Raw genomic sequence first — 72,089 nt, 5'->3', positions numbered from 1 at the left:
GGACTAAGTGACTAACACTTGCTGTAAAATACTTCAGCAAGGGGGAAAAAAAGTGAAAGAAATGTGAAAGAAATTAGTTTCCTGTGGCCGCCATACAAATTGCCACAAACTTGCTGGCTTACAATGACGGAGATGGATGTTATTGTAAGCCAATAACAAAGATGTAACATCGTCTTAGACGGAGAAAGAGGTGATCAAGTTAAGGTGGGCTTCCCTGGTGGCTCAGTGGTAAAGAGGACATGGGTTTGATCCCCGGTCTGGGAAAATTCCACATGCCATGGGGCTACTAAGCCCATGAGCCAAAACTACTGAGCTAGTGCTCCAGGAGCCACGAGCTGCAACTACTGAGCCTGTGTCTGGGATCCGCAACTACAGAAGCTGGGGCACAGAGAGTATGTGGTCTGGAACACGTGGTCTAAAACTCATAAACCACCCTCAGGAGAAGCCTGCGTACTGCAGTGAAGAGTAGCCCCTGCTTGCCACAACTAGAAAAAGCCCACATGCAGCAAGGAAGACCTATGGCAGTTAAAAATCAATCAAAAAAATAAATGGGTCTAATGGCAATTTTATTAAAAAAAAACTATACACTGAGAATTGCAAAATATTGGTAAGATAAAGACTTAAAGAAATGGAGAGGAATTCTATGTTCACGGACTAGAAGACTCAATATTGAGATGGTATTTCTCCCCAAATTGATCTACAGTTTCAATAAATCGCTATCAAAATATCATCAGACATTTTTGGGAGTAGAGACTGATAAACTGATCTTGAATCTTAAATGGAAATGTAGAGAACTTAGACTAACCAAAACAGTCTATGTCCATACCACCCTTAACGCACCTTATCTCCTCTGATCTTGGAAGCTAAGTAGGGTCTGGCCTGGTTAGTATTTGGATGGGAGAATAGCCGAAACAATTAAAAAAAGAAGAAGAAGAAATTTGAAGACTTAAACTGTCCTATTTTAAAACTTGCAAACAACAAGGTCCTATTGAATAGCACAGAGAACTATATTCATATCCTATGATAAACCATAATGGAAAAGGGTTTATAAATACACATATATATTTAAATATATACATATGCATAACTGAATTACTTTGCTATATAGCAGTAATTAACACAACATTGTAAATCAACTATACTTCAATAAAAAAACAAGGAAGGCCTTTCAAAAAAAAATAAAATTTGCTATAAAGCTACAGAAATTGAGCATATAGTATTTATACAAAGATACACATGTAGATCAATGGAACAGAATTGATAAAATTAGGGGTTATATTTACATTCTGTGGGTTTTACATTTATAATCAACCAATTTTTTACTAAGATGCTAAGATTCAATAGGGAAAGGGTAATATTTTCGATTGTAATCCATATGCAAAAGGGTAAATTTAAGCTCTTATCTCGTGTGCATGCTAACCTGCTTCAGTTGTGTCTGACTCTTTGGGACCCTGTGGACTATAGTCTGCCAGGCTTCTCTGTCCATGGAATTCTCCAGGCAAGAACACTGGAGTGGGTTGCCATGCCCTCCTCTAGGGGCTCTTCCCAACCCAGGGATCGAACCCAGGGACTGGACCTATGCCTCTTACATCTCCCGCATTGTGGGCTGATTCTCTACAACTAGCCCCACCTGGGGAGCCCTCTTACTCCATACTACATACACAAGTTAACTCCAAATGGATCACAGACTTAAATATAAAAGATAAATACATAAAAACTCGGAGAGGACAAAGGAGAAACTCATCTTGACTTTGGAGTAGGCAAAGATTTCTTAGATTAGACTGAAAAAACATAAACTATAAAAGAAAATTTTGATAAAACTATATTTCATCAAATTTAAATGTTGTACTCAAAATGAAAGCAGGCTGAGAGAAAATATTTGCAATACCTATCTCTAATGAAAGATCGTATACAGAATACACAAAGATATCTTACAACTTAAATAATAAGAAACCAAATAAGCTAGTAAAAATGGATAAAAGATTTGCAGACACTTCACAAAAGAAGATATGTTCATGGCCAATAAGCACATGAAAAGATGCTCAGCATCATCAGTTACAAGGGAAATGCAAATTAAAAAAAATCACAGTGAGGGATATCCCTGGTGGTTCAGTGGCCAAGACTTCCTGCTTCCACTGCAGGGGACATGGGTTTGATACCTGGTTGGGGAACTAAGATTGCACACGCTGCCATGTGGCCAAAAAAGGAAAAAAAAAAAAGTCACAATGACATACCACTACATACGTCTTTGCAGTCTAAAATTAGAGTGACAATACCAAGTCCTGGCAAGAATGTGGAGCAACTGGAACTCTCAGTGAGAAAGTAAGGCATGTAAACACTTTGGGAAACATTTTGGCCATTTTAAAAATCAACTGAACTATATATTTACCATATGAATCATTCCTGGGTATTTATCCAAGAGAAAAGGAAACAATGTATCCATACCAAGATCTGTACCCAAATGTTCCTACAGCGTTATTCACAACAGTTCTAAACAGGAAGCAGCGCAGTTATTCACTGACAAGGAAGGGATGCAGTGTGGTGCAACGCTACGGATGGAATGCTAATCAGGGATCCAGAGAAATGAACTACTGATAGAGCAACAAATATGAATTTCCAAAAATACTTCAACGAGCAAACCAAGCCAGGTTCAAAAGGTTAACTCTGCATAATTGCATTCATATGAAGTTTGAGATAAAGGAAATCTAAAATTTCAAACAAAAAGACCGAAAACAAAATCCTCCTGCAAACCCTAAGAACAACAACGACAAAAAAACAGCCTAGGGCAGGAGGTGGGTAGGACTCAACTTCAAAGGGGCAGGAGGGAACTTTTTTTTTTTTTTTCAGGAGGGAATTTTTAAGGTGATAGAGTTACTCTTCACCTTGACTGTGGTTGTGGTTATATGACTATGTACACTTGTCAAAACTCATCAAATTGTTTATTTAAAATAGTTTATGTTGCATTTTGTTGTCTAGATTGTACTGTTATGGAAGGATGTCCATGATTACTGTAGATTTGTAGAAAGCAAGGTGAAGAAGAGTATGTTTAGTATGATCCCATTTATGTTAAAAAAAAAACCCCACAAAATGTGTATATGCATGCATTTTTTTCTTAATTATATGCAGAGAAAACTGTTAGCAGAGATTAACTCTGCAGGGTAGGGTTAGGATGAGCAAGGAGATTTAGATTTTATATTGGAGGACAGCCAGTTACCAATGTTGTGATAGGTTCAGGTGGGCAGCAAAGGGATTCAGCCATACATTTATCCATTTATTTATGGATAAATACATTTATCCATACATGTATCCATTCCCCCCCCCAAACTCCCCTCCCATCCAGGCTGCCACATGGCCATCTTTTGAATCATAGACCTGCCTGCATGAAATCAAATATATGAATCAATGAATAGGAATAATTTGTGTACAGCTTCAATGTCATTTGTTCTAGAAAAGGAGCTTTTTATTCCTATGGCCTCTAACTCACTTAAGTACAATGGGAACAAACACATGGGATGTGTTTTTTTCCGTAGCCTGGAATCTAGTTCTATCACTAACCAGATCTGAGATCTTACACAGATTACAAGATCTCTCTCTGGATTCTCTATGCCTATTTTCCTATCTGTCAAATGAGCAAAATGTTTGCTTTCCCAAGACTTACTAGGATAGTTGAGGATTTAATGAGATAAAGGGGGAAAGACTTTGTAGAAGGCGGTTTAACTCAACCAGGTGACCTCTGTTGTCATGGGTGCTATTCTCAGGTCCTAAAAATCCCCCAGTCTTTTCCTAGGGCTTTTGGTCGAGAAGCGCTCACTATGGGCCAGGTCGCAGTTAAGCAATGCATGTATCTCACCTTGTTTCATCCTCACAACAAGCCTAGGACTTGTTACCTCAGGCTATGTTTACAGACCAGAACACTCACAATAAAGAGCGTGTAACCTGTGTGCAAGCCCTTGTTCATTTACCCCTTTAGTAACAGTATGAGGTACCAAAAGCCCGACTAAGGCCAAGCCCCTGCCCCCACACATCTTACCTTTGAGGGCAATCCGGCTGGAAGGTCCTCGGCTGTGAATGGCAAAGGAGGGATTCTCTTTCGTTGTTTTAAAAAGTTGTCCATTTTTTGCTGTTTTTATATTTGGTTGCACTGGACCCTCTTGGCTGGGTGCGGACTTCCTCTCGCTGCGGAGAGAGGGCTGTACCCCCTCGCTGTGTGGGCCTCTCATCGCGGTGGGTCCTCTTCTTGCCCAGCACAGGCCCCCAGTGCACGGGCTTCAGGAGCGGCAGCATCGGGCTCAGGAGCTGAAGCTGGGAGGCTCCACAGCATGGACTGAGTAGCCGCCCCTCTAGCAGGCGAGAGCTTCCTGGCCCAGGGGCTGAACCTGCGTCCTCTGCGTAGGCAGGCGGCCTCTCATCCGCTGTGCCAGCAGGGAGGTCCTCTCCAGTTCCACACCACTCAGCTTCTGGCTTTAAGTATTGTAACCTTCCTGCCCCTTGGTTTCTGGATTCTTCACCTTATGTCCGGGGCTTCCCAGGTGATTCTGCGGTAAAAAATAATCTGCCTGCCAATGTAGAAGACTCCGGTTCCATCCCTGGGTTGGGAGGATCCCCTGGAGAAGGAAATGACAATCCACTCCGTATTCTTGCTGGGCAGAGGAGCCTGGCGGGCTATACAGTCCATGGGGTTGCAAAAGAGTTGGACATGACTTATTGACTAAATAACAACTTTATATCCCACAAGTGGGTTCCAGAACACGGATGTCTATTCTCTTTCTCCCCCTGAGATTCCCCACCCTGTGCCAGCAACATTCTTGAATATCCAGGGGTAGAAGCCTCTGTTAACCAGTTTTTGTTGTCCACCACACCGTCCCCCCCACCCCCCAACCCCCCAAGGTGTGATTATCTGAGCAAAGCAAACCTCCAGGAAAACTGCATTCCCAGATGAGTCAGCCATCATCACAGCGATTACCTAACGCTGAGCTGGACGGGTTCAGGAAGCTGAAGGCAGGGAAAAAGCCAAAACTCACAGGTTTGGAACTCAAGGTCACTGGAAGCCAGGGGTTGGCCGTGTTTCTCCAGCTGGTGCCATTTTTACTTGCTCATTCTCTCTGGAGAGCAGGATGGGGTAGCCTTCAAGAGTCCCCTTTAAAAAGATGCTGGTATTTCTGGGAAGAGGTTCCTTCTCAATCTTTCCCAAAGAGCGCTTACCAAGGACAGTCAATGGGGCAGAGTGGGGTGGGGAGAGGGGAGAGGAAAGGGCGAGAGGGTGGCTGGCCAAAGACAGGAGGATGAGAGGAGTGGTTACTAGGAGGTACTTAAGCTCATGCCTCAATACTGAAGTCTCTTCTTGTGTCCAGGGCAAGACCAGAAGAATAATAAATTGATCCTTGTGAAGAGTCAAGACATGGTCAAGAAAGGCAATAAACAGAACACATGTCGTTGATTTTATTGCCTTGCCAGAAGTAATGATGCATAAGCTGAATGTTACCCATCCCAGGCTGTGTTTCTTAGTAAACTTCCTGGTTTGCTGTCAGCTTGTCAGGAGAGTATTTCCAGTCTCCGTTTGGCATAGACTAAGCGCACAATAATCCGGGACTCGTTTGTGTAACTCTTCTCCACTCCCTGGGTCCTCAGGGCGCCCTGACCTGCTTTCTCTGGCGGTGTATGCCGCTCTGACCCGGCCCCCACACTGCCCAGATCCGGGCTTCCTGTCTCTGTTCCCTCAAGGTACTCTTGACTCACAAATTACTCCCAGACTCAGCAGTAAAGACAAGTTTTCAGGTTGCCATTTCCCAACCTCAGCTTTTTGGGAGTTATGATTTCCTGGTGTCTCCCTACCAGCCCCTGAAATATATCATCCCAGATCAGCTTCTTCTCAGAATAAAATGTCAAGGAAGTCATCCCCAGTCACTCATTTACTTTTTATTTCTTTCTAGATATTCAACTTATTATTCTGAAAACTGAGAAATAAAAGGAAAGAATTAAGTCCCTGACCTCCTTATATGAACTGTACCTCAAGGTTGCTATGACTTCCCTGGTGGCTCAGAGGGTAAAGCATCTGCCTGCAATGCGGGAGACCCGGGTTCAATCCCTGGGTCTTGAAGATCTCCTGGAGAAGGAAATGGCAACCCACTCCAGTACTCTTGCCTGGAAAATCCCATGGACGGAGGAGCCTGGTAGGCTACCGGACACGGCTGAGCAACTTCACTTTCACCTTTTCAAGGTCACTGAATGATTAAAAAGGGTAATTTTCTCTCTAGAGAAAGTGTTTTGCTAATGAGTGAGAAGGAATGAGAGCCAATAGGTTAATGGGTCTAGGTAATGCTTATCAGTGCTGCCAAATCACAGAATAGGGACAGCCAGACCTTATGTGATGGAAGTATACACCGCTACTTATGAATTCATCTTGACAAGATATGAACCCAGATCTGACTAAGCTCCTAGATCTAACTAATTTACAGGAAATGCAGGGATCAGTGACTCTACAAGAATGTAATCAGGAAAACTTGGGAAAGTTGTTGGACAAGCAACTCTGATTTTTAATTTCAAGAGGGAAAGAGGGGAGTGAGGAATCTGTAGATCAAAAGAGACTTAAGAAGCATGCCAACGAGTTGCAACATATGGACATTATTTTGATTCAAATTCAAACAAATGCACTATGAAAAAAATTTAAGATAAACAGGGGAACATAGACATTGACTATTTTTTAATGATATTAAGGAATTATTGTTACTTTTGTAGTGGAATAATAGTATAGTTATTTTTTTTTAAAGAAACCTTATATTTTAAAGATGTTTTATTTTAAAAATATATTAAGTGTTATGGTATCTTGAATTTCTTTCAGTATAATCCAGAGGTCCATGGGGGAAATGGGGTGCAAGTATAAATAATTTAAGATTAGATAATGGTTTAAGCTGAATGATAGGTACACAGAAATTCATTATGCTGTTTACTTTTGTATATAATTGAAAATTTCCACAACAAAGTGATAAAATCTGTAAGATAAACCCCTGGAAGAATAGATATGGAATGTATAACTTCCCAACCCTTAGAAGAGATAAAAATGAATAAGAAAACAAAAGGCAAGAAAAGGGAAAAAGTCTGCGTGGCGGGGGAATCTAGAAAACATTTCAAGGAGAAAACACAAAGCAAGATGGCAGAAGCATATGTAAAAGTGCCCGTGACGGTGACAGACGGAGACGGCTAATCAGTCTATTACAGTGTAGACTGGGGTGCTCGCTTCGGCAGCACATACACTAAAAATTGGAGCAATACAGAGATTAGCACGGCCCCTGCACAAGGACGACAGGCAAATTCGTTAAGCGTTCCATATTTTTTACTGAGTGGGAGTAATAAACTTCTTGTTCTACTAAAAAAAATATATATATATATATATATATATATATATATATATAGAGAGAGAGAGAGAGAGAGATATTGGGAAATTCCCTGGGGGTTCAGTGGTTAGGACTCCTCATTTTCACTGCAGAGAGCCCAGATTCAATCCCTAGTCGGGAACTAAGATCCTGCAAGCCAAGCGGGCAGCCTTCCCCCACACCCAAAAGATAGACTGGGTTAAAAAAATTCAACTTTGTATACACACACACACACACACACACACACACACACACACACTACAAGAGAAATCCCTACAAAAATGAAAAGGAGGAAAATGAAGAGATAGTAGATAGCTATCGACTAGGCTTAAATAAATGATAAGAAGCTGAAATTAGGTAAAGCAGTTCAATAAGATAAGAATTAAATGCACTGAAAGGAATTAGTAGCAAAGTGACCACTGGTGATCTTGACAAAAATGGTTTGGGGTCCCAGTGGGACCCCAACCAGATTGTGTGTGGCATGCAGTGAATGGGAGAGAAAGAAGCAGAAAGGCAGAAGGACCAGTAAGGGCAAGTGGAGGAGGCACATTCCTAGTTGGGGAAGAGTGGTTACTTATCGTTTGTTTACCCATTTGAGCCTGTGTAAAGACTGATGCCATGAAGCCAGGGGAGAGAGCCAAGGAAAAGAAATAGGAGAGAACTGAGGGGAAAGCAATTGTGGGGAGCAAGGTTGAGGATGATAAGATCCAAAGCACCAGGAGAGACTTTAGCAACAGACAAGAAGAAAACATCTTCTATTTTATTTTATTTCTAATTTATTAATTGGTCCATTACACAAACAATACATGAAAGCATACTCAAAAACATCAAACATTACAGGTAAAGCTGATGCACTCCACCAGACTACTGTGAGCAGTCTAGTGCCCTTCCAGACCTTCTCTGTACATTTTTATAATACACAGTTAGGTACTTAAGATGTACACTATACAGTCTCTGTGTGAATGGGTGTGGTATGTGTTTTAACAACAGTGGTACCATGTGTATTTCATGTATTATCCTTCTGTTTTCCCCTAAACTTTTAAAGAACTTAACATTGCATCTTAAGAGATCTTTCCATGTCAGGGCATGAAGGACTCTCAATTCTTTTTCACTGATGCCTAATGATCTATAACATGTACCATGCTCCATTCCCTAGATGCATATTTTGGTTTTTCCAGTTTTATAGTTACAACCAAAGGAACCACCGACATCACTGTAGAAGCTACATTATGAATAAAAGTGTGTAAAGTGTGTTTCATTAAAATTTAATTAGAAATATTGGGTCATAGGGCATATGTGAATTTAAAACTGTAATGGATACCACTTAGTAGTCTTTAGAAGTGGCTGTGCTAATTTACATGCTCACTGGTAAGGTAGGAATCCTGTTTCCTCACACTCTTGATTTATATTTTAAATATTTTGCCAATTGGATCTGAGACAGTCTCTCGTGTTTCAATGTGCATTCCCCTTATTTGACTAAAGTTGGCCATCTCTTCACAACCTACTTGTAAAACTTGCTTACGTACATTTTCATAGGAATATTTCTAAATATGTGTATGTGACCAAAAAGCGTGAGTCCTGCTGGAATCAATTTTTGTGAATTAAGGATCTAAAATTATTTTTTCCCAAATGGTTATGTTGTTTCAGTACTATTTGCTGAATAACCCATTCTTCCCTTACTGATTTGAAATGTCCCTTTTATCACTTACTCAGTATGTGTGTGTTTCTTTCTGGATTCTCAGCTTTATCAGATTTAATTTTGGTGTTAGGTACCTGAATTATTATTGACTTGGTTCACTGAATGGTAGCTGATTTTGTCAGCTAAGATAATGAATGTGTTGTTTATGAGACAATAGATGATATAATTCATGACACAAGAATTGTTTTTATTTAAATCAATTCTGTAATCTACAAACTTAAGAGTATTAAGAAATGTGTAAACTTCTCTTCCAGACTAGTTCCTTTCTTAGGGGATACCTTGCAGGTTAAATATAGAATGGAAGGTCTTTTTGCCAGGTCCCCTCTTTCTAGAAGTATTTGATGTTAAAGCTTTTTGGTGATTTAAAGTTGTTTCCTGGTAATGTCAAAGGGCTTCACATGGCATGGCAATACTACTGTTCATTTATAAGAAGGTTGCATTCAACAAATGAAATGAGGTCCACAAATCATGAGATACACTTTGAATAATGTGACGCTCTAGCTTTTACTTTTACATTGGACTATGAACTCCTGAAGTGTTTAAATCATGCCTCATCTTTCTACCCCCACACGTTCCCTTCAGGCTGCAGGCAGTGCCTGACTTGAACTAGAACTGAATTGCATTTCAATAGTGTTCCTATAAAATAAAAAAAACAAAACATTTCTCAAAAAAAAAAAAAATTTAGGGGCATAACAAAGTTATGCATATTTATTTTTTTCTGTCCATCTGCCACCTGATTCAGTTACATATATTTTGTGAATTTTTATTGTTTTCTTAAGGTAGGAACACTAGAATTAAACACTGACCTGACAGTTCACAACCAAGTGTGAGAAAAATGTCCCCGGGCTGTTCCTGGACTGCATCAGGTATGATCTGTCTCTAGGTACACTGCTTGCCTGCTGAACGACAGCAAGGACTGAGGTCTGGAAAACATTTCTGAATTGCAGTGGGCAAGCATACTTCATGGTTGTTATACAGAAATCTATCAGGCATGCAAAAGAACGAATTAAAAAGGTAAATTCAACTTTTTATGGGAAAGCAAAAGTGTTACATTTGCTATATTTTAAAATTCAGTTATTTTTATGATCCAAGTTAGCACACCTTTTCCTTCTTTCAGAGGAGTAACTTTGGCTCTCATGGGTAATGCCTTAGTTCATAAACTTCAATGCTCTGTTTAATAGCTCAACTTAAGACATTAGACCTTGGGAAAATTCCCCAAACTATTTAATCTATCAGTTTCCCTGATGAGGAGAAGGAAAAATAAAGCTAACTCACACCATCCAAGAATGTTGAACAAGTTCTATGAGCCAAGTAGATTGTGTCGGTGCAAAATAGCAGCTTCTTACTTTACCATTATCAATCCTGAAAGGCTGTCTTTTATTTTTGATGATTCTGTTAAAAACAAAAAGGACATCTAAGACCTTTAACTTTCTTTGTATAGTGCCCCCCTTAGCATTTTTACTTGTGAACACAACATGTCAGTCCAATTGTAGACTACTAAGGAAATCATTAAGAAGCATTTTTACAAGAATCTCTCTACTGATGAAAGGAATACATGCTTATGAAGAGCTGATCTTACCATAAAAATTCTGTGACCTGCTAGAGAAATAAAGGAAACCAGAATGCATTCTGGAAAGTCAAAAAGGGAAAAAATAGGATGCAAATATACATCTCTAAATAATAAACTATTAGTATTGCTAGAATATAGAAACATGGATTACTAGCCAGGAGGAGGTGGAAGAAAATGTCCAGTTTTGCTTAGCCAGGGGCTCATAGGGCAGAAAGGAACCTGAACTGAACTCTGTCAAAGAATGAAAGGCTACAGCCTAGCAGAACCCCTTCTGATTTGGGTTGTCAAATGTCTGCAATGGAGGTAGAACCCATATTATCCTTTCTGGGGAGGAAGAGAGAGCTCTGAGGGACAGACCTTGAATTCATCCTTCTGGGCCACTCTAATCCCTAGTCACTATAAAAGGGCTAAATTTGGCTTACCTTTAGGACTGGATTTACACACAGGCGTTAAAAGACGGCCAAGGCTCATCTAGTTTCCCTACCCTTTACTTAAATTCTTGAAATTCCTTAAACAGGAAACAAAGACTTTCATTTCATAGAGGTATATGGAAGCAAAAGTCTTACTCAAACTTTCTAAGACTTAGAGTTCTCTCTCATCTTTCCTTGGAGCAAGAGGCACCTGAGGCTGGGAATGGAATGTTCATCATGGAGGCAAAGATGATACAGACAGACTCAGGACCAACCTCCTTCATGAATCTCAGGAGACTGCCTGGGTAATTTTGCCTATCCATCATTTCTTTTACGTAATACTCTTGTCCTTCCTAAATATTCTGTCAGCTTCTAGTTTTGGCCCCCAATGACCTCTTATGTACTGCCGGAATGATTAATTTTCCTGAAATGAAATTCTGATTACAATCCCATTGCTTAAATTCACTAAATCATTCCTGCTTTCCTAACGATGCCAGACTACCCCGGTGAGTGAGGCAGTCAGACTGCCTGCCTCCTAGGAAGCAACAGTTCTGTAGCTACCCAAGCCTCGCTTATACTCTCCTTTGAGCACTGTTTTAGTTTTGTGACCTTCAAGACTCAGGTGTCACCTCTTTTGAGGAAATCTTCCCTAACAAAGCCATCCTTGATGGTGCATAACAGATCTTTATTATTGCCACTGTATCTCTTGGTTTATCTATATCCTTAACAAAACTCTGAATGTTGAGGGGTGGGCTTTGTCCTTTTCAAAAGATTATTAAAGAGAACTGAGTCACATCACAAAGTGCCTGCCACTGAGCTTATAACTTCCCGAAAAAAAGGACTTCATCTTAAAAATGTGCTTCCAAAAAATCCAGTGATATTTTAATTCTGGTTCTACAAGGAAGAATTTTCATGAACTGATATTTTGGTTACTATAATCTTAAGTACATTGCACCCCTTGTCCCCCTTCCAATTTTTTTTTTTTTTAAGGTCCAGAAGTGACTAGTGTTTGGAACTTGGAGAAATATCCTCATCTCTGACCCATGACAATGTTTTAATTATCCATCATTGAGGGCTTGATGATAAAGCATTCCTGTCTTTATACTATGCTTAGTTCAGAACATTGGAAATAGAATTGGCAATATCCAGCTTTTTTTGGACAAAAAAATTAGTTAAAATAACCACCTCACAACCCCTTTTTGTGGGGGGTGGTACAGCAAGCTATAAAATCACATTGTAGCTAATTTTTTTGGAGGGGGCAATAAAGTTTGTACACATTGCCATATCAGAAACAAAATGTCCTATGATTTTGCAGTTGGCTAAAGTAAATAAACAGAAAACTTCTGTGGTACCCTGGCCTATGAACATTTCACTGAGAAAATTACAGATGGCATTCAAAGACTGTGCTCCTAAACTGGCATCTTAGTAAATTAATATTCCAGCTATGTGTAGCTGGAGACCCTAAATATCAGAGGTAAAGCTGAAATTTAAAGATTGAATCAACTGGGGGAATGCTTGATGCTGTTTTAAAGTACAGTCTATCTGATGCAGACACGCATACAGCTTTTGCAGCCTAAGCTGTCCCTGACTCTGGAGTGGGGGACTCACGTGAGCAGGCGTGGATGAACAGGCTTCCTTTCACAGGTCCCAAGGGGAGGCCGGGGAGTTGGGGGGAACCTCAGGCACTACTACAGTTCTGCGTTTTCTGAGCATGGCACCGTTAGGTAGCTTCTCACGCCATTAAGCTGAGAAGTTTGTTAACATTTAAGGCTCGGCACCTTTTTGCCAACGTACGTTTTAGACGCTCACAGGAAGCTTGCCTTTCTACATTAGGTTCTGCTATTGAAAGACAAACGATTTTGTTAAATATTAATTTGTATTTCTTAGATTACTAGAGGTTGAACCCTTAGAAACTGCCATTTATTTCTTCTGTGAACTATTCATGTATTCTACTGATTTTTAAAAAATGTAATAGTAATAATTGCTTTTAATTACCATTTTAAACATATTAATCATTTCGTGACTATTACTTAGCAATTATAGTGCTTTTCTACTCCCAACACCAAAATTGATATTTTCACAAAAATCCCAACCTTTTCTAACACTAGTTTCTCTCCCCCTGTATTAAATATACTGTTCACACTTCAGGGGCACACCCGGCGAGCCTTCTGGTAAACATTCCAACACAGAAGTTTCACTTTCTAGCTCATCTGGGACAGCTCCACTTAGCAACTTACTCCGTATCTTCAGGTTGCTTCTTCAAGCCTAAGCACTTAAGTTCCTTTAGTCATTTCTATTAACATTAAAATTCTGTTTTTAGTGAATATATCCTGCAGCATAACTAGAATATAAAATAATTGGAAGTTCCATGTACACTCTGATTTTATGCATTTAGTTTGTGGCTTAAGTTTTTATTTTAAATAAAGAACATTTATCTTCTTTTAATGCAGAGAGCTAATTATCGATTCTCAATAACTCCTGATTAGCTAGTTGGCTATAGATATAGAGCATGTTAATTTCTACAGGCACCTTTCTGAATTCAAGTAAAAGTTTTGGTAGACAAGGATTTCCTACTTAAATGTCACTGACATATGAATATCGAGTACAAATATTGCTCACTGTTCTTGCATTCTTTAAATTATTTTACCTGGAAGATTTAAGAACCATCCTTAAGTCATTAGTAACAGGTTTTCATTGAAGGAATATTTGGAACTGTGAAAATACAAATCTAATCAAATTAAATTTTGAACACATATAGAGCCAAATATTTCAACAAAACTGCAGTTTAATTTCAGAAAATGTGTTAAAATATATATTTATACATCAATTTCTGACATACACTTAATGTGTTAGTATACACAAAATGATGCTTTCTCTTGAAACTGTATTTATGAAATGTACATTTTAATTTAAATACTCAGTATACACTGCACTTAATCTGCATGTTGCATTTATTAAATACATTAAAATCTGCAATGTAACAAAACGTTTTCTGCATACGAAATTCAAAACACCATTTTAAATGAACAAAAGATGGCTCACTTCATTTTTATTTTTACAACTAGTGTACAATACACTAGCTCAGCTCCACCACACTACCTGTTCGTTCTTTTTTATTTGACATTGTTCACAGACTAGTACATATTACAATAAGAGTGCTGGATAAAAACATGAGGTACGAAAGTGGTTCAAAGATTATAGTCATGCAGATCATGCTAGACAGCAAAGAAAATTGTGACCGAGAAAACACTAAATAAAAATACATAAAGAATGTGCATTATAAAAAAAAAAAAACAAAAAACAAAACTCCATTACACAGCTTTGCTTCTTTGGTTACAAAGTAGGTTGAACAATTTCACAGCTTCTTATTCCCACCCGAAAAAAGTCATACGAAATGTCAAAAAGCAGAGGAATCGTGGCAATTTCTCTATTAGAAAGTAGAAACAAATGAACAAAGTTTTCTTCATCAAAATAGCCCAATTATTTATTATATCACAATAACTGGTGACTACCTGTACAGTTGCACTATGTCTTCATACTTACACTATACAAAATTTACATTCAAGCTGGGTCTTTACTACTGAAAATAAATACCGAAGGTAAATTGCCATTAGTGTTAGAAATATGCCAGGAGTCTTTTGTTCAATTATTGCCTAAACGTTTTATCTATTAAATGCAATCCTGTCTTTCAATTCCTTTACTGATACTTATAATTATTCAAAAAAATTAAAAAAGTTCTGTGACATTGTTCATGTACATTATGAAAATAGCAGCCCTGTAATAAATAAAACACAAATAAATGAAAACTTATGTAGGCAAATGTTACTGATATTGAAAGAAAAGTGGCTCTTTAGATGAACTGTTATTTATAAAGTGAGAGGAAGGCTCAGGGTAAATCCACGGTAATAGGAAACATGGAGAGCCCCCAAAGCTCTTAGAGACCCCGCTCGTGCGCACCAGGTAAAAGGCAAACTGCCCGCCCTAATGCACACCGCCTGCCCCTCTCCTGGGTACTGGGGACAGAACTGGACACCAAGCGCCGCGTGACATCTCAGAGAGGAAGCTCCTGCAGAATGATTGTCTAATACTGAAAGGGCCGGACACACACCGAAGCATGGCTACTTGCTTTCGTATAAAGTGGAAAGAACACCAGTGGCACACAAGGGTAGATTGCTTTCAGTTTTTCCTTAACGCGGCGAGAAAGCTTTACGCTGAGGAGACATTCGGCTGCTGCGGAGGTGGCGCTGGCTGCGGAGGCTGTGCTATCACTGCTTGCGGCTGGGAAGTGCTACTGGGGCTGGCCTGCTGGGCTGGGAGCTGGGATAACTGATCACTGTTTGACAGAGATTTTAACAGTGCATTTTCTCGTTCAAGTAAAGAGTTTCTCTCAACTAATTCTTTTATTTGTTCCTTTAGAACTTCCACTTCTTCTCTTACTGCATACATCAAATGGCTTTTCACCAGATCCTGTGAAAAACAAAATGAGGAATGTCAAGAAGAGTGAAAGGGGAAGGAGCTGCTATCTGGTTCTCCTTGTAAACACAAAAACGATTTTATGCTAATTTCCTGCTCTTGCTTTTTATGTTTCTACTGTTCCTGACCGACCCTGAGGAAGATGGGGTGGAAAAAATCTAGTTCCTAACTGGGGCAGGAGTCCAGAATTTTCTTTTCAAAGTTGAGAGTGATTAAAAAAAAAAAACCAGCTCCTTAAATTGTCAATTAATAAAGCTTGGAATTAAAAAAAAGTTTAAAATCATATACTTAGATGTCAGATGAAGAGAACAAAGGAAATGAAACTAATATTAAACTAGTTATAGTAATGCTTTAAGAAATCAAGTGACCTGAAATTTCCAACTTCAAAATCTTAGGATTAAAAAAAAAAAGCCGACTAATGGCCTTTATTTACAACCTATTTATGATTTTAATAACTTGAATCAAAATATTTTTAAGAATGTGGAGTAAATCTTTAAGAAAAACAGAAAAACTGATAGTAACAGCAGAAATCAGAACCAGAGTCAACAGAAACAGGTCTGTTTATTTAAAGCTGAGTAACACTCTCTGCCCAGTGGACCACCAAGAAGTCCAGGTCTCTAAAGTATTCTTGATGCTGAGATATTTAGGGGATCAAATGCATGTTGATTATATATACCCCCCAAAATGGTCCTTATCAATAGCATAACATGAAACGTAAGATGTTCAAGTAGGAAAAGTATTTACTCCAGTGGTATTTCTAGACTAAAAATTCTCAGTGTTTTAGCATTTTCAACTAAATCTTATTATTGAAAAATATACTTTGGTTATCTTGGTTTAAAGAAATTAGATACTTGTTTTTTAGGACTGATAAAACCCAAGAATGTATGAAATGAGAAGACTATAAATTTTTACTTACCATTGCTTGTTCTATTTTGTTGTCAATGGCTACACCACCTCCCCCAGATGCACTGGAAAAAATCAGAATATTTCATTAAATTATTCTAAAAAAAATGTAAGCTCCCTTCCAACTCTTAAAGTAAATAAAAACATTTGTGTTTTACTTAAAACCAAAATAGTAATTTAAAATAGACTATTAGCCTATTTTCAGAATTTCATACTCAGAGCTCTCACTTTGAAAATGAGGATCTCAGTAAATAGATGACTTCTAAAAATCCTTTGTAGTTTCAATATTTCCAACTTGCCTATGAAATATATACGCTACTTTAAAAATTAACTCCCAGTTCTATTCAGGAGTTCTCAATTCAGTGACCTTAAGATATATTTCAAATGAGCAGTATCTGCTCCACATCTCTTCATTTACTATGTATTCTAATTAACTTTCATGCAAAAATTTCAGTGGTTTCTTATTGCAGTAAATTCAGATGACTACCTCTCTCCTATAGATTTTTATATTTTTAATATCTGGTTTTAAAATTTTAAAAACTGGCTTGTAAAAATGATTCAGAGGGCTTTTGGGCAAACAGTACTTGGAGGGCTGGTTAACAAGGAACTCAACCGTCTGGCAGACCCATATGCTTTGACTGTAGCTTGCTACCTGGCAAAAATCATCAACTAAGGTATGTGGTTTAGACCAATTTTTCCTAGAAATAATTGGAAACAGTCTAGCTGGTAAGTACATCTCAAGTTCAAGTATCATTTTAGCATTTATATGATAATGACACAGAAGGATGAATAATTATCCTCTTTGGCAGTTTATATTTTCCTATGTATATAGCAAGGACCTATATCCTTTTGTTGGTGTTTTTGTAAATTTTAAAGAACAGTTATTAGATTTTCTTGTAAATATAAATCTGATATATTAATCTACTGTATCAATACAGAAAAAGGTCTTTAAATTATTTTTATATAAAACTTTACTGCACACTCTTCATTTAATATTTAGTGATAAATTTAAGTCCTAATATATCTGAAGACTATTTTACTTTAGATGATGGGGACCTTCAATGTTATATTAGACTGAGGCTCAGAAATATCCTGTCTGATGTAGTGGTACCTTTTATATTGTAATCTAAGTAGATATGGTTACAATCCTGGTTTTGTTACTCACTACCTACATCAGTAAATCATCTATTTAGCTTCCTCAGGCCTCAGTTTCCTCATCTGTAAAATGAAGGGGCTGGTATCTATGCCTCAGTGGCCTTTGAATTTTTTAATCCTCTAAACTCTGAGTCAATGCATGGAAAACACTAAGCTTGTTTATCTGAGCATTAACAATATTAAATACAGCATACTACTTCACTTCCTGCTATTGCTAAGATGAAAAGGAGCTTCTGTATACCTAATAACTGGAAAGGATATATAGATCATTAATATTTATATATATTAGGCTTTAAAGGCTTGTAGAGACTAAGTATGGATTCATGTAACTATAAACTACAGAACTATATAAACTTTAGTGTAAAGTTCAGTTCAGACACCATATGGATAGTCACCAATACTGGCCATAATTTGGCAAAAAAGATGGTAATAGACATTTAGATTAGAATTTGCCTGAGAATCCTGGATTATACTTTTTTATTCTGTATCAAGGGACAACTGAAATCATTTCATGACTTAAATACAATCAATTCTTTTAACATATCAGTTTTAAATAGAATATTGTAAATGCTAACTTTAATATCAGTTTTACATACTAATGAGCAAACAAAAAAAACTAAATAAATCTCAAACTCTTAAAAGATTTCTTCTTATTTTCTGATAATTACAATAAAACCTAGTCAGTTTCCAAACCATTCCCTCAGCTAAGGAACAATAATTAGCATCCTACTCTTTGTTGATAAAATAACCTCCAATCCTGACTTACGTATCTTTTATTGCTACAGAGGAACAGGCTTGCAAAGTGTAAATTAAATAGGATCATACTGAAGGTATGTGCCCTTTAGAAGGTATTATCATTTCAATTTTGTTAAATATTGTACTTTAACAGAATCAGGTCAGTCACAGATACAATTACTATCACTATTCACCTTTGGCCACTTTGAAGGCTGTTACCAAGAATACTATAACCTATTGCAGAGGTTCTCAAACTTTACCATTGCACCAGTCACCTGTATGTCTTATTAAAAAACAGATTGCTGGGTTCCGCCTCAGTTTCAGGTTCAGTAGGTCTGGGACGGGGCCCAGAAACTATGCAGCATTTCTAACAAGTTCTAGGCGATGCTGATTCTGCTGCCTGACAAACCATACTTCTGAGAACCACTGGCTTACAGAGATGAAAGCTAGAAGGGAAATAGTTTTTTAAAAATCTATTTTAAAAATTTCTCAGCCTGGTACACAATACCCTGCACAAGCTTGACCTGTGCCTTCCGCCGTACCCTCTCTGATACTCTGTCTGGCATACTGTGTCTGACACAGCTGTCTGCAGTCTGAGGAATGTATTGTCTTTGTGTATCCTCTCAGGGCCCCAAGGCTTTGCAGAAACTGTTCCCACAGTGGCAAAGGCTCATAATTCCAATTCACCTGGCTTTCTGTGACTTGTTTCTTAAGATGCTCACTGCCATCTCTTCTGGAATGCCTTCTAGTTTTCTAAGGTGAACAGATATTCCATCCCTTTTGTGGTTTCACTAAAATAATCACAAACTTTTTACAGTGCATAACCATGAAATTCTGGCCCCTCTATATACTCACTGTGAATTCTAGGAAATTATTTATTTAACCTTCCTAGACCTCAGCTTTTTTTTTTTTAAAACCTAAAATAAGGATGGTATCTTCAGGATTCTTGCCTGGGAAACCCCATGGACAGAGGAGCCTGGCGAGCTACTGCCCATGGGGTTGCAGAGTCGGAGGTGACTGAGCAAGGATTATAACCCCAACTCACAGACCTCCACTCCTGTGAGCGTTACGTGCCTTTAAATAATACTGCCACTGCTAGCTCTACCAGACTGAGCCCTCTGAGCGAGGCTCATTACCATCTTCACCTCGGTGAGGAGAACAGTGCTTGGCACATAGGAACTCGGTGTGTGCAGAAAGAGTCAGTATGACAACAGTTCCTGAATATATTAGAAACGATTACTGGTTCATATTAGGAAGCCATTATATTTTTTTGAATTTAAATAAATCAGTAGTTCTCAGTGTTGTGGTCCCTGGACCAGGAGCATCAGCATAATCTGGGAACTTGTTAGAAACACAAATATTCGGGTCCACTCAAACCTACTTTCGAGGTAGGATTCAAAAAATCTATTTTAATAACTCCTCCAGCTGATATGAAAGAAACTAAAGTTTGAGAACCACTGCTTTAAAAATAAAGATACAAAATGGGCTTCCCAAGTGGCTCAGTGGTAAACACTCTGCCTGCAATACAGGAGGCTTGGGTTCAACCCCCTGGACATGGAAATGGGAACACACTCCAGTATTCTTGCCTGGGAAATCCTGTGGACAGAGGAGCCTAGTGGCTCAAAAGAGCTGGACACAGCGACTAAGCAAGCAAGCACCAATATGGGAGTTTTAGATGGAAACAAATAGGGGGGTATTCTATTTGAAGACCCCAGAACATGGGATCAATGAGGGTAATAAGCTGTTTCCTACTGTGTTCAAAGTCTGGGGTTTATGCTCTTTTAAAATGAGAATGATTAGCTAGCAGAATGAACACTTTTCTTTTATTTGCTTCCTTGATCTAATGTTACAGTATTAGACCTTGTTTTCTTTCTTATTGCATTCACCACACTATAACTGGGCGATTAATAACCAGTTTCCGAACTTAAGTTCCGTAAGAGAAGGCTTCCTAACACTCTGTAACTATTCTGATAAACTATACAGTGCTACAAAAGGGGATAATTTTCATAAAGAAACTTTCTGTTTACTATGGGTCACTCTTTTAGAATAAAATCATAAGTGGATTAGCATTTATTAGATGAATAAAAAATTGTGGGTACTGAGGGAATGGACAGAAATATAGAACTGTGAGAAAAAACACAAGAATGACTATTACTTTTTTATATAATGAATGTCATTTCTTGGAATTGTGGCTCCCAAAAGAACCAAAAGGAGCTTGATAGTGCTCTAAACAAAGTAAATTACAATCACAATCATAAGAAAAGTAAAACTTAATAATCAGTGTAGGATGGATTTCCACGCTGTTCGTCTTTGGTTTCCCACCACAGATTTGCTCCCCAGGCCTGCTTCCTCTTATCACATTAGATCACCTGCAACCTCACTGAGAAGGCAAGGGGCCAGAGAGGAGACTCTGCTCTGGCTTCACCAGTGTCTCACACCTGCATCCTCCTTAATAGGCTAACTCTCAACCATGCTCTCAGCTCAGTGACTGCAACTCATCCCGTCTTTCCTCTCTAAAAATTAAAACCAGTGTAAGCAAAGTTAGGCTTAACTGGATCTCATATTTAAGAAAAATTCCTTATGAGAAATCAAAATTTTTCTTTATTAATGTGGAGAGAGACATCATGACTACTGTTTAAGATAAAAATAGTGCAAATTTCTTTGCTATTACACTTTGACTACTGTTCTCTTTCTTCTCAATAGAAATGCCATTTAAAAAATTAATTACTCTTTGGCCACACTGTGCAGCATGCACATCTTAGTTCCCCCACTAGGAACTGAACCTGTGACCCCTGTAGTGGAAGAGCATAGTCTAAACCACCTGACTGCCAGGGAAGTCCCACAAATGCTCGTTAACAAAGCAACAAGGGAGAGGAAAGGAAAACAAATGACTTCTCACTTCATGGCAGCACACACACTTTAGTGAGTTCTTACTCCAAGCCTGAGTAATACTCTCATTTTACAGTTGAGGAAACTGAAGCCTAGTAACTTACTCAGACACAACCCTAGGGACAGGATTAAAACCTAATTAATGTCAAAACACATGCTTCTCCTATCACAACATAAGACTGTGAAAGGAAGAAAGAAGCGCTCTATAACAACCTAAAAGAAATGCAGACTTGTGTGCATTGTGAAAAGCACTTAAACTCAGCTGTGAAACCATAAGCATGGATCCAACTATGCTCATAACATGCCATTTATCTTATCTAGCATATTCCTAGAAGAGGTTCAGGTCTGAAAACGAGGTAGGCAGCTTCTAGGAAAAGGCACTTGTTCAGTGATCTTTAGACAACCAGCATAGTTTGATTCTCTACTAAGGTCTAAAATGTTCTTTTGTTAGAAAGTTGAAGGTACCTTAAGACTATATAGATCCATAAGCAGAATATTATTTAAAAAATTACTCTGTTTTACTCAAAGACCCTCCTAATCTTCTCTGTTGAATCACAATACAATTAAAACAGGAATTCCACAAATCACAAAATAAAATGTTGTGTGATAAGAACTTATTTGACTGAATTGGCAATCTCATACACTAAGGTTCAAGCACCCTTACCCAAACCAGGTAAAATCAATTCTTTTTAAACTTAAAAGTAGAAGCTATAGTCTTTCTTGGAGGCCAGTCCTCAGGAATCACATACTGTTTCCAATACGTCATTTACAATCTTCATCCCGTTGCCTGCCCCTCACAATAATCTCTATATCATTAGTGCTAGAAATGCTTTAATTCTAACCTGAATTACACTTAGCCTCCTCTCAAAGAAATGTGTTTTATTTTTAGAAAGTAATTGTTAAGTAGCTGACTGCAAAAGAAGAAATCCAATGAATCTACAAGCTCAGCAAGCTTATCAAGTTTAAAAAAAAACAAAACAACAAAACTATCATCCTTTCTGTAAAAAGAATTTTAAAAATATTTAATTTTATCACAATTAAGAGCAAATAACAATCCTCCTTCCAAAAAAGCCTATGTAGATAAAAATTCATATAGATAGTCTCTGGCTAAATGCAAACCTCTGTGGTTAAGAATAAAACTGTTAGACAAAATTAACATAAAATTAAGCTAAGAACTCAAGAACTGTATGTATCCTAATTATTAACCTTAAGTTCTACCAATGTAAAAATAATGTTTAATTTCATGGTTTAAAAAACACAGACAAAAGGCCCCATGGAGATTTTTATTCTCAGTAACACAAAATAAGTGATTTCTGTGGACCATAAAAGCTATTATCAATGCTAAGCAAGCAGGTAAAATGGCTATTCACAAAACTAAACCTTATCAAGTACTCAATCTTACTGTGAAAAAAGCTTTTTACCAAGGAAATATTAAAAACCCAGCTAAATATACAAAGATTGACATTTGTTTTTAGCATCTATAAAAACCTTGCTCATCAATGCCCTTAGCATATTTTATACTCATCTAATTAATTTCAGGTCAAAATCCTGAAATTTTCTTCCAGAAAAGATTATTTAAAAAGAGGAAAAAAGGATACACACTGTGGATTATACCAATGTCAATTTCTGGACTTCAGGTGTTATATGGACTTCAGTCATGCAAAATTTTACCACTGGGGGAGAACTGCATGAAGGGGTACATGAGGCCTCCCCGCACTTCTGTTTTTGGGGACAACTTATCTGTAAGTATTCCAAATAAAAGATTTAAAGGAGATACAAGTACATGATAAAGAATAAATTCAGTGAAAGGAAAGTGAAAGTGAAGTCACTCAGCCATGTCTGACTCTCTGCGACACCATGGGCTATAACCCACCAGGCTCCTCCATCCATGGGATTCTCCAGGCAAGAGTACTGGAATGGGTTGCCATTTCCTTTCCAGGGGACCTTCCCAACTCAGGGATCGAACCCGGGTCTCCCGCATTGTAGGCAGATGCTTTACCATCTGAGCCACCAGGGAAGTCGAATGAACTCAGTGAGCGCACACAGAAAGGCAAACCATCCGTATAAAGTCCCTCTCCTACCTCAGATTCCCTTTGTCCAGAGTCAACTGTGTCAGTGACCTTAAAAAAGTCCATTTAGGAAGGAATTCTTTACTGTTTTGGAGTGGGAGAGGCCTTTCTAACTATATGCCTCAAAATATATGAAGTACTTCTATAAATCTGTAAGACAAGAAGCCCCAATAGAAAAATGGGTAGAATACACATGAACATTCACAAGACATTAAAAAATAACTCTATATCTCATAGTAAAAATATAGACTAAAACTATAATATGTGATATTATTTCCCTAAACACACTGGTAAACATATTAAAATTCAATGCAAAATTAGTGAGGCTGTGGGAGAATGGGCCTTCTCTTACTGTGCTGGCGAAAAATGGTATAATGGTATAATCCTTACAGAGAGCAGTTTGGCTACATCTAATAAATTGTGCGCATACATACACACTCTCACTCTTCAAGTCAGCAATACTACAAGTGGGTATTTACCCAACAGGTATTTTTACATACATAGGAAAAATGTAGTGGCAAAACTACTCATTACAACGTTGTTCCAAACAGCAAGGTTTCTGACTAGCAGTAGAGAAGGGGCACAGCCATTCATTTAATACTAGCCATTTAGTAAGGGGGAAAAACCCCACAAAGATGCTGTTCTGTGTACTGAGATGGAAACTATATGATGTGTACAGACTATCATTTATGTGAAGAGGGAGATTATGTGTTTGCTTATATATGCGGAGACCGGAAACACACAGATACACAAAGAAAGCGATCTGTCTGCGAAGGCAGGAGCAAGGGGAATAGGGATCGAAGACTACTTTCACGCACTTTGAAGAATACTGAAAAACATTTTCCAAAATGAAAATGACTCATAAAGGAGTTATTACGGTGTGAACTTAAGACATGACCAAAGGCAGACAGGAAACAAGAAAGGAGGAAAGGAGGGAAGAGGACCAACAACCCCACTTGCTTTTGGAACTTTTTCTTTCTGAAAGATTAGGTACTATGTTTAACACAGGAAACTATTAATATACATGATACTTGTGATTTGTAAAATTTACTTCCTTGGCTTAGGGTGAATTAAAATCACTTAAAAACATAACTCCCAGTACCATTATATCTGTTCAAAGTGATGCTGGTAACTAAATAGTAGAAGTCTCTCAGATAAGTAGCTAAGATACAACAGGCTACATAAGCTTACACAGTGTTGCATTAAAAAATGAATTCCAAATAAAGTATTGGTAAGATCTTTTTAAATTTTTTCCAGATTTCTTCACACCTCAAAGTTATGATATTTTGGGGGAATTATTATTTGATAGTAAAATCTGATATAATTATTGACATATTTTTCTTGAGCTACTCTAAGGAAACAAAAACTAGCCAAACTAAAAATATTTTTCTGTTAAAACAGTCAAGATGCAAGATAGAAAAATTTAGTTAGGAGAAAGGAAATCAGCATAGCAATTTTACCATTACAGTCCAAACATTCCAATAAACTAAGAAAGTTTAACATTCTATTACTTCAAGTTAAATACTTAAATGTAATAAGAACATGAAAAATCATACCTACATAAGATAAATGAGCTTATGCACTAACTGTAGTTTCTTATTAGACTAGCATTAGGCAAGGTTTGACACAATGAAAAAGTTATTTCCTCCCTCTGAGTCAGACTGAAAAAAGAAAGGGTGTGGGAAAGGGGTAGGAGGAGGGCAGCCTTCTCCCCAGTGTTGGAGTGCTTACATTTAAAGGAGACTCTCTTGAAAGAGATTTCATTTTACTGTTTACAAAGAAGCAACTGGTAATTTGGTGATGGCGTAATTACAGGGGAGTGAAGGACACATAACTGAGGTGTTTAAGCCTAAATTAAAAATTTGACACTATAGTCCTGGCTAACTTTACTTCCTGGAGACTGGGGAAAACCGTATATGACTGACAATTATCTAGACTGAGATGTACACTGATATCTGAGAGTAAAAAAAGAAGGAGAGAGATTAGGAAGGTATTTTTCCCAACTCATGTTCAGAATAACTAACAAAAACCTATTAACATAGTTATACTGAAAAATAACATAGTGGATATAGTTCCATATATTCATTTTAGATATTCTAAAGCCATTCCCTTAGTCTGCTGGGATAGAAGCTGATAGTTAATCAATATCTAAAAATATCAGAATTTGGTGATTAAAGTACCATATAGGTCAACCTAGTAAAAGTTCTATGGTTTCTGATACTGGTTTTAAGAACTATCTTCCCTACAAAATACAAAACTTCAGTAGAAGAGAAAAATTCAATAAAAATTCTTAATATGAATGAAGACATTACAAACACATAAAAGCTCAAATTTTTCCAGCTGTGTCAGGAAAAGGATAAAGATTAAGAAAAAGACTTCCAGGGAAAGGACTACGTTTAACAGCCATTTTGTAGTTAAGATCAATTCTCCTTTAAATGGTAAACAATATGGCATTCCTTCCCTTTGACTATGAGGAAATAATGACACTGTCACAAACTAAGGAAATTTTCATGGTGTAAATATATGAAAATGAACAAAACTGGAGAAAGAACACGATAAAAAAGAAATCCAAGGGCAATAAAAACAAAAATGTAAAGCTCTTAAGATTTGCATTTCATTTCAGAGGCCAAGAAGCACTGAATAAATTTTTACCTAGCAGTGGGCCTATTATAAAAACAGCCTTTTTATGTAGCTAAATTCATCTACAATTTTTAAAGTAACTTTGAATTCTTCAGCAATCACATACAAATGGGCCAAAGTGTGTGTGGTGGGGGGAGTTGGGGAAGAATGTATCTCTAATGCTAACCTTTACATTATCCCACCTCACCTCCCGCCAACTCCAAATGCCTGCAACTTTTGAACTGAAAAGCCTAAACTCCTTAAGATGCTCCGTGGTTTCCTTTTATTCTCTTTGTTGATACTGCTCCTCACGCTAAATACTCTACCATTCTTTCAGAGCTTTCAGCTCAAACATCTTCTCTTCTGAAAAGCCCTCTGTAGCTCTCCCTACAGTAATATGGTAATATGGTAAGTAATATGGTAAGTCATGCTTCACATTACGCTCGCAGCACTCAGGATACAGGGTGTGTTCTAACAGCTTCACCAGTCTCCTATCACAAAAGCGCTAACCATCTACCATGCGGCTGGCAGACAGTTAATATACAATGCTACAGAACTTTAGACTCAAAAACTGTATACTTCGAATTTGAGTCCTGAATACATGACCTGCTATGCTGACTCCCGGGCCTTTTTCTCCTTAAAGTTGAAACACAAAGTAGCTGTCCTGGATCACCTCCCAATCATTTCCTACACTTCACAGCAAAACTGACTTTCTCCAACATTCCTTGGTATTTAATAAACTTGGGGAACGCTATTATTTTAACCAAACACAAAACAAACAATTGAGGAAACATTCCTTACTCTTATTTCTCATTTTCAATTTGAAACTAAACTTGCTATATGTCCTCGCTAATACTAACAAAATAATCCATATACCTAAATTCAAATACCTTTGGTGGTAACAGGTCATAAATCCTGAACAAACTTCTGCCTCTGATTTCCTAATAGCCAAATCTCAGTAACATTTACCTTTCTAGATGACACTTTTGTAAAAAAATAAAATAAAAATCTAATCTGTCTCCTCTGCACACACACAATACTCAACAAATACTGGGTGAAAGAACATGAAGTTAGACAGTGTTCACCACAGAGAAGACCACTAGATATGGAATTAGCAAATACACATTGCAACTTAGCCTCACCTCAGGTTTACTATGCCCAGAGGCAAGTTACTCTTATTAGGCTTTTTTCCTTCAGCATTTAGTTTTAGAGACTTATGAAACACCCTATCTACTCCAATGTGGTGGTATGTGTTTGGCTGGGGAGGGGGGGGGGGGGAGGGAAAAGGGGAGCAGATTCAGTGAGAAGAAAGGATAGTAACATTCAGGACAAGTCTTAAAAAGTCGCCCACGCAAGTAAAGGAGTACAGGGGACAGCTGGACCCTGCAGAATGCTCGGTCACAGGGGTGAAGCGAGGGAAAGTGAAGGTTTTATAACCCAAGCAAGAGAAGCTTTGAGAAATCAGAGGGATGATCAAAGTGAGAGTCACCTATAACAGACACCAAGAAGGACTGCAGTCTTCAGTATGGAGCAACTCAGGAGTGGGGAGATGGTTAATGTGTTGTAAGAAAGATTGTTAAGATTTTTTGAGGGGTGCGGAGTGAGTGGTAAAGAAACTTGCAGATGGAAATGAGACATTTTAAGCTACATTTGGGAATGCTGAATCTAGGATATAGATCACGGTGGAGAAACAAAAGTTGAGAAATAAGGTTACCAGAAATAGGTACGTAGAACTCTATAGAGTAATCTCTGGCGAGAAGTCTAGGTTTGAGAGTTGTCAGGATGTGGCAGGTAGCTCAGACTGTGAGAGATGAGCCTAGTTAAAGAGTGAAGACAAACAGGGCCAGGACACTGGGGAAGACCAGCAGGTGAAAAGTTACAGAAGACGGGCTGGGAAGAAACTGCCCTTTCTTGAGAAAGCTGGTTATTTCTTTCACTGAACAGCCTCATAATTGTCTCTTCTTTCTCAAGCATTCCACATATTAATTTTTTTAAACTAAGCAGCTATTCGTGAACAAATCCTCTCAATCCCATTTCCGCAATGAGGCCTAACCAAAGTCAAAATGAGACTATCCCCTTGAATATCAAATGCCAAATACCAGTGAAGAGATCGTAATTGTTGCTTGTCTTACAGCTCATCTCTTCATTTATGCCTGTAGAGATGTCATTTAAACAAGCTTTTATAGAAAAAGCGTAATTCTACGGACAATATATTTGACAAAGTAACACTGTATCAGGTTAACCATTAGGGTTATCTGACTAAAACCCAGCTTTTGTTCCCAGGTTAATAATTAACCTTTCTTTACCATATTTACTTTCCTAATCTGTCCCCAAAGTCCAAGAGTAGTAACAAATAAGAATGGAGGTTTTCAAGGAACTGTTTCAAAATAGGGATAAACCCAGAAGAATAAAAGAAAAAGTATCATGAGGTTTTTAAAGAGACAGTTGCTTCACTATGAATTAGACTAAAGGGACAGCGCCAGGCATGGTCACTACCCTTCAATGAAATAGAGAGAGCACTGTATCAGGCAAAAAAATCTGGTTTATTTTACTTTTAATGTATCAATTAATGTTTTGTATTTGGGATGTTTTTAAAATATAGGTTGGCCTGGGTTTGAGCAAAGAATTAAGTTGCTCATCTTCAACAAATCTAAGAAGAGTACTGTGAAGGCATGCCCTGAAGATTTAAAACTGTCAACGTTATCACTTCACTACCATTTGGCTTAACTGTCTTCTGCTCTCTGCTTCACTCTCGGGGTAAGACAGTTGACTCATTAGCAGCGGCCTAAGCAAAAGGCTGAATTCTCCAAGAGTAATAAAGGGGTTTAAGAACACAGGCTTTAGAATTAGATAAACTCGTTTTAAAATCCCAACTCCACTACTTACTAATGAGGTGCTCTTACCAAGTTAACATACTGAAACCAGTTCGCTCATCTGTAAAATGGGTCCTGGTTTGTACCTACCATAAAGGATTGCTGTAAGGATTATATGAGACTTTTTACGATAGTAGTACTTAAAATTTTTTTGTTCCTTCTATTGTTTGGATCAATTTGGACTTTGACAGTGTTTAAGGTTTACTATCCCAGTGTATCTTGGATTAAAAATGAAGCAGTAAGGTACAAATAAAAATTATGATTAGTATTAACAAACAGCCTTTATGGGCTTTCCCAGAGAAAGAAATAATGCTAGTTATGCTTTAAATCTACTTGATTTCTTTGTACTTCTTTGATTACTTTGTACTCTTTGTTAAAGATTCAATGCAGTCACAAAATATATGCTAATAAAAATTGTTTGACTTAAAAAAAATTGTTTGACTTGAGATTTAAACTTACATCAATGTTTATGAAGCACAGTAATCCTGTGACATGAACATTAGTAAAATTCTTTGATCTTTGATAGGATCTTAAAGTTTCATTGTTTAGATATAAATAATCTTAACTTACTGTAGGAAACTTTTCCAAAGGCCACTGAGATATAACTTAATCAGCTTAATCCAACATAAAAATTTCCAAAAACCGGTATAACCAAAAATATCTCATGCCCTTCTTTAGTGTTACATGACATTTCAACCATAAATATTACTAAAAACTCAAAAGAGTGACATCAAGTGTTGTTTTGCTTCTAAACTACATTTCCCTTAGTTGAGAATCACTGCTTTAGAATTACTTAACTCAAAAAGGGATTCTGGAACAATAAAGAAAAGTATAAACTAGCAGTATTATAAAATTTAAAGGGTTACAAGGTTTTCTCACTCATGGAGAAATGTGCTCAAAAATGAACATCAATGGCAAAAAGTTTTAACAGCTAATTACTTTTTCTCATTTCTTCTTTTTAACCTGGGCCCTTGGCAGTGAAAGTGCCATGTCAACCACTGGACCAGCCAGGGACTCCCTGCTTTTTCTCATTTCAACCTAGATCCATGTCCTGAATTATTACAGGCAATAACAATTCCATAAAACAGACATGACTAATGACAGAACTTTATAATAGTTTGTACACATCAATTTATGTAAAATTTTTATGCTGGTTTCTAGATTTTTATGACCTGAAATTTGTTAAATCAATTTAAATTCTAGAGATAATAAAATGAAATGGGATGCTTTACCAACATAATCTTTGCCCTCTTCTTTTCTTGCCAATAGGCCCTATCCCTCTGACTCTTCCATAAATAATTGTTTTTGTTGTCTTCACTCAATGTTCTTCTTCCTTGAATTAAACCTTAAAGGTAGGAACTGTATTCATCTTGAGGGTCTACTTATTACAACACTCTGCATATAATTGATACTGAACATTTAACTGAATAAAATGATGGAATAAAACATATAGTATTTAATATATTATCTAATTATATTTTGTAAGTTCAACATGAACTTATAGCAAGTTGAGCTTACTGTGCTGGGAAAAAGAGTTAAGAAATCAATCAGATACTTAAACTCTTAGAAACTAAAGATATCACAGGAACATAATAAAAAAGAGAAGACTTCATTAGAATTTTTTTCCTCCCTGACAAAGTCAGCTTAAACAAAAAGCCAATAAACTTTCTTCTGATATTCCTTTCATCTGAAAAGGAAGAAAGTGTAACAGTTTCTATATAACATAGGTAACCGAAGTAGAGAAACTTAAGTCTGAAGAAAAGAAAAGTCAGAGCGCTATGAATTTTCAGTTACTTCTGACAAAATTATGCCAGTGAAACTTAGCAGTTCTATGGGGATGATAAAGTCATGGCAGACTTTGTGGAAAATAAAGTTGGACTTTAAAATTTAGTCACAGGGAAGAAGAAAATGAAACCAAAAGCTATCCTGAAAGTGGAAAGAGGAGTTCAAAGGCTTGCTGGTTTGGTCAGGTCAGAGAAAGCGGACAGCTCAAACTGTCAACGTCTTTAAATGTATATCATGAACAAGTAAAAGTTCTAAGTGAAGTAGATCCAGGATTCTGAAGAAATTCAGATATACTTCACTCTTTTTATACTGGGGATCAATGCACATATAAAGGAGTCCCATGAAACCCTTGTATCACCTCTAGAATCAACAACTAGGAAGAAAGGAAACATCTTGCCATCTCTAAGATGTTAAGCAATGTCGCCTTTTCCATTGAAAGAGCTTCAGAACTAAAAACCATGACTTATGGCCATGAACTGGAACCCATATTCTTGATTACAGCTGCTATGAAAACTAATGTAACTAACTACAGAATATTCTCAGTTCAATGTTTCCACAGAATTTGTAGTACAGCTTACATTTTTACATGAACCTAACCTCTCTACTAAATCTTTAAACGATGGCAAGGTATTTTTCTGCTTCACATTTTAGAGTCTCTGCTATACAAAAAGGGTTTATAAAAGGTTTCAACATGAAATGGAAAAAGAAAGAAGACCAGGAAGCTAAGATAAACATCACTGGAGGTGTTCAAAGGCTAGATGACAACTTGGAAGGTATGTGGTAGACATAATTCAAGTCTAAGACAAGTGGTTTGACTAAATGACCACTACATTCCCTTCTAACTCAGGTTTATAATTCTAGACTCAGAAGTGGTACGAAATAAAAGGTTTTTGCTCTGAAGTCATACCCAGGTTTGAATCCCCATTTGATTTCTTTTACGATATGACTTCACACCAATTATTTAGCCTCTCCAAAGGATAATAAAGCGGACCAGATGCTAGGGTTCAGTGAGATAATGCATTTGTGTCTGGCACATGGTAAATACTTAATACGTTAACTACACAATTTGTATTAGTAAGCTACAGCTTCATTTGTTTTTGTCTTAAGCAGTAATATTATCATAGATTTACTAAGCCATATTTAGACACAGGAACTCTGTTACAAACACTTAAAAACAGGCTAAAGGTTATAAGGTTTGGAGTTCATCTGAAGATAAAATGAAACCAATGACAAGGACTTGCAACAAGTAGTTGCTCAACAAAAAAAATCCTGTTTTTCCGACCCCCCAAAATTAAATGTTACATAAATATTTTAAAAGTAAATATAAAATAGGTTTCTTCATGGAATTATTCACAACTAAGGGCAAATGTGATGTAGTTTAGTAAGGGGTTTTACATTTGACTCATCTCCCTATCCAAAAATTTGTAGTCTGAAGTAGCTTTTTAAACTGCTGATGGTGTTTCCTATTTATAGCTCCTAAATACTAAAGGGTGAACTTCTTAATGGTTACACTTAATATAATACTATTCCAGTAAGTACTAAAACTTTCTAATATGTATATACTTGTTTATAATTATAAGCATTAAATTTAAATGGAGGTTATTTTACAATGCAATAAATAATTTTAGATAGTAAGCAACCTATCATTTTTTGGCAAGTGCTTTAAAAGATGGTTTTATAATGAGGATGACCCCCTGCTACTAAAATTCAAAGGAAATCAAAATTATGTATTCACATCTTCATACAATATGAAATTCTCCCTTATCTTATCCTTCAAGTTTTCCAGGGTTACTCTCTAGACATGCATACAACTGAGAGCCCATGTTCCACTGAGAAAGCTAGATCTGAACCTAGTTTCACCACTTAATGGCTATGTGACCTGAGAAAGTTCCTTAATCTAAGCTTTCACTTTCCTTCTCTATAAACTGAGGCTGTTGATAATATCGATACATCTGCTGTGAAAATTAAATAACAGGTCAAAAATACTTGGCATGTTATCATGTTGTGTATTTTTACTTAGCAGTCCCTGATATATAGTAACCCCTAAGTAGCAAAAAAACAACTACTCTGTGGAGAAATCCAATCAGCACTTGATCACAGAGACTGAAAGGATTTATTCTAAACTAAAAGCAATTAGGCTCTGATTTGTTCCATCAGTCTAATGATCACTTAAACTAGCCTTGAATATATAATCAGTAAGAGTTACAGATTAGCGTACTCATTAAAAATTTCTTTCATAAGTCACATATTTGGGTGTCTAACAAGGCCTGCTCCTTAGACACAAACATTCACTAGCAATGTTACCCAACTGTTTTTGAAAACCTGGCAAATGCTCTGAATCTTTCACTGAAAACATACATAATGTTCTATCCAAAATTCCACAGGCTTCACGACACTCTGAAGCCTACCCACTGACTACTAAATATAGACATCTTACTAAAGAAATTAAAACTTATTAAAAAATAAAAATGAAAAACATATATAGAATAAGGGACAACTGCTATTAGTTTGTTGTAGTTCCTTCCAGACTACCACTGATTGCTATTACTGGTTTAAGAAACTTTTAAGTTTATATACAAAATATGATCAAAATGAAGTCATGGAATACTATTATCTGGAGCAATTTAGAATATAATTAAAAAGAATTAGTATGAATGTGTACAAAAGAATAACATACTTCTGATTAAGGTTAGAAATAGATACCATAGTCTATTCAGATGATGCTTTTTCAAATATCTGACAGACTTGCAGTATGTGTGTACGATATTTTAATGAAAAATAATCAATTCTAATATTTTCTGTATAACCTTGGAAATATATCTTAACATAGATTCTTTTTATTCATATGCAAAATATGATGATCAGATTGAGGATTAAGATATCCTAAATCTAACCTGTATTATCCTAATCTAAACCATATTATTTTAAGAGTTCCCCGACAAAATACAGCTGTGTAAAACATAGCGAAATTAGAAGACATATTATAACACAAGTTTACAAATTCCTGCTACCTAAGCAGGACACAGTTCTGAAAGGAAATGTTTTCTCAGGGTATACAAATAATGCATAATGACTTCTGGTGTATTATTTTCATTTGATATTATCATCTTAGGTATTCTCAATTAAGAACTGAGAGAATTTCTTCAGCTTTTATTTTTAGAGACAGCATTAAAAATGCCTTTAAGTAATTAATTTAAATTATATTTTATTTAAAAAATGGATGTAAAACTTCTATAAAAGATTGGTATTTCTCAAATATTTCCTGGGATATTAACTAGAAGGTATATGGGGTCCCTAATTATATTGTAAGCATCTACAGCAGATGCGATAGCAATATTTAAATAATCATACTATGATATAGGATGTCACTTTATTTTTTAAACTGTTTATTAAACACCACTGCAAAGATATAGCCTGAAAGGATTACATACTCCAAGTATTAAAAATTCCAAGTTTTAATGTATATATTTAATACTATACTCTTACGTTATACAATGTGCTCAGTTTGTTCATAAATATTCATCTCAATACAATAACATCAGGTATAATACATAAAATCTAATCCATTAAGTCTTACCAATTTATGACCTGATGAGACACTCTTGTGGACAACATTCAGTCCTTAGAAGCTAGAATAACCCTTCAACCATGTGAGGGCATCACAACTTTTAAACTTTCGGCTTTCGATCATTATTATGTCACATTCCTCCTCCGATGCTGAATTCTAAAAAAAATTCTAGCAAAGAGTTTAAGTAAATAAGTGTTTTAATCAAATAGCCTTTAAAAATCTTTTATAGCAAAGGTTTATGTTCTACCATGATTACACAACTGATATTTTGTACTTAACTTTTTTTAAATGTAAAATAATTTCATATTTGATCTGGATACTTCAAGCTTTAAATAACATGGGCTTTCAGGCCATCAGGAATACTTGTCAGTAAAGAGTCAAGTAGAAATGGAACCCAGCAAAGGTTTAAGATCATGATCCAGAAATTATGATTTAACACCATAACCTGGTATAGAGAGCTTTGTAGTTCTGCAGAATGGCACTTGAGTTATATTGCTTGGTCCACAACCATATCAGTTTCTAGACTTACACAGCACAGGTGGCTGGATCAGTAATAATCTGTATCAATCATTAAATGCTCAAGACAGCATTCAACTTAATACCTAAATCCAAGTCTATCTTTATCATCCCCAGTTTAAAAATTAGACAACAGGACGGAAAGAATAAAATTTCAGTACGTGTTTTATGTAACAGATGTAACAACGTATCCTACTCAAAAGTAATCCTGCTGCTCATCTGTGTTTGCTGCTGCTGCTGCTAAGTTGCTATGCGCATGGAAGAAAATATGGGGATGGGAAGATTAAATAATTGTAAAAATTACTTCATTGAGAATATAGTCTTAAATTTATTAAATTTTTATCAAAAAAGCTTTCAATTGGGCACCTGTTTTAATCATTGGAAGGTAATATTATCATTTTCTGCTTGAATTTTCTTTTTGGGTAAGAATGCTTATTTATATTTTTAGTCGGCAGTAATCCATAAAAAGGCAACCCAAACATTTATGGGCACATTTCTGCCTACATTAAACCCCTAAATAAAATGGCATAATGGGGAAAAGTGTAGGGGGGAAGAGGAAAGCCCTTATTGAGGAAGATTAAATGTGCAAAGTTATAAAAAACTCAAAGACAGCATCATAAAGGAAACTCTGCAGCCATCTCCAGAGATATTTGACCCAAATATAGGGGGCTGGAGTTCTGTTGTTATAGATTTTAACTTTTAATGCTAAATTTTCTATTAAATACGCACGGTCATTTAAAAGGCTTCTATGTAGTCTGAAGGTCTACTTGAATTTTTTTAATTTACAAATATAATCTTTCCAAATGTAACCTGACAACACATTTGACTTCAACAAAATCAAAGATTTTATTTTCAAAGGACAGCCTTACAATGTAATCACCTGGTGAAGGCAAAAATCCATATTTATTAGGATAAATAATAGTTGAAGGTTGTGGTCATTTCATCAGCACTACTGTGCTTTTAGAATGTTTTTAAGCAACTCTCATCTCCTATCAACCAAAATACTACCATAATTTAAAAAACAAAAGAAGTTACTTTAATGATTTACTCTTTTGAGGGACAAGTCCCATGAGAAGATACAATACACAGCCATATTTAGCAAATTAATGCATCTTGAACTATATAATCAGTAATGCTGGTAAGTTGCCTGTCTGTAAGACTTTGATGAACTGGTCATTTAAATGGCAGACCACTTGGTCTTTTAGTAAAGGACCTACTAACAAAAAGCACTGTATCGCCTGGAAAAAAAACCTCTGAAAGATAGAATTAAACCAGCCATTAAAGCAGATTTAATTATTTGTACTGTGACACTTATGAAAATGGTACTTTAAGGTTGCATGCACCATACAAATGTATGGGAGATTTAGGATGTAAAAGTTGTACACATTAAAAATATACAAAACTTCTGTGTCAATTTTTCCCCAAGCATGCATTCTCAAAATTAGTTGCTACCAAGAACAAGGCTCACAACTGAAGTTTCAATCACTAAATTCTAACATGTAGGAAATTCTTATTAAAAATGTGAAATAAAACCGAGTAAATGAAGTGCTTGTAGATGAAAACAGTTATAATTAATTAGATATCCTTTAAAATTTAACTTAGATTCTCCTAAAAATGAATATTTATTTAGAAGTTATTCATAATCTTGAATCTCTGGCAAGATTGCTATCAAAAACAAATCTTGAATATTTCCTATAGTTATCACTTCATTCTTTAATTTTTGAGGAAAAAATTTCTACTGAACTGAGAATGAGCTATTAAATGTTCTTTTAGCCCAGCAAGAACCAGGCTAAAGTTTACCATCATTTAGCTAATTTTACGGCAAACTTAGATTAACAGAATAAAAGAGTGAGCATAGGGGCAAAGAGGTGGACCATTTGCAATTTCCAAGTCATTATTTGAAAACTTATAAGTGAAATCAGACAAACCTATATATGAGTTCCTAAAGGAACTGGCTACTTGATAGCATGTGCTTAGCTTCTTTTGGTACAAAATTTCATTTTAAAGCGTAAACAACAATTCTTTAAAAAGTTCACTACACTGTTCTGAGATTTCCTACACATTATAACAATCAATGCTTGCTTTTCTATAAAAGGTCAGAAATGCTTATTTTTTTAATGGAGAAAGGGGGGATATGGAGCAACCCCTCATGCCCCTGATAATTACATATGGACTTTCCATATGTATAAGAGAAATCAGGCTAGAAATATCAAAGATAAACTTATGAAAAAAAATCAGTCCAAATGTACCTAGTAGAATAAGAATACTGGAAAGACAGTGTTTCAAGAAATTAACATATAAAAATAATATAGCTTTGGAAAAAGAGCTTTAACAAGGTAGTTATAGACAGATCAGCCAATCACATTTACTCACAATGATTTACACTTCTCTTTCAAAAAAAGTTTATACGGGATACCAAAAAAACAAAAAATTGAAATTGGGGGTCGGAGAAGATAAAAATGGAAAAACAAAGTAAGTGGAAGCCAGCAATGTATTACTCAAAAACATGCAAGAACATTCTGCAGGTTTTGTTAACAGAAAGCTGCATATTTGACTTTGAGCTTTGTTAAGAACAGAACATAAAGCAAATAGAACTGTTCTTAAAGTTTCAAATATCATCACATTATGTTTAAGAGTAAACATCTAATTTCGTGAAACAAACTATGTCATAACCATTCCAGACATGTATTTAGCAACATTTTCTGGACTAAGTAATATCTAAGAAACAGCTGCTGTAAATACAGAAATTTTCTGAAAATTAATGGTTAATAGACACTGTGAACAGGAGTGGGATTAGTCAGACACAACAACTCTTTTTTCCCTTCTTGTTCTCCTTCTAATAGTGCACAGGGCTAGAAGGAGAATACTTCTTTACCTCGATATTACCACCAAGTAGACATGTAGAAAGATGTTTCTGGCTTCCAGGATATAGGTTACACCACCACTATTTCCATGCCAAATATCACAATTAAATTAAAAACTGAAAAAAATACCATGAGCACCCTCCAAATCTTTTCCTATTTATAACCAAAGTCTTTACACTTTGACAATAACCAGGAAACAAAAAGCATAAAAATGCTACCTGAGGATATTTATCAATGAATACATATTCTAAATTATTGCCATCTATCTAAAATTTACTTGTCAAACGTGGAAAATATTTTAGAAGTGGTCAAGTGAAACCTAAACATAGAAGCTAACTTCTGGTAAGCAAATGCATATAAATGATCTATGGCAATCACAAAAATCTAACACATTTCCTGATTTGCATGATTTAGAATATTCGTACAAGTACATGCACATACACAAAGAATGTCAACTGGAATGGAATCAGTCATTTCTCTTGTCTAACTACCTACCAACCCAAATCTTGCTGAAAATAAAAATATTAAAGTAATTCTACTTAATATTTCTTTCTCCTCAATAGGCTGCCAAAACTATCTGCAGGTTTCAGTACATAGAAGAGGTATGAATTCATATTTTTAAACTGTTAGGAACTAGAATGGAAAAAACCTCCAAACAGTTGTTGTATGTTTGATCTGATTCAACAATTTCAGGTTATATTTGAATTTCCTTGTCATCTGAACAAATTCAGTATGAGTCTTTTCTTAAAAAGCTTTGCTACAGAGTTCTAGATTCTGTAGGAAAAAAACAAGAGATGGGTTTAGCATATTATACACACATTGTTCTGTTCAAGGGTTTGATTTACTTAAAATCTATTTGTGAAAAGTTAAACAATTAATATCAACAATAATAAAGAGACCTTACCAACTATTTCCATGTTTTAAAACTACTTTTCAAGTTTCATCCTAAAAATAACTATCATGACCTTTCAGTGTAGGTAGGTTGTGGTGACTTCTATGGAGAAAATTTACTAACTAAAGAGGAAGGCAGTAAGCATATGCACAAAGAAACATATCATAATCAATGAACAGTTAATAATTTCTCATCACCAATTCTGAAGTCCAGTCACATGCTGAAAATAGTATCAGCATGTCAAGTGTCCCATTTCCGTTAGTCACAGAAAAGCTGACAGGAGAACAAATGCTTAGGATCCACTGAAATACCACTTCAGACAATGAGATACAGATCTATGGTTAAAAATCTGGCAGGAAACAAGCCACCTTAGGCAACTATCACAATAAAACTAGGAGGATAAATCAGACTATAAAGGACAGCAATCACATATTTTGTAAACCTAAGTGGTGAGTAAGAATGTCTTCAAATTATACTATTTTTCTCTACTTAAGATAATTAAAATCCCAGCTTAATGCATATGTATAAAAACCAGAGTACAGAAAAAGCTGGTGTATGAATATACCTCAGTTTCTCTCGTAAGGGATACACCCTCATTGATATCCGCATGTTCTCCTTCCTTGGCCAGTCCCCACTAAACTTTAGGAAATAGGACTCTTCTTAAAAACTTCTCCTTCCCAGTAGTTGTTTTAGCTGGATCCTAGTCAGCACACCCTTTCATCACTCTCCTTTCCCAACCCCTGTAACATAGACTGTAAAAAGACATGCGTCTGTAAAAAGGCAGATGCATTTTCCCCTGTTATTCAAGCAGAACACTGGCACTTCCTTTTTTAGTGACTATTTAAACAATCTTAAAGAAGACTTATACAGTATTTATTTACATAAGACAGGAGGGAAAAAGACAAATGTTTCATAATTAAATGTAATCTGTCATCTTTTTGGGCTCTTTGATCAGGTAAAAAATGGTCATGAAGGACATTACTGGGACAACCAACAGAATGTGTACATGAACTGTATGCTACATATTAGTTAAGTCTAACAAATCTGAATTTGGTAGCTATACTATTTTTACATAATAGGAAATATATGCTAAAGTACTGTGTAATTAATGAACAAGACATCTGCAAGTTACTCTTAAATGGTTCCTAAACAGTATGTTAGGATGATAAAGCAAGTGTGACTAAATGCTAACAAATGTCAAATTTGTTAAGATTACTGAAATGCTTTTGTACAGCTGACTCCTGAACAATATGGATTTGAACTGTGCAGGTTCACTTCATATGTGGATTTTTCCAACAGTCATACTACTGCACTATACAGTCTATGGTTGGTTGAACCCACGTATACAAAACCACAGATATGGAGGAACTGTGGCTATGGAGAGCTGACTATAAGTTACATGGGAATTTTCACGCATAGAAGGTTGGTTACCCCCTTATCCCCGCATTGTTCAAGGGTCAACAGTATTAGTCTTATAGTTTTTCTGTAAATCTGAAATTTTTTCAAATAGAGATTCAAACATCTCCCCTTCTTTTTGAGTAAGAATTAATATTCTTAGACTCTTCTAGTCTCTAAGACCACGTGTCTTCTTCAAAGTTTCTCTCGTTCTCTAAATGTAGATAGTGTTGCCCAAGGTCCTGACCTGCCCCCTTTCCACTACTCTGCTCCTAGAAAACTAGAGCCTTTCCTAAAGCCTGAATTCTAGAGTAAAATAATAATATAAATAAAGAAACAAATAAATAAAAGATTCTTCAATCCTTTCTAGCCTTAACTTCTCCACCAAGCTGCAGGTTTGCAGGTAGAGCTGTAACCTGAATATTTCCACCTTGACCTTCCACTGGCTCTTCGGCTCAAAGCAAAATCTCATTACTATTTTCTTCTTCCCAAACCAATTATTTCAGTAATACTAGTAATGGTACCACTATTTCTTCAGTTAGGTCTGACAAAGTCAAATTTGACTGTTTCCCTGTCATACCTAATCAGTAGCAGAATTCTTTAAGTCTTACCTTCTGATAACCATTCTTTCATTTTTTAAGTGTGAGCACATCAAATCACTTCAGTCTTTTTGTGACCTCATGGACTGTAGCCCACCAGGCTCCTCTGTCCATGGGATTCTCCAGGCAAGAATACTGGAGTGGATTGCCATTACCTTCTCCAGGGGATCTTCCCAACCCAGAGATCGAATCTATGTCTCTAGTATCTCTGGCACTGGCAGGCAGGCTCTTTACTGCTAGCGCCACCTAGGAAGCCCCTTTCCTCATCTCTATTGCCTAATTCAGACCTTCGTTACCTTCCTAATATATCTGGTCTCTAACGAATCTACCATCTTTTCTCTGTTATCTTCAAATGTTTTACGCACCAATCAAATGTAACCATCCGTACCATATACTTCCAGTGGTTCACAGCATTTCCTCTAACCAGAGTGTGGCTTCTCAGTCCTTTAACTCTGCATGACCAAATTCTGGGGCTTCCTAGGTAACTCAGTGGTAAAGAATTTCCCTTCAATGCAGGATCTACCCAGGGTTCGAGCCCTAGGTCAGGAAGATCCCCTGGAGAAGGAAATGGCAACCCGCCCCAGTATTCTTGCCTGTATAGTCCACAGGGTCGCAGAGGGTCAGCCATGACTGAAGGAAGCGGCTGAGCACGTCCGCACAACTGAACCCTACCCATCACTGGCTTCCGCATTTGCGGCCACACTTAACTGCCTCTGACATGGGAAATCTGTCCTGATAGGGAAAGAACTTTATTAACCTTCCAAAGGTCTGTCAAGCCTCCATTCCTTAAACAAATACACGCTCTTTGAGGTTTTCTGAAACTAATGGGCAGCAAAGACAAAATAGAATGAGGTGGATCAATTTCAAAACTTTTCTTATCTCTTTTCCTTCTTCCTTTAGAACTAAGTGGCGCAATAATATTCTGCACAGTAGGGATTTTAAAAGTAACTGGCTCTAAACCTCAAACATTCCTAATAGCCAGGAAGACCACTTTACTATTTCTAGTGATGGCAGGGCTATTTCCCAGAGGACCCATTTTCTTTCAGAAAATAAGCTCAAGTCTTCCTACTGAAATACCCACCTGGCTGTCCAGGTGGAATATAAATTAGACTTTCTAGTTAACTTTGTATTTAGAGCAAGCAGCCTACAGAAATAAAGTACAGTAAGTCTGTCACCATCTTTTCCTATTTATCCTAGTTATATAAATATTGCCTCACATTACATTAGCTTTTGTGGCAGGCCTGTCATTTGCTAACCAGTAACTATAAAATACAGTCAACTAGTGTATCCAGGTACTTTTTACTCTACCTATTCAGCTTAAGTTTCAACCTTCCTGAATTTACATACGTGTTCTTTCACTTTCTGAATTTCTGCACATACTTTAGACAGTTAAATTCACAAATGCTATCATCCAATAATAGCTATGACTTCCTGCTTTAATGTCATTTGAACATTTTATAAGCATATTCTTAGGTTTTCCTCTAACTCTGAGATCCAGTCCTAAAAAAGGTGACGTGCTAAGTCACTTTAGTCGTGTCCATCTCTTTGTGACCCCATGGACTAGAGCCTGCCACACTCCTCTGTCCATGGGGTTCTCCAGGCGAGAACACTGGAGTGGGCTGCCATGCCCTCCTCCACGGATCTTCTCCACCCAAGGACTGAACCTGGGTCGCTTACGTCTCCTGCACTGGCAGGTGGGTTCTTTACCACTACTGCCACCTGGGAAAGATGACAGGCCATTAAAACTTCCTCTAATTTTCAGCATCTCTGATTATCCTCTACTAGATACTCTTAATTGGAATTGGTCAAAATACAATCAGATAATAAATTACATAAGATTTAAGGTACAAATTATTAAGAGATGTATTTGGTATGGTTACACAACAGCTTGGGCTCATATTCTCAAAGCACTTACAAGTGTGATTATCAGAGAGCACAGTAACCAGTTACAATCTAACAAGCAGCCCACCGTGGTACAATCTAACAAGCAGCCTACCGTGGTTAATTCTTGAAACTTGATTTTTTCCCATTCGGGTTAATAAGTGGGTGTTAATGATGTATCCAAGTTTCCTGGAGGAGGACAGAACAAATCGTCTCATAGTTTAGTTCTGATTTACTCCTAACTTCAAAAGTGGAATCTCATAACCATAGGAAATGTTGGACACCTTTTCTAACACAAAATTTGTTATTGTTTCATTGCTAAGCTGTATTAGGCTCTTTTGCCAACCCATAAGCTGTAGCTCACCAGGCTCTTCTATCCATGGGATTTCCCAGGCAAGAATACTGGAGTGGTTGCCATTTCCTTCTCCAGGCAATCTTCCAACCCAGCGATCAAACCTGCATCTCCTGCTTTGGCAGGCAGATTCTTTACCACTGAGCCACTTGGGATACTCCTAACACAAAATACTTGACGTTATTTAATAAGAACATTTTAATGCAACAATTTAGAAACCAGATATAAATAGAGGAAAGTAAATAATCACTATAAAGACTTAATTGAAATCATCAAGTAGCCAAGTAAAAGACCCAAAGACTTATTCATTTTAAGCTAATAATTCATGTATACTACTTCCCTTATTCATTTCTCTTTTAAATATTACTGCTGTCATAAGGACAAAACGACTCAAGAGGATGGTGTACCTAGCCACTGTTACTCTAATTGTTAACTACATTTTAAGTATTTTCTTCGTTAAGGCAGAAACATTTCTAAGTATTTATCAATAAGGATAAATCTTTACAAGCTACCTGATTTTTTTCTTTAGTCTACCTGAGGTAAAGTCTCTTCCCTTTAGTACTCCTTTATCTTCCTGATTTGATATTTACAACAGGGTAAAAGTTGTTTGCTATAAATTCTCACCCTTAGCTTATGCACACAAAGGACTCCCAGTGAGCGCCTATCCCCTCGTGATTATCAGGGTAACTTTCTAAACTAATTCTGTGATGCAACAAAGCAATGCCAATGATTAAGTTTGGAAAGTTGGTTTTTTAAAGAAGAAAAATAGGAAGTCAAATTTTCAAGTTACTGTTCTGAAATGCCAACGGGCTAGGCTATCACTAAACATTGGCACAGAGCTTAAAAGGTGAAACCTGGAAGCTACATTATTCATTTTAATAAAATAGTCAATGCAATTAATTTGGGTTTCCTAAGAAAAAGTTGTATTATTTTAGCTATTAGAATCTACTGTTCTTTATTTGGTGATGGTTTCAGCTGACTGATTCCCTGAGGACTTTGCAAATAACAAATGGGGAAGACAGAAAATGATGGCACCTACAGGAAAAGGGAAAGGAAGGCTTGACAGGAGCTTCGACTTCAGTATAATAACTGAATAAAGCATTGGATATCAACAGAAAGAGGAACTATCTAAATATAGGCAGAGGCAGACTGACACAAAGTCTCTCAGCTTGCTAATTCTAATTTAAATAGTAGAGAAAACAAAAAGGCCATTAGACAGCTCTAAGTCAATGTGAGAAAGATATATTAGTTACCTATATTTTGATTAAAAGATAGTCTGCTAAAAGAATTCTAGAAAAAAAAAGATCCCAGTCTTCTGAGTAAGGCGAACCCAAGAATCTTCAGATATCTAGGGCAGGTTTAATAAAAATTGGCACAGGGCTTAAAAGCTGCCCCTACTGAAAATGATTTCCAAGATTTCATAAACGGGAGCCTGAAAAACCATTATATCTATACTGATAGACAAATGTATACCTCTTAGTGAGTAAATGATGTAAGGAGTGTATAGCCCCTTAAATCCTTTAATGGGTTCTATTTAATAATATCATCCTTAAAAAATACTGACTTGCCAAATTAGTAATATTTTAAAAAGCCTAAATTTGTAATAGTCAAAAATGAACAAGGCAATTTGGTGAGACATTTTTCAAAGCTTAACACAGATTAATCTTCAACCTCTGTCTGCAATGAAGAAGAATAAACAGTCCCACAACACTTTACCAGGTATTAAACTACTAAAAGGTTTAGTAACTAAACCTTAAGCATCCAACTAAAGCTGTGGATGCTTAGAACTAACAAAGCCAGCCACTACTCCTCTTCTCAACTGAAAATTAAGCTAGATGAAAAGCTAAAAGGAAACTAGTCAGTTTCCACAGGGTTGAGTTCATCATCTTGGTAACAACATGTCAATTTCCAGTGAAGAATGGCTGATCTAGAATGAAAGTTCTGATTACATTCTGGCACTAACAACTACAGACAACTCTCCAAGTACCCACTGCACTTCTCTGGCTCTGGACAAAAGAGCTCCAAGAAGAAGACGAAGTATTTTCAATCCATGAGAAACTATAGATATAGCAACTTGCCTCACTTCCGATACCTTAAATATTTCTAGGATCTAAAAAAGAAAACAGATAAGGAGTATTTAGCGGTAATGGATGATGAGGAAGCAACTTCTATGGCTGCTTTATAATGAAAACAAATCTTTTAATTAGATCCAAATTATAAAAAGTAAAGTTTAAACCTTTCTACATCATTTTCATGAAAATAATATGTATTATTCATATTGCTATCATGGTAGCTCATGAAAGTTAGCTATTTCAAATAAATTATCATATATCTAAAAACATTTTATAACATTTCTAAGAAGAGTATGATTTTTCCTTTCTCTAAGGGAAAAGTTTTTACAAAGTACATTCCCAAAGTACTCACCCTGGCTACACTGGCAAGCCATCTGAATGATTAAAACTTCATGCTGTTTCATGCCACAATTTACATTTATGTCTTGATATTGCTATAGCTGTACAATTTAAAAACTGAATCTATAAATACAGCACTACACATTATAAACTTCTTGTTCTACAAGCAACCACTTAGAGACATTTCCAGTTAAGTAAGGAACACATTATCAAAAAGATAGTTAGAAAATATCCTGAGTGATACAGTAAATCAAGCCTAAGAATTAAAAGACTGTTACAGACCATGTCTTAGCTTGACATGTACATGCACGCAGCAATACTTTATTCTAATGAGAGATGGAGTTGAGTCCATAAGTGTTATCCAAATTATGCCAAAGGACACAAATGCGCTGCCAGGCAGAGTTAAAAGAATCTAACAAAGCTTTGTGTGAATTTTAAAAACATTGTTTGCACTCAGCTTCTGTTAATGAGACACAGATTGATGGAGTGCTAATAAATATTCAGCAAAATAAGTGAACAGAGCATATACTATCTAAAATGTGTATTAAGCAGAAAGATAAACCAAAGTATCTTTTGCCATATGTGAAGTCCAAGACTTCAGTCTATACTTTAAAAAGTTACAAAAAAAAATTTATACATTTCTGTGAAAAAAACTATTTTAGGAGTTTATAAAACTGTAATGCAGATATAGTGACTAAACAAGCTTAAGGTTAAAATTTCTTGCCAAGAATTAAACGATTGCTACTTTGATACCTTAGTCTTTTCCCTTCCCCAATTTCTTAACATGAAATAATATTCTGCTTTGAGTCACTAAGGCTTTTTAGAGAGAAATTATGTAAAACAGCACAAAGTTAACTGTAGTTTTTTTAAATAGAACATGTTTTTATATTAAACACACAGGGGTAAGGGGACATTTCATGTAATAAAATCCAATAGAGTAAGCCCTTCAAAAACATACTTTAAAATGCAAAGAAAGTATGTTTATATTCTATTTAAAATACATATTGTCCTTTTGGTTTATTTTGCTGCTTTGTCTCATGCTAGATACCATGTGATTCCCCCCCCCCCAAAATAATAAAGATCAGTTTTAACGATGAGAAACCAGTATATAGTGCAAAGCAATTCATGCATACACTGCTGCATGTATGCATTTCATATGCAAGTATTCATACCTATCCCAGAGGTTCTTTGATTCCTGAACCGTGTTCAAATGGAACGCTTGGTAGAAAGCAGTTGAAGGATTCCTGTGAGACCCAAGAATCAAATGGAAATGAAGTTGAGAAAGTACAGTAAAATCACTACTTTTCAAAAAAAGAAGGAATATTTTAGATTTCTAACACAGTGCAACCACTTTAATTAAAAAAAAACAAAAACAAAAAAACACCCAAATTAGCTTGATTAAAAACATTTCAAAAGAAATTTAAAAGCTGGACAAAAAAAGCAGACCCTGACAACAATGCAGGAAAAAATGGGGTAATACAGATAAAATTAAATACTAACTAGCATCCAGTTGTGTGTGTGTGTGCGTGTGTGTATGTTTGTATGCATATGAGCGTGATCAACTCACAGCTTAATCAGCAACTGTTTTGTATCAGATGCCTTTATAAATCCCTACACATGTCAACAGTTTAACCAAGCTGTTCTTAGGTACAGTGTTCACATAAAGTCAGTTAAACCTTCATAATATAAAAATTCTTCACAGGACTGACTTGACAGGATTTGATGGTGACCGAGTCCTTTTCTGGGTTGGACTCTGCACAACTCCCACCTTCAGAGTCCATTTATGTGTGGTTTCCCTGGGTTAAGGCAAAAAATGGTGCTGCAACTAGAGGGGGGCTTTCTAATTTCTCACATTTGTACAGTGTCCCTTTACAGGGTAAGAGCTTATACGCTTTATCACCATCCAGTTCTACTATCCCCTGGAGAAATATTCCTTAGGGCTATATTATAGAATCTTAATGGGGCAAGCTTCCAACACGCTTGTTTCACTTTGCATCTCAGAAGTTGTTTCTCAGGTGACTACCTTTCAACAAACCTGCTTTCTAACAGTCTCTCTGCCACCTCAGCATATTTCCACAGTCTCCCCAACTCCCAACCTGTACACTTGCCATGTCACGTCTATAATTCCTGATGCATGCTGTAGCAGAATAATAGCAGCAAGCTAAGTGCTTACCACATACCAGACTCTGTTCTAAGTGCTTTACATTTATTAACTCAATACTACAACAGTCTTAAGAGGCAGGTGCTATTATTATTCCCATCTCATGGACACAGAAACTGGATCAGAGAGAAGAACTTGCCGAATGTCACAAAGCTAAAGTGGCAATCTGGTCCCAGCATTTATACTCTTAAACTACTATGCTAAGCATACAACAGAGTTAAATTTTAACCTTTCTAGGTCTGTCTCTTAATCAGTTAAATGGCGATATTACCAGTTAGACTTGCAGGGTGGTTCAAGAACTGAGACTATATATAAAGTTCCTGGCATTCTGTCAATGCTCAGTAAGTGACAGCTATTATCTTTATCATCAAAATGAACTTCAGATACAACATGGAAATTCTGAGATCCTAACTAGTGCCTTAGGAGAGTCTGCAGTGTTATTAGTACAGTAAGAAAACTATCTCCGAGTTCCACTGGAATAACCACCAAGTATCAGCAAGTATCAATGATCATCAAATAAAACACTCAAGAGAATCCCATGATTACAAAACTCAAGTTAAGGCATAATATCTACTAATTAAAAAAAAAGGGGGGGGGGCATTTTAAGTTTTAACCAGGAAGGTAGATGATCCCAAACTAAGAAAGGCAGATAGACACTAGATGCCAGCATGTCACCAATGCAACTGTTTGATTAATTAGGAGTCTTCAGTATGTGTTCTTTTCGCTTTCCCTACTTCAACTCCTTTCTGTTCTTTTTTCTATTTCTGCACTTTTCTCGTGACTAAGTCCAAGGCAATGGAAGGCACTGACTCTGACTAGACCGAATAATATCAAGAGAGAATTAAGAGGTTGCTATTGTTTGTTTAACAACTTGTACCCTCTGTAGATGTATTTACCATGGCTCTTTTTTTTCACTGTACTTAGAAAATCTGTCTGCCGAATTAAATGAAAGCCAACTAAACCAACTGAAAACTCAATTTGGCTTTCTTTAGCAGTCTCATCCAAGATCATATGGGAACAAGTTTGCTATTCACACAGGTCTGTTTGGAGACCTTGGGTTTAAAATTAACAAAGTGACATAAAGAGGAAGGTAGTGAATACAAGAAAATAACAAAGAGTAAACTTGGAAGTTACTTTGCAAGTCTGGAATTAAAAATTCATTAAAGAACATTTACAGTATATTTTTAAGGGTGATATACTTTAAAAGATCTTTAGATCCCGAATTTGGAAACATATAAACATACATATTTAATTTGAATTAAATCCAAATGCAAATAAATTGGTTTTAAATAAAGTCACAAGACTTTAGTTATGAAATTCCAGCATTTTAGCATAGATACTAACAATGAAATGTTTCTCATAAGTCAAAGGTAGAAGTGTAAAAGAATGTATCTGCAGTTATATGTGTATCCTGGCGGCAGGAAAGAAAAAAATCTGTGAAATACAATACTATAAGTGTACTTAGAAGTCTTTAGAACATGTCAACAAATACATTTAGGTTGCAAGAGCTGGCAGTTAACAATTGCTTTTTACATATATATTCAAAATAAATAAGCCATATGGAGTTATACAATCTATGCAGTATAAAAATTTTTAAATAGCTGAGATTCCAGGGATAAACATTTAAGATAGTCTTAAAAATATGAAATTTTTGGTTTCTGGAATACTTAAGCTGGGATGTTATCCACACACTGAGAGATTTTTAGCAAATAGCAACAATTAATCTCAAAACACTGATTAGCAGGCACAGATTAAAGCAGTCAAGTCTATGAAACCTAGTTGATAACGAATTTCAAAAGGGCCATGTGTACATACTGAAGGGCCAGATCAAAGACTTTTGTTTTGGAATGGCGTAAAATTGAGGAAATCAAGAGTCCAAGGAAAACACTGTTAATGGGGAGCATTTCAAGTTCATAGTCTATGATATTTGAAGGCATCAAGCAGCAACTGATATTAAAAATTTGTTAGAAATACTGAATTTTATGGAGATTTGGTCACAAATGCTCTTCTGCTCAAGAAATAAAATTTGAAACCACTTTTCTAACAACATATTTGATGTCAATGTAAACTAAATATAAAGTATTTATATATAAATATAAGATACTAATTTAAATATAAAGCCAAATAAGCATTTCTTCAAAGAGTGAGGTGTGGCTTACTCTGAATTTATTTCAGCCTGCTAAAGGAAAACACCGTTTTCCTATTTGTAAAAAAATTTCAAAACCAGCAGACAATAACATTCTCTCTGAATTTATATACTGAATAGTCTGTCATGACAATTACCAAGTACAGGAATATGATACCTGAGAAAGTAAGTTAAATGTGACATATGTCTACCTGCTAAACTAAGATATTATCTCTGCAGGGTTACCAACTATAATAGCAAGAAAAAACATATGTACATCAACTTCAGAAATCTCTAAATAGAAACCAGGGAAACACAGTAAGCAAAGGAACAAGGGCCCTCTCTCCAACATTATCATCTACAAACTTCAAATGATTTAAAATACAACCTTTAGGTAAAAGGTTACACCACAACAGATCAGTGTCTACAGATGCTTTTCCTTTATCCTATCTCATAGCCTGGAAAGTAATAAAACTAGCCCTGGAAATATCCAAGCGCTGGTTTTGGAGTCAGAAAGCCTGAATCTGACCCTATGCCTTGTTTCACTTAATAGCTATGTGATTCAAATCCTCAGAGCCTCAGTTTCCTTAATCCATTAAAAAGGGGAGAAAAACAGTCACTACAATTGCTGAAAAGATGAAATGAGATTATGTATACATAGGCTCCAAAACAATTAAGCCTGGTCTGTGTTTAACACAGGGTTATGATTTCTAAATATGTTATATAAAAATCAACTTTTGGTAGAGTATATTAACATATACCAAATACTTTACCATTATTAAGGTACTATTGGGGCAAACAAAATAGTTAAGGCAAGCAGAATACATAAACCTGGAACCAGGTATATACCAAGTTATTTAGTCCATTCCATTGGAGAATTCTACCTCTGAGATTCACATCTTCCCCAGATTTCCTTATACACAACTTTATGACAAGATTTTAATTAAAAATACAATAATCACTATAAAAGGGTATTGAAATGGTCCCAAGATACATACTACTTAAACAATAAAAGCTTCAAGAAACATCTTTAACAGCAATCACAAACTTAAATGTTAAAATCTCAATTTCTTTCTGTGACATTTAAGCCCTTCACTCTGGTTACTGTCAAATTAATCACATCATGTTCCACATCTGACAGTCTCACTCTTCCACACTGTTACACAAAACTGCCCTCCTACTTGGAAAATCATCCGCTTCTTTCATCAGTGACCCAATCTGAATGACTCTTAAGATTCAGTTCAAGAGTTAGCTTCTATAGAATGCAAAAGTAATAATGGGTTGCTTCTGAGGACAGAAATTTGGTAGAATGACAGAGGTGGCAGAAAGGCTTTCAACTTATACTTGCATATTTTGAATTTTGAACTATGTAAACATATTACATATGCAGAGAATAATTTAAACAGAAATCAGTCTAACTATTCCTGCCCTACACAAATCTGACTTGATGTCCTAAATTGTTCACATTAATAACTTAACTGTTCCATCACAGCCTACAATGAAGTATACAATTGGTAATTGTTTCCATAAATTCTGAGATCTTAAAGGAGAAGGTAAGTCTTATTTCTGTATCCCAGTACGTACTACTCAAAGAACGCAGAGAAAGTTGAATGATTGACATATTGCCACTTCAAATGTTTTCCTGGGCATTCAACCTGCTTACAGAGTATTTGTAAACTTCATTTTTTGGTCACACATTAGTCTAAGGGCAGGAAAAGGGTTTTACCGAGAGAAGGGTTTAAGTTAGCAGCTCTCTCATGTATAGACTTATACTTAGGGAATCTTCAAGTCTGACCAAAGGCTCAAATTTTAATTTTACCAATGAGGAAAACCAAGAAAATTAAATGACTTGACCAAATAAATCAGCTAAATGGTGGAAAAGCCATGATTAGAACACAAGTTTCTGAACCACGTATTATATCATGACTTTTTCTGGCCTGAACCAATGTCTCCTTTTCTCTGATTATATCCATGCTATGCAATTACATTTTTGGATCAAAACTGAAGACTCTTGATTCCATCATCTGTGCCGGTCACTCATGTGATATGCCATATAGTACACAACTAAACACACTATGGATTATTTGATCAAGAGCCCCCTCTCCTTTGTTTCCAAAAGCTAGGTAGAACATATACCGTGGATTTGTTTTGGTTTACTTATAAAACCAGTTATTAAAACTGAATTCTAATTCTATTTTAGAAACCAGTCAGCCTTAAACTTTGAGTATCCTTCATACACAGATTAAACAATTTACTTGTGTAACAATGAAGATGGATAGCCTAAATTTTTACAAATAACATTTAAAACACACTAGCATTATTTACAATAATTGACAAATTAATCATAGTTTCTCTTCTAGATATCTATACTCTTTAATCAGATTTTAGTAAAAGCTTATGGGAAAAGAGGCTTTAAGGAATTTAACATTTAGACTTCACTTATTTGTCTTGCCTACTCTGATGAGTATAAATTATCAGGACGTTTACTAATTGTCTATGTCCATGATGAACATTATTAACTCAATGATCTACAGAATTTTCACATAACCATCATATGTAAATGTAAAAGTTAAAGAATATGAGTTCATTCTTTTTTTTTTTAACAAAAGGTAGCTTGAGTACAAAGACATAAAACTAAAACTAAAAACTTTAATCTGACTTGAGGCTTTAAATTTGAGTGGTAAGCAGTCCAAAGTAGCATAGACGAAATTTAATTCACCTGATTTAAAAGTAGAACCAATCATATACTTTTCAGAGGTAGAGCAGATAATCAATATACCTTAATGTTACCAGTCAAATCTGAAGAGTATACATTAAAATATATTATGAAAAATCATGTAATGATGTATAAGAATGATACAAATTGCTGTTCCTAAATCTTTATGAAGGAGACCCAATTTTTACTCTAAGCAAAGCCAGATTAAGAATATAACAAATACTGAATAATCTGGTATGTTCAAGAATTATTCTGGTAAAGACCTAATTAAATATACAAATAACTCAGGAATGCATATTCTTTGTGGATGCAGTAATTTGTATTACATGATTTAAAAGAACAGCTTCAAATCACAAGACTACTGATATAGTATAAAGAAAAAAACTTAAGGGATTTATTCCAGTTCAGAAATTTTGTTACACATATCCCTTCAACACTGTCAACAATTAAGATTTCTTATTAAAAATCTGCTCTTCCCACTAATAAAAAGATCCTTAGAACATTATTTTTCAGGCTACATTTAACCAGATATACCTGTTTTTGTAAAGCCTCTCTTCTATTTAAAGAGTAATTCAATTAAGAAATAAACAGTATCTTTCTGGAAAAGGAAATACATACTGGTCTAAAATATTTATTAAAAGAAGAAATTAGACCCCTGTTCCATGCTAGTAACACGGTATGGTTCCTATTCCTTTTGAGACCATATTTCATATTATTTCACTATATTTACTTCTGTCTTGGTTATCTGCTATTACTTCCTACTCCCTAAACCCCTCAGCTTCTACCATTTTAGAAAAAAAAAGTCAAGATTCTTTTATACTCCCCTATCAAACCATTCCTCAGGGAAGAGATTCATTTTGCTTTCTTTACCATCTGATTGGTGGGACAGCTCTTTGTTACTAGAGGACTCTAGAGCGCCCTCCAACTTCTTCTGGTGCTGAGAAAAACTAAATGTGTTAGTCGCTCAGTCGTGCCGGACTCTTTGCGACCCCGTGGACTACAGCCCACCAGGCTCCTCTGTCCATGAGATTTTCCAGGCAAGGATACTTGAATGGGTGGGTTGCCATTTCCTTCTCCAGGGGATCTTCCCAACCCAGGGATCGAACCCGGGTCTCCTGCACTGCAGGCAAATTCTTTACCAACTGAATTACCAAGTACCAGGTCATAAATCTAGCATCATGTTTAATTATTTTCAAATTAGTGCTATCAAAATTCCCAAAGAACAGACTGGTCTTACATTTATTCTCATAAGGGAGAATAAACACCCCACTACCAGTACCGAAAAAAAAGAAAAACTTTTCACTATAATTCAAGATACCCTCCATCCCTTCCAAGAAAAAGATTGTTAATAAATTAGTTACTTGGCAATGTTATCTTATCCACACACATAAAAGCCCTTATATTTTCTAAAAAAGTTAACCAATGTTCAGTCCATACAACTTAGTTCACAAAAAATTTTAAACAACTGTGTCACCGTGAATGGTCATATTCCTGCTGATACAATTCCTGGTTTTAAGGACTTCAGGCACTTTTTGATCATTGGCCTTTCTGGAAATCTATGATAATTTCCTTGACTTAGAGCCAGGTTTTATGACTAAAGCATACCAGTGAGGCACTCTGATGAATGCATCAATATCAGTTTTTACACTAAATAACAATGTCACTCATATGATGTCAATCAAACTTTGATTACAAAATCCTTAGTAAGAGTACTTAGGCATAAGATGGTATCTAGCATGTGATTTAAACATCGACTATAAAGCCACAAGGCAAAATTATCTCCACAATTCAATAATGATAAGGAACCATAAGCTCCCAAAGAAATACAGATTCAAGTAAGGAGCTTTCACTTTTAAAGACTAAATGCAGTTAAGTTTTTTCAGAGCTCTGGGAAGCTACTTACAGGTTTTTAAAACAAAGGTAAGAGTGACAGTTTTGCCTCCCGATACACATTTACGTAATTCTCTCTCTTAAATGTCAAGTAAAAAAAAACTTCATTAAAAAAAGTATATGTATATCTCATACACGTATCTATATATACAACTATACAAACAAAATCTGTGTTTATAGCACATACCAGGACACACCACTTAACACTCACAATTTATACTCTTTTATCAGCAGTCATTAGCAAACTCCACAAATAAAACTATTAACAAGACATAAAGATATCTGCCACTAGAGGATCCTTACAATCAGGTTTTCAGCGGTCTTCTGGTTGCAGTTGACAGTTCACAATCGCAGCCATTCATGAGTTCCTGGAATGTGGCCTACAGAGCTCACATTGGGCAGTTATCTATGGAAAGCGATCTGTGCTGCGTTCCTTTTCCAAAAGGGCCAGTGATATTTTGCACCTCCCCCCTTTTACCAAATAGGAGTCTGTTAAGCCTTTAGGTAGTTTAAAAAATTTTTGTAACTTTTACTGTAGAAATGTCTATGCATTTTTTATGAATCATGTTTTCAACCACTATTATATCCTCCAGTTTACACAAAATCAACTTAAATAATCTCAACAACTGACCATTAAGCTAGAAAGATATAAAATGTTATGCTAATTAACAATATAAGGTCAACAGGCAATGTTAACTGAGAACTTCAAGACTTTTCTTACTTGGCATACAAAACCATCAGCCCCTTTAAAGATATGATAGTACATAAGGTCTGATTCTTTAAAATAAATGGTCTCAAAATGAGCCAATACAGATCCTTGTATTAAGTAACAGAACCAATATCACAAGATAAGAGTGTTTAATACATCAACTTAAACCACCTGAGCCTTTTTATCTTCCATTTTCCTTCCTTTTCTCAAAGAAACAGACTGTTTACTAACGTCTTAATGATTTTATAAAAGGCAAACATCTTTTAAAAAAATACTTTCTAAGGATCTGAAATTTGTCAACCTATTAATAATCACTCACTCCAATATTTTGTTTACATCTGAATGACTGCAAATAAAACTGTAAGAAGATTTTAATCAAAGGCAACTTAAAATCACATTAAACGTATTTACTGTGATTTTTTTAGTACTATCTCAACAGCATTCATCTCAGTAATTTAACATACCACTGGAAAAACTGTTATTTAACGTCAAGCATACACCTTTAAAATGTGCTCTCTTTTACAAAGGCTTTCCATTAAAAAACAAATTTAAAAAGACCCCAAAACTATTTCTACTTAATGGATTTATTCCTTCACCAGGTATGTTGGTCCAGTGACAAAACAGTCAAATGTGTAAGATTACATCTTGGAAACTGGCATGTTATATTAGAAACCAATGAAAGACTAGCAAAAATTAGAAATGCACATTTGATAAGCAATGAAGATTTTAAAAGACTGGGTAGGGGAGGGAAGTCCACATTTAAAATAGGAGGATACACACAGGAAAACCCCAGCACTGGTTAACTGTTAAAATTGATAAGAACACTGATACAGTAGTATCCGTAATTCAGATAGTCATATACTTGGAAATAAGATTCTTGAAATTACCAACTCTTTTAATAAAGAGAAGAAATAAATGCCTCTTTGAGGTCATATCCTAAAGAATACAACCCAGAGCTCCCATTTATCAACACCTCTCTCTGCTTCATACCATATCATCACATTAAAGTTCTGGCGAATGTAACTGCAAAAAAACTGAGAGGTGTGAAGGAGAGAAAAATACATTCAATTCACAGGTGTGCATGTGTTTTTTGGGGTGCTGAGGGGCTGAGAAACCAGTCATAATTTCTTGAAGAGATATGAGGTGGGGGGATGTACAACAGGAACAGAGAGGTAAGCAAATGGTTATTTACCAACCCATCAAAAAAACTGGCTTCTGGCAGCTAGAAAAGGGAAGATGCCTGCTGACTATTACCAAAGGTGAACAAATAAATTCAAGTGGCGTTTCAGGTGTGCACCTATGTGTGAAAAGTGAAATGTGGCAGAAAATGTAGAGAAGGGTTTTTCTGTGTGGCTTGTGGAATCAGTCTTTACTTGGTAGCCCCATCCACATAAAATCAATCTAAATAGCTTGAGCTCACTCATGGACATGTGGTATTCTCTAAGGGTTCTCAAAAGAAAGACACCCCACAAGCAAATCTCCTATAAAAAAAAGATGAATTTTGAATTACAAAAAGCAGAGAGGATGAATTTCAGTGAACATTTCAAACCCACAGAAGTATGTAACAAAAATACAAGGGTAATTCAAAATAAAAAGAATGTGAAGAAACTCGGAAGAAAGTAAGAAGAAAAAGTTTTAACAGGTCTTATTGTATTCTAGATACCAATTACTTCAGAAACCTATAAAGGTACTTCTGATCGTTTACCATGTATAAAATTAAACCTTTCTCAAAACAAAAACCCCAGAAAATAAATTTCTAACTGTGAACTACCTGAAACTTTCTCTGTGATTTTCAAATGTAATTTTTGGTAATAAGCCAGTTTTTTAAAATTTGTATTATACATACGACATCAAATTTTCATGTGACATTTCCTCAAAACCACTTAAAATCCTTATTAAACCATAACCAAACATCAACTGTACTGGACTTGGTATGGCAATTTACCAATCTGCCCTTGAACTGTTTAAAAAGCATCCCCCCTAAACAGAGGGAACCAGCTGTTAACGTTCATATTTTTACTAAAAAATCACTCTAATTTTTAAGAACTACAGCTTTCCCTTCTGTCAGAGTCTCACACCTCCCATTTCTACAGTAAAAAGATTGATGGAAAACAGGAATATCTTTCCAGTACACTTTCTGCCTTAAAAAAAAAAAAAAAAAAAAAAACTTAAAAGAAGTCACTAGGAAGCCTCCTGACCTGTCCTCTTTTATTAAAGGGCTGAAGACAGGATCTTCAAAGCCGCATCTGACATTTCATCATTCTCTCCCCACCCTTTCCAGATACACTGGAGATACCTTACATGGTTCTTTCTCTATTACAGGGCCTCCTTGTTTTCCAGAATGGGAAAGTCTTAACTGATTTTATGTCTCAGCCTCAAAACTCACACTGACAAAACACAATGCCATTAGGTGTTCAAGTGTGATCGACATCTAATAAAGGGACAATCCTACGGGTATAACCTACTAGCTACCACTTACAAATCGAGAAGATTAAACTAATAGCCACCCTTTCGAATCAACAATGTTGCATTACTACCCACTTTGGTGCTTTTAAACAACTGTGACATCAATTCTATCATTTTTACATCAGTAATCTAAAACGAATGTCTTTTCAAGAACCGATAAATCAATTTTATTAAATACAGACTATCGTTTATATTTAGAAATGTTAAGGTCCTCAAAGTGGAAAAAAAAAAAAACCCAAAAAACTCTCCCACAGTTGCATCCCAAACTAAAACGTTTGGTCAAGCATTCCCATCAAATATTTCAAATAAGATTTCCATACCTGTCTTCATCACCATCAACAGGAATAGCTATGCTGAATACAGAGGTGGCGAGACTGTTCATAGGTGTTAACTGAAGGGGGTTTGCCAGGGCATCTGCAACAGGAGGCTTCACAACAGGCTTATTTTCAGCAATGAGAGAAAGTGGTGGTTGAGGTAGGGGTTCTGATTTTCTTCTAGTATCGTCAACTTGCCCGACTAAAGGCTGGGTCTGAGTCTGAAACTGGCTCAGGTCAGACTGCGGTAGACTCGTCGGGGCACTGGCTGTGCCGGGCGCTAAGGGCAGCCCCACGTGCTGGATGCTGCTGCCGCTCCTGCTGACCGGAGGCTGGCTGCAAAGCTGCGGCGCCTGGCCCAGGGGCGCGGGGACATTTGGCATAGTAACAGAAGTGGTCGACACACTAGGCACGCTGGGAGCGGGCGCGGCTGCAGGCACGTTGGCAACTCCGGGCACCACGGCGAGAGGGCCGCCGGGCACGACCGACGGCGCGCCGCTGCCACCCATCTGCGGCGGAGGCGCGGCCTGCGGCTGCCCGACCCCAGCGGGAACCAGGCCCGACGGCGCCGTGCCTCCCACTGCAGCCGGGGGCACTCCGGCCGGCTGACCGGGCGCGGGGCCCGGCCCAGGGGCCACCGCTTCTCCGGGCAAGGAGGGCGCACCCATCATCTGCGCGCCAGCGGAGGCGGCGTTCTGGCCGGTGCCCGCGGGGAGACCCGCTGCTGCGCCCGCGGAAGAGGGCTGCGCAGGGCTGGGCGGCTGCAGGCCGGCCACGTGCGGCTGCAGGTACTCACTCTGGCCGGCGGGCGGGACAGGCAGCAGATGGCCCGGCGGCATCGGAGGCTGAGGATACGCGAACTGCTGGGGCGGGGGCGCGGTGGCAGCGCCCACGGCCAGGCCGGGCTGCGCCAGGGTTACATTCGTCAGCGGCAGGCCCTGTCCGTTGGGCCCCGGGGGCCCGGCGCCCTGGGCCTGGCTGGGCGGCGGGGCTGCCAACCTCTGCGGCGGCGCGGCCGCGGCTCCCGGGAACAGCGGCAACGAAGCCGAACTTGGAGCCACAGCCCCACCTACGGGCGGAGGCGGCGGCTGCGGCTGCCCAACGCCAAAACTCTGCGGCGGGGCCGGGGCGGGTTGGCTCATTTTCTCCGACGGGGGTAGCTGTGACACAGCAGTCAAGGAGCTGTCAGTTCCCGAGTCGGGCCCGTGCGCGCCCGGCATGGAGGCCACCACCACCACCACCGACCCTCCGGTGGCGCCCAGGCCGCTGTCCCGCTCCGCAGTCTGGTCAAAAGTATTGCTGTGCCTAATGCAATCCCCGGACCGGGTCAGGACGCTGCTATCGGAATCCCGCTCATAGTATTCCATGCACGTCCATCGGCCGCGTCTGTAAGGCTCCCCGCTGCCGTGGTCCAGCTTGATCACGCGAAAACGCGAACTACAAGTGGTGGGGGGCTGTGATGAGGCGGCAGCTCCTGGCGTGGCGGACGGGCCCGTGACCGGGGGAGCGCCGGGGGCCCCTGAGGAGGGGACTGAGGTGGAGGCCGGCGACACGGTGCTGGGCAGCACCCCGGCCACGCTCCGGGCCGAAACGGCTCCTCCTCCGTTGGCCGGAGCGGCTGTCGCGGCCGCCAGCTGTCCGTCCAGGAGGAGGTTGGGGGAGACGGTCCCGGGAGTCTCCGCATCCCCAACATTGTTGAGCGTCTCTTCGGAGGAGCTGCGCTCGCAGACCTCCTCGGGGCCGTAATCCGTGGCCCGAGAAACGTCGAATATCTCGGAAGAAACGTCCTCTGTGCGTGACTCATCCGGGTCGTCCAGGCTTTCGGTGTCCTCGGTGATGCTAGTAGCCACCTGGGCCGTGGTGACACTGGTGATCTGGAAGCAGCTCTTCTTCTTGGCCGGCATCTTGGACATGGTGAGGAAGGCTGGAGGGCAGAGAGGCACGCCGGCTCCTCCGCGATCTTACCGGAAACCAGGAAGGGCAGAACACTGGCCCCCAAAGACAAAAGTCCGCGTCCGTGCAGGGGTCTGAGGCCCGTCGCTGTTAAGAGTCACGGGCTGATCCGGGCGCCGGCCGCTCCGTGAGACATCCTCCTCCCGTTTCCTTATCGGAGTCGGTCTCTTCGGCTCTGGCCCGGTCTCACTCGTGCGGCGGCTCCTCCTTCCTTCTTGCCTCCCGCAGTCGCGGCGCCTCAATTCAATCCCCCCAGTGGCGGCGAGAGCACGATCCCAGGGGCGGGTCAGCTGCTTCCTCCTCGCGTCTTCGGGCCGCCGTGGTCAATCCAGCTCGGCGCGGTCAGCAGGCCTAGGCTGGGGGTGGGAGTGGGAGGGCGAAGGGGAGGCGGCGGCGGCGTGAGGGGCGGTGCTGCCCCGCTCCGACTCTTCGAACCAGTGCCGGCGTCAGCTCCGGGCTCTCGGACGCCGAGGAAAGCAGGAGTAGGAGTGGCGAGTCCGGAGCCAGGGATTCCTGATTCAGCCAGGAGCCGCGGGCGGGTGGCGAGCTTCGGCACGGGCGGGCGGCCCTCCCTCCCCGGCTCTAGCCGGAGCTCAGCCCCAGGGACATGTCGACTGTCTCAGGCGGAAACCTGCTCCGGGGGAGGGGAAAGCCGGCTCGGTCCTCCCCTATACAGGGGGAGCCACCCCCGCGGGCGGGCGGTGGCGGCGGTCTCGGCCTTCCCCTCGCGGCTCCTGAGAGTGAGGGGCGGCGGCCGGCAGGCCGGCTAGCGACGGCGCGCCGGCTGTGTGAGGTAGCTGCGGTGGCTTCTTCGATTCTTCCTCGGTGCGCCCGGTTCGCAGGCCCTGGAGAAACTGAAATTCAAACTGCTGAAGCGGCGGCTGCAGCTCCCTCCCCTCGGCCAAGATGGGGCTGAAATGGCCGCGCCAGGGATGCTGGGAGGAGCAGCAGCCCCGCTGCCGCCGCCGCTGCCGACTAAAATGCCGCCGCTGCCGCAGCCACCGCCAGCGCCGCAGCCGCCGCCGTTCCGTGACGCACCGGCGTCGTGACGTCACCGCCCCGCCCCTCCGGTTTCCTGCAGCGTTTCGCGTGGAGGCTGGGGGGGGGGGTAGTGGGCGGGGCTAAAGGTTAAAAACGGGGAGCGGTTTTTTTTTTTCAATTTAAAATTTTTTTTAAATTTAAATTTTGCCCTGTAGGTCTTTAAGAGTTGAAGAACTAAAGACTCTTAAATTCCAACTCGAGGAAAACTTACAGCCGCGTCAATTGAAGGTTTTTTTTATCGTTTTATTCCGAGACATTGGAAGACTGGAGGTCATGTGCTTGCTATGTCTAATGTTTAGCAAAATCTTAGTGAAAGCAGGCGATAGGAATGGAGGTTGGGGGATTTAGCTAGGATAAAGAGGGAGACGGCTGGAGGAACCGAATCACTTATAAAAAGCCTTTCCTGAAAATGAATGATATCCACTATAGTCAGAAGAGTGAAATGTTGAGAGAAATGGGGACGATTAACCAAGAATAGCAAGCCAGACTGAGTCAGCCAGAAATTTTGTCTCCAACAATGGCATCAGGAGATGGTTACTTGCCCAGGATGAGGTCAGTTTAAAAAAAGATTAGAGGTTACCAACATATTCCTAATTTTCCTGAGTTTGTTTTGATTCCAGAATCGAAGAGTTCGTTTAAACATCTTGAGACTGTTTTTACTTTCAGCATGAAATCAGCTTATGGGCTCCATAAATGTAGAACCTACTGCGTTTATTTATTCTGAAACTCTTAGTTAGAGCCAGAGTGTTAGATGGTTTGGATTGGGCCATGAACAATCAGAGCAAGTTAGCACTCTTTCCTGTCCAGAAAGCAGCTATGCAAGTACTGGAGAACTTTATTTAACTAACCATAATTTAGTTACTCTCTGGCAAAAGAAAATGGTAATGTCATTCTTTTAAATAGTTAAAAAAAAAAAAAAAAAAGAGGAAGGTGGCTCTTTGACACATCGTTTAGGTAAAATCTAAAGTGTCTTGATGGAATTCAAAGTTTAATATCTATTACAGCTTTAGCACTCATATCATGACTGACATAAATCAAGGTAATCATTGTATTCAGTTCTCTAATCTTTGAAGAATAGAAATATTTTTATCCCAAAGGATCTTTTGATAATTTAAAATTTCAGAGAACTTTTTAGGTCATTAGTTGAAAATAATATACAAGGATACATCTACATCATTAAACTTTAGGAGAAATTATATATTGCGAATACAAGTGACTGAGGTCAGGATGTGAAATAAGACCACATAATAAAATCCCTACTTCTTAAGGGGGTGGGAGAGAGTAAAGGAACCAAGGGTAACATGCTGCTGCTATTGTGGCAAAGATAGTTAATGGAATGTTTCATTACTAAATCTGTAATTTCAGTAGTTGTTAGAGTTTCCCATCAATAAGTTAGATCAACTGGTTGCATCAAATGTGAGTTTATAAAAACTTACCTTCATTTTGGATTGATTTACTAGATTGTTAAAAGTAATGATCAATGGGTGATATTGCATGTGCAGCTTTTGGAAAAGTAAATATTGTATGCCTGCTTGTCCTATTATGTTATATTATCAACTTCATATATATATATGTGTGTGTATCAGTTCAGTTCAGTCACTCAGTCATGTCCAACTCTTTGCAACACCATGGACTGCAGCATGCCAGGCCTCCCCGTCCATCACCAACTTCTGGAGCTTACTCAGACTCATGGCCATTGAGTTGGTGATGCCGTCCCACCATCTCATCCTCTGTCATCCCCTTCTCCTCTCGCCTTCAATCTTTCCCAGCATCAGGGTCTTTTCAAATGAGTCAGTTCTTTGCATCAGGTGGCCAAAGTATTGGAGTTTCAGTTTCAGCATCAGTCCTTCCAATGAACACTCTGTACTGATCTCCTTTAGGATGGACTGGTTGGATCTCCTTACAGTCCAAGGGACTCTCAAGAGTCTTCTCCAACACCACAGTTCAAAAGCATCAATTCTTCAGCGCTCAGCTTTCTTTAAAGGCCAACTTGCCCATCATCCATACATGACTACTGTAAAAACCATAGCCTTGACTAGACAGACCTTTCTTGGCAATGTAATGTCTCTGCTTTTTAATATGCTGTCTAGGTTGGTCATAACTTTCCTTCCAAGGAGTAAGTGTCTTTTAATTTCATGGCTGCAATCACCATCTGCAGTGATTTTGGAGCCCAGAAAAATAAAGTCAGCCACTGTTTCCACTGTTTCCCCATCTATTTGCCATGAAGTGATGGGACTGGATGCCATGATCTTAATTTTCTGAATGTTGAGCTTTAAGCCAACTTTTTCATGCTCCTCTTTGACTTTCATCAAGAGGCTCTTTAGTTCCTCTTCCCTTTCTGCCATAAGGGTGGTGTCATCTGCATATCTGAGGTTATTGATATTTCTCCCCAGCAATCTTGATTCCAGCTTGTGCTTTATCCAGCCCAGCATTTCTCATGATGTACAAGACGGTAAAGCATCTGCCCACAATGCAGGAGACCTGGGTTCGATCCCCAGGTCAGGAAGATCCCCTGGAGAAGGAAATGGCAACCCACTCCAGTACTCTTGCCTAGAAAATTCCATGGATGGAGGAGCCTGGTGGGCTACAGTCCATGGGGTCGCAAAGAGTCGGACACGACTGAGCGACTTTTTACTTCACTTCACACTGCATATAAGTTAAATAAGCAGGGTGACAATATACAGCCTTGACATACTCCTTTTCCTATTTGAACCAGTCTGTTGTTCCATGTCCAGTTCTAACTGTTGCTTCCTGACCTGCATACAGATTTCTCAAGAGGCAGGTCAAGTGGTCTGGTATTCTTATCTCTTTCAGAATTTTCCACAGTTTATTGTGATCCACAATTTATTTATTTGGCTGTGTCAGGCCTTAGTTGTGGTGCTTGGACTTCGTTGCCCCATGGTACGTAGACTCTTAGTTCCTGGACCAGGGATTGAACCCATGTCCCCTGCATTGGAAGGTGGATTCTTAACCACTGAACCATCAGGGGAATCCCACATCAATTTCTTGATTGCTTGTTATGATACTCTTACATTTAAAGGAAACATTTAAGATGTTAAGTAATCCATAAGACTATTTCTCCTTAAAAGATATTTTATGAAATGAAAGTGATGACAAAGGCAACTTAGAAGACATCAGTAATGGGCTATATTTCTAGTAAGGATAGAGTTAAAGATGTTAAAGACATCTTAGCAAAAAATAAGATTTATAAAGTTAAAATTTTTATTTGTCTGTTGAAGGACTTGTGTGTGTTTAAACTAATAATATAGTTAGTTCTCTTATTAATATAGTTAATATAGTTCTCTTGAAAGTAAGTTTTCCAAAAGCTTTTAAGGCCCTAGCTTCTTTTATACATTTTCTATTTTAAAATGTAAGGAATTCATTGCATAACATTTCTATTAAGAAATGATAAGAATTCTGCTTTATGTAAATAAGTTTGAAACTTTATATAGAACAAAAAATCATATAACTATGATGAAACTACAAAAAGCTATGTAATTTCTGGTTGGCCCACAAAAAATTAAAAGCCAACATGTAACTAAAAGCAGGATACACATGCAAGTATGTATGTGTGTGTTGGGGCGGGGGGCAGGGGGTGGCTTCCCGGGTGGCTCAGTGGTAAAGAATCTTCCTGCCAATGCAGGACACATGCGTTCAATCCCTGGCTTGGGAAGATCCCCTGTAGAAAAAAATGGAAACCCAATCTGGTATTCTTGCTTGGGAAATCCCATGGACAGAGGACCTGGTGGGCTATAGTCCATGGGGTTGCAAAAGAGTCAGACACGACTTAGTGACTAAACAACAACAAATGTGTGTGTGTGTGTGTGTGTGTGTGTGTGTGTAAAGTTCATAATAAGTAACTTGGTAATATAACTCACTGGAACTGGGAAGCTCCCTGGAGTGCCAAAACTCAAGACTAGCTGTATTAAGGCAACTATCCTTGTTTCTTGCCTGACCCAGAAACTGCAGGTGGAAACTGTGGGAATCCTTGGTTACTGCTCTAGCACGTCCAACTTGATTGTTCTGTGCTTGATTCTTCCCTCAAAGACTTAATTTGAAGCAGTGTATGAGAAGCACATTTAGGAAGAACAATGCAGGGGGGAAAATGACTTAGAAACTAAGGAGTATTTCCACTGATTGGGAAAAAGCAAAACAAAACACAAAACAATTATGGCAGAAAGATTTTTTCATCATGTGAGAACATCATACCCCCAAATTTTACTAGGTTATCATCTACCCTTATCAATTTGCTGTTCAGTTGCTAAGTCATGTCTGACTCTTTGGGATACCATGGACTGCAGCATGCCAAGCATCCCTGTCCTTCACTATTTCCCTGAGTTTGCTCAAACTCATATCCATTGAATCAGTGATGCCATCCTACCATCTCATCCTCTGTCATCCCCTTCTTCTCCTGCCTTCCATCTTTCCTAGCATCAGGGTCTTTTCCAATGAGTTGGCTCTTCACATCAGGTGGCCAAAGTATTGGAGTTTCAGCTTCAGCATGAATGCTTCCAATGACTATTCAGAGTTGATTTCCTTTAGGATTGACTTATTTGATCTCCTTGCAGTTCAAGGGACTGCACCGCAATTTGAAAGCATTGATTCCCAGATGGAAAACTATTTTATAGTCACAAGATCCTAGGATGTAAACCAGAGATACTCAAGAAAACCTGACTTTTTTTTCAATGAATGAATATTATATTTAAAATAGTAATAGTACATAATGTAAACACTCTGGGATAGAGAAAAGAAAGCAATACTTTCATTAAAATGAAGCAACTGCCTAGATAAAGAGAAGTAACTCTTTAGACTTAATACTACCAGTCAGACAGTGGCATTTATTGAGCGTTCTCTTATGTGAATTAGGAATTGGATGATGTGTATTCCAGCAAAGAAATTTTTCTGGAATTTAGAAATAACATGTATTTATTTTCTATACTAAAAAAGTTTTTTTTTTTTTTTTTCCTTGACTGCACCATGCAGCATGTGATACCTTAGTTCCTGACTAAGGATCAAACCTGCGCCTCCTACAGTGGAAGCACAAGAGTCTTAACTACTGCACTGCCAGGGAAGTCCCTATTTCTATAATTTTATTACTAAATTGTTAGAAAAACACAAAGTGGAGGACTAATTTTCAGGTTCCAAGAGCATTTGTTGGAAATAAATATTGGTTGTCTAAATAATAAGTACTTCATTTATTACTATGATTTACCTTGGGTCTCGTTTCTGGAATAATATCTTGTTAATAACCCCTTACAGTGAGGCTATTTTATACTATTTTCCAAAAAGGAAAAAAAAAATGTAACAGAAGAGGACTAAGGCTAGTGAAATTCCATGAATACTTTTATAAAGAAAAATATAATCTGATAATCTGAGATGTACAAACTTTGAGGACAAAGTATGTAAAATTTTCACATTTAAGAAAATTTCTTAGATACTCTTCTAAAGTTTGATATACTAGCAAACAATGATGTCCTTTTTTTAATAGTGAAGATTTCCTTGAGTCCCAAAGATCTTTGAAGTTCAGGCAAAATATAGCAATTTGGTGAAAGAAAAGGGTGCATCCTGAACTAAATAATAAATATCCTATTAAAGCCCATTTTCTTTTATTATGGAACTTAATTTAGAATCCAAAACATTAATTCTGTGGTTTTGAAATCTAGCTTAAATAAGAAAATCTATTAATGACTATATCCCCTGCCACCATTTTTTTTTAAACATTATGTTACCACTTGGAATAAAATTAATCTACGTTGTCTAATTGGAGAGAACTTGAGATCAAGAGTAATCTCCAGTTTTGCTATCAATTTGTTCTGTGATTGCTGAGAAGTCTTTATTAATCCCTCAGTTTCCCTAAAAAGAAGCAACATTGTGGTAAAGGGGTGTCAAACTTACAACCCCAGAGAAAGAATGGATGGGAGAAGTACTACACGTAGCACTGTTTCGGCGTCTTTGGGAAGATAGTATCTTTGACATCTTTGGGAATGTGATGCTATTGGTATTAATAGTTTCAATACAATTTGTTAATTAAAAACAAAGTTATGAGGTGTACATGATTTTAGGAAGAAGACGTATTCTGTCATAGATGAGCTATTTATTTACAAACATTTACTAGCATATCGTTTGGTATGTGCATCATCACCGTCTATTCTGTCCCTGTGTATATGAAGTTGGTATATGCACAGTTGTGATTATGTATCATTTCAAGTGATGATATACCTATAATTTTAAGTTATGACTTTAACACTCACAAAAGAACATTGAAAGACATTGCCAGTTTCTAGACTTCTGGGTTATATTTCCCTCTGTATTTTAATATTATCATCTTACAAAGTTTTTTTTTTAAATATGTTTTGAGTAGAAACTTACATACATGTTATTTGGATGTAAAGGATGGTATAAGTGTTTCCAATAGTCATGTACGGATGTAAGAGTTAGACTATAAAGAAAGCTGAGCGCTGAAGAATTGATGCTTTTGAACTGTGGTGTTGGAGAAGACTCTTGAGAGTCCCTTGGACTGCAAGGAGATCCAACCAGTCCATCCTAAAGGAGATCAGTCCTGGGTGTTCATTGGAAGGACTGATACTGAAGCTGAAACTCCAGTACTTTGGCCACCTGATGCAAAGAGCTGACTCATCTGAAAAGACCCTGATGCTGGGAAAGATTGAGGGCAGGAGGAGAAGGGGACAACACAGGATGAGACGGTTGGATGGCATCACCGATTCAATAGACGTGGGTTTGGGTAGACTCCGGCAGTTGGTGATGGACAGGGAGGCCTGGCGTTCTGCAGTTCATGGGGTCGCAAAGAGTTGGACACGGCTGAGCGACTGAACTGAACTGAAGTGTTGTTGGCTAATAATCTGATGGTCATTCTAACCTGGCTGATGGGACTACTTTTAATTTAAAGGAACAAAAGGTTGAAAGGCACAGCTGGAATCTTGACTACTTTGTATTTGAAGTTATGTTTTAATTCAAAACTAACTAGTTCTTTAGTCACTGGGAACAAAACACTTTTAGCATTTAACTTTAGAATACTTGAAATCCAAATTTGACAGCATTCATTCTCATTAAAAGCTCAACTCATGATCCATGTTTGTACAAGGATTTGTGTGTTACTTAAAATGTCCATGTAACAAGCTGCTTCTCTGCAAATTAATACTTCTCTTTCCATCTGTTGCCTAAGATCTTTGGAAAAGAAGGGAAATAGGGGAAAAGTGCAAAATCAAGGTGAAATGCTAACCGAAAGGTCATTCCAGTTATGGCTGTCAAATCCCTAATGAATAATCATAATACTGTTATTGTGGCATCTATTTGGAGGTACTTACCTATTTTTAAACTAAATTGACCAGATACAAATATATTTTCATCTTCAAATATTTAGGATATTTTCTCCATCTTCTCCCTGTCTTTTTTGGATCTCGATACTAATTTCTCTTTTTTTTGCATATTGCATACATTCATTCACTGACTGATCTAATTCTAGATTTTTTGTTTATAAAATTTTCAGTCTTATTTGCTGTATAGGTACTCTGTCAATACAGCGGTTCTACCCTTGGAGGAAAAGATAGTCAACCTTTTCCACAAAAATGCATATTTTCAAGAAAGAGAAATTATGTGGTAATGATTCATTCACATTATCCAAGTATTCTCCACTGAATTTCTTTCAGCTTAATTACTGTGCTTAAATAGTTGTGCTTTATAATATTTCATCTGAAATATTATATTTTGATGGTAGAAAAAAAATCTCCTGGTAGCATTAGCCTTATATTTTGAACAAACAGCTTTAAAGATTTTTTTTTTTTTGACATGGACCATTGTTTAAAGCCTTCATTGAATCTGTTACAACATTGCCTCTGTCTTATGTTTTGTTTTTTATGGCTGTTAGGCACGTAGGATCTTAGTTCCCTGGGCAGGAATGGAACCTGCACCCCCTGCGTTGGAAGGCCAAGTCTTAACATTGGACCACCAGGGAGGTCCCTGAATAAACAGCTTTAAATATCTATTTGTTTCTTTATTCAAAAAATATTTAGAAGCCCACTATATGCTGGCCTCTTCTCTAGACTTGGAGAAAACACATATGAATTAGACTAGAAAAGGAAAGTCCCTTGTTCTAAAGGTCTTATGTTTTAACAGGGAAACAGACACCGAAAAGCAAAAAAAAAAAAAAAAGTTGTAATTTCAAATATTTTTAAGTGTGAAGAAGAAGGAAAACAATCATGGAAGGTGGGAGCCAGGGCACCTTAGGTGTGTGGCAGGTGGGCCTGTGGAAAGACTCTCTTGAGTCAAGGGCAAGCTCATTGTCAATAGCCAGCATTTAAGGAGGAGAGACAGGTGCAGACAATGACCCTGAGATGGAAACCAGTGTGTGGTGGAGAGGGAGCGGGAAGCATCTGCAGGGAGCAGGGGCCAAGCCAAAACACTTGTATTTTATTTTAAATGTAAAGAAAAGCCACGGGAGGGTTGTATGCAGAGGATTAATGTAACCTGATTTACATTTAAAAAGAACCCTTTTTGTTTTCTTAATCTCTCATAGTTTAGAATATGTTGTATATTAGGTTTAGACAAAGCTAAAGCTTTTCATTATATAGTCAAAGACAAGTTTATAGGGCTATCATATTGTGTCATACCAAAGTGGTAGAAATATCTAACAATCTACATGACAGTTCTTATATAGAGATTTAATAACTTTATATCAAAATGAAAGGTTAATACTCATAAGAGAGAAATCTTTTTCTCAGTGAAACCCTAACTAACTTAATTGCAGTGATTTTGATTACTCAAGAAGAATGTGAAATGCCCCATATAAAGAAAACGAAACCTCTAAACAATGGTGAAAAAAGTTGCATTTTGCTTAAATGCAAAATTAGATAAGTGTGATAGGACCACCTGACAAGAAGAACTTCTAACAAGTAGAGCTAATTTTAGGGAGGCTCAGAAGTGAGCCTCATTTTTCCAATGGGATAAAAATATCCATAGATAAATTTAGGGATACTTTGAAGTATTCGGTGAGTCGTTAAAGAGCCACAGAGGAGGAACCATTTCGGAAGAGGTAGGAGGCAAGGCCATACATTTTGGTATTGCTGGGTTTACTTTCTTTAAGAGATGACTACCTGATTTCCCTTTAGGGAGTTTTACTTGGTTTCATGGGCTATTTCTTTGCTGGCAAGAGAACACTAAGATAGCATTCTTTAAAGTGGTTTCACTCTGGTGTATTAGTGGCCACAGCTGGCCTGGCCACTTTCTTCACCCCTTCCTTTGTCTTCTCCCGATTCCAGTCCTTTGTGTAAGAAGGTTAAATTAATTCTTACCATGCATTTGAAAGGCACACAGTTGTGTCGACTCTTTGCGACCTCATGGACTATACAGTCCGTGGAATTCTCCAGGCCAGAATACTGGAGTGGGTAAACCTTTCCCTTCTCCAGGGAATCTTCCCAACCCAGGTCTGCCGCATCGTAGGCTGATTCTTAACCAGCTGAGCCCCAAGGGAAGCCCCTTAACTAAGCGTGCACGTGTGCTAAATCGCTTCGGTTTTGTCTGACTCTTGGCGACCCTATGAACTATAGCCCTCCAGGCTCTTCTCTGTCCAGCGGATTCTCCAGGCAAGAATACTGCAGTGGGTTGCCATGCCCTCCTCCAGGGGATCTTCCTGTCCAGGGATCCAACCCACCCCCACACCCATCTCTTACATCTCCGGTGCTGTTGGCAGGAGGGTTCTCCACCACTAGCGCCACTGGGACGCTCCAGTTCTTACCATGGTGGACTCCAAAACAGGGCCGTCATGTCAGAGTGCTTCCACCGAGATAGATGCACAGGCCTATGGAATACACAAAGTGCACCTGTCTTCCTAACTGAACACGGGAGAAGAAACACCTAGATGTTTTGCACTAATAGGCCCCTGTGTAAATGTGAACACACTGGTATAAATTCCAAACAAAAAGGAAAAAGAAAGCCTGCTTACCTTGTCCAATACTTTTGAAACATACTATTTGTTATTTGATGGCAGTTTTTTTGTTGATTGAAGAAAGAAATGGCAATCCACTCCAATGTTCTTGCCTGGAAAATCCCATAGATGGAGGAGCTGGGTGAGCTATGGTTCATGGAGTCACAAAGAGTTGGATGCAGCTGAGCAACTAACACTTTTTGTTTATTGAATTTAAGATGTAGATCATAATGATTTGACTTGCATCATGAAATGATTACCATAGTAAGTTTTGTGATCCTCCATCATCTCTCATAGAATTTGGTGTTTTAGAAAGTATGATTATAAAGAAATTAGACTAAAAAGAGGGAACTATAGTCAATATTTTGTAATAATGTAAGGGAAAAGAATCTGAAAAAAAAATGTTTAAGAGCAGAAAGAACAAGACTAAAAAGAGAAAAAGGGTAGTATGCCAAGGTTATCATATAAATTCTTTAAAAGGATTTCACGTTTCAGTGTGGTATTTTTGTTAAATATTCTGAAACTCTTAAATGTTTTCACAATTTAATTATGAAGCTTATGAATATTGATCGAGTTCAGTTCAGTCGCTCAGTCGTGTCTGACTCTTTGCGACCCCATGAACTGCAGCACACCAGGCCTCCCTGTCCATCACCAACTCCTGAAGTCCACCCAAACCCATGTCCATTGAGTTGGTGATGCCATCCAACCATCTCATCCTCTGTTGTCCCCTTCTTTTCCTGCCCTCAATCTTTCCCAGCATCAGGGTCTTTTCAGATGAGTCAGCTCTTCGCATCAGGTGGCCAAAGTATTGCAGTTTCAGCTTCAGCATCAGTCCTTCCAGTGAACACCCAGGACTGATCTGCTTTAGGATGGACTGGTTGGATCTCCTTGCAGTCCAAGAGACTCTCAAGAGTCTTTTCCAACACCACAGTTCAAAAGCATCAATTCTTCAGCGCTCAGCTTTCTTTATAGTCCAACTCTCACATCCATACATGACCACTGGTAAAACCATAGCCTTGATGAGATGGACCTTTGTTGACAATGTAATATCTCTGCTTTTTAATATGCTGTCTAGGTTGGTCATAACTTTCCTTCCAAAGAGTAAGCGTCTTTTAATTTCATGGCTGCAATCACCATCTGCAGTGATTTTGGAGCCCAGAAAAATAAAGTCAGCCACTGTTTCCCCATCTATCTGCCATGAAGTGATGGGATCAGATGCCATGATCTTAGTTTTCTGAATGTTTAGTTTTAAGGCAACTTTTTCACTCTCCTCTGACTTTCATCAAGAGGCTCTTTAGTTCCTCTTCCCTTTCTTCCATAAGGGTGGTGTCATCTACACATATGAGGTTATTGATATTTCTCCCGGCTATCTTGATTCCAGCTTATGCTTCATCCAGCCCAGCGTTTCTCATGATGTACTCTGCATGTAATTTAAATAAGCAGGGTGACAATATACAGCCTTGACATACTCCTTTTCCTATTTGGAACCAGTCTGTTCTTCCATGTCCAGTTCTAACTGTTGCTTCTTGACCTGCATACAGGTTTCTCAGGAGGCAGGTCAGGTGGTCTGGTATTCCTATCTCTTTCAGAATTTTCCACAGTTTATTGTGATCCACACAGTCAAAGGCTTTGGCATAGTCAATAAAGCAGAAATAGATGTTTTTTCTGGAACTCTCTTGCTTTTTCAGTGATCCAGCAGATGTTGGTAATTTGATCTCTGGTTCCTCTGCCTTTTCTAAAACCAGC

General features: G+C 37.8%; 1 protein-coding gene and 1 non-coding gene across 7 annotated transcripts; one reads left to right on the top strand and one right to left on the bottom strand.

Moving 5' to 3' along the window:
- The first annotated feature begins 7,226 nt into the window (after window positions 1-7,226).
- LOC122676224 lies at window positions 7,227-7,331 on the top strand. Its single transcript, XR_006335506.1, has one exon. It is a non-coding gene; the product is annotated as a U6 spliceosomal RNA (small nuclear RNA).
- Window positions 7,332-13,816: 6,485 nt separating this feature from the next.
- TSC22D2 (TSC22 domain family member 2) lies at window positions 13,817-60,136 on the bottom strand. 6 transcript variants are annotated; one of them, XM_043873567.1, is made up of 4 exons: window positions 57,416-60,136; window positions 46,201-46,272; window positions 16,439-16,490; window positions 13,817-15,516 (listed from the first exon to the last, which is right to left on the bottom strand). In XM_043873567.1, exons 1-4 carry the CDS (start codon window positions 59,320-59,322, stop codon window positions 15,256-15,258), a joined length of 2,292 nt encoding a protein of 763 aa, XP_043729502.1. In that variant the 5' UTR covers window positions 59,323-60,136; the 3' UTR covers window positions 13,817-15,255. The 6 variants fall into 6 exon arrangements, 4 of the variants coding, with proteins under 4 accessions (XP_043729502.1, XP_043729503.1, XP_043729504.1 ...); XR_006335209.1 differs by lacking the exon at window positions 13,817-15,516 and adding an exon at window positions 34,128-34,286 and having other exon boundaries at window positions 16,441-16,490; XM_043873568.1 differs by lacking the exon at window positions 46,201-46,272.
- Between the last annotated feature and the right edge of the window lie 11,953 nt (window positions 60,137-72,089).

The sequence above is a fragment of the Cervus elaphus genome, chromosome 19 (genome assembly GCF_910594005.1).
Source record: "Cervus elaphus chromosome 19, mCerEla1.1, whole genome shotgun sequence".
In the NCBI taxonomy this organism is placed as follows: Eukaryota; Metazoa; Chordata; class Mammalia; order Artiodactyla; family Cervidae; genus Cervus; species Cervus elaphus.
This window is presented reverse-complemented; position numbering and strand designations above follow the sequence as displayed.

Excerpts from the sequence above, each read along its gene's own strand:
- TSC22D2 (XM_043873567.1), bottom strand. The coding sequence starts at position 59,322 with ATGTCCAAGATGCCGGCCAAGAAGAAGAGCTGCTTCCAGATCACCAGT. Across the intron at positions 46,273-57,415 it reads GTTGATGGTGATGAAGACAG|GAATCCTTCAACTGCTTTCT; the intron begins GTATGGAAATCT and ends TGGGTCTCACAG. Across the intron at positions 15,517-16,438 it reads ACAAAATAGAACAAGCAATG|GATCTGGTGAAAAGCCATTT; the intron begins GTAAGTAAAAAT and ends TGTTTTTCACAG.